Source organism: Tasmannia lanceolata, unplaced genomic scaffold (assembly GCF_043159265.1).
Source record: "Tasmannia lanceolata isolate RefF3 unplaced genomic scaffold, GAP_Taslan_0.1 ptg000021l, whole genome shotgun sequence".
Classification (NCBI taxonomy): domain Eukaryota; kingdom Viridiplantae; phylum Streptophyta; class Magnoliopsida; order Canellales; family Winteraceae; genus Tasmannia; species Tasmannia lanceolata.
This window is the reverse complement of record NW_027518698.1, coordinates 11,380,044-11,452,132: the sequence shown is the minus strand read 5'-3', so window position 1 is coordinate 11,452,132 and position 72,089 is coordinate 11,380,044. Positions and strand designations below refer to the sequence as shown.

The 72,089-nt window shown below is 38.5% G+C and overlaps 1 protein-coding gene and 2 pseudogenes across 1 annotated transcript; 1 reads left to right on the top strand and 2 right to left on the bottom strand.

Moving 5' to 3' along the window:
- Nucleotides 1-13,718: 13,718 nt before the first annotated feature.
- LOC143855460 (plant cysteine oxidase 4 pseudogene) lies at nt 13,719-16,544 on the bottom strand (annotated as a pseudogene).
- Nucleotides 16,545-22,251: 5,707 nt separating this feature from the next.
- LOC143855459 (pto-interacting protein 1 pseudogene) lies at nt 22,252-23,389 on the bottom strand (annotated as a pseudogene).
- A 10,872-nt stretch (nt 23,390-34,261) lies between these two features.
- On the top strand, nt 34,262-41,613 carry LOC143855458 (uncharacterized). The gene is made up of 2 exons (XM_077365578.1): nt 34,262-34,712; nt 41,492-41,613. The coding sequence occupies exons 1-2, from the start codon at nt 34,262-34,264 to the stop codon at nt 41,611-41,613; spliced, it is 573 nt and encodes a 190-aa protein (XP_077221693.1).
- The last annotated feature ends 30,476 nt before the right edge of the window (nt 41,614-72,089 follow it).

Genomic DNA, 72,089 nt, shown 5'->3' with positions numbered 1-72,089 from the left:
CAAGAAGAAGATTGAGTGAAGTAGGAGCACCGTTTTCCCCAGTGAGAGAGAATGAATATGCTTTGAGTGTGGGGGCCTTTTTATAAGGAGAAATCTACAACTGTTTGGTAAACTTGCCTCATTAGGAGTCTTTCCTTATTGGGAGATTTTCTTGGGAGATAAGTACCAAGTTTCCTTACTGAACTCGGTTTCTATCTTGCGCGAGCGATATTATTGGAGAGCTTCCGTCCTTAGGTATGACTTTCCTTCGGTGGTGCTTTCCATCTCGGTGACGTTACTATTCCGGAGACATGGGGAATTCTCATGGGATTCTACCGTTTAAGTGGCAAGTTCGCTTTCCAATCTAGGGTGATACCACGTGTCAATCATCGGCGGCAGGTACCGATTTTACCCCCAACACATACTAAAACTCCTTAGACATAATAGTATAAAAACCTAATATCAAGTGTCAAATTGTGTTTGGAATCATCAAAACATAACTTGGAAGCTTGCCAAGGATGAACCCTTGGGCTTACGGAAGATTAGGGTGAGATCAGTTCACTACACACTCTTAGACGGGAAGCTCTATAAAAGCTCATTCATACTATCGTACCTCAAGTGCCTTCTACCTAGAGAAGCCAACTACACCCTCAGAGAAGCCCATGAAGGGGTCTGCGGCAATCACTTGGAAGTAGGACCTTAGCATATAAAATCCTAAGGCACGGCTACCAATTGCCAACCATGCAGAAGGACGCTCTAAACCTAGTGTAGAAGTGTGAGAATTGATAGAAGTTCACCTTAGTAGCCAACCAATCGGACACACAATTGACATCGATCATGAGCATGGTACTATTTGTGATGTAGCATATGGAAATCCTAGGGACCTTCCCCTGAGCAACCAGGCAGAGAAAGTTCTTCATCGTCGCTATCAACTACATCACCAAGTGGATAAAAGTTGAGTCCTAGAAATGATCACCAAGCATAACGCAAGGAACTTCTTCGAGAAATTGATCATCTGTCGATTCGGAATTCAACAGGTCCTCATCATAGATAATGGCTGAAAGTTCGACAATGCATGTTTTAAGGTGTTTTGTGAAGAGCTTAACATAAACCACAGGCTGCTTTCATATGTTTGGGACTTACCGTTTGGAGACACTAAATAGGGAACCCATCCGCCGAGATTGGAACTATAAGAATTTGAAGAAGTACTACCAGTAGATCAGGATCATACCTCAATGTAATTCATGGCTCAGGTTTTTATTCATGTTGTTACTTTCCCTACAAAATTGTGCAAGTTCCATGGTAGGTCTGTACGCTAATATCGACCAAGAAGAACCAAAGCCAAATCCAGGGGACCATCCTAGGTCGGTCGGTAGTCTCAATACCAACAAGTTATGGACGATGCCAAACCAAGGGACCACATAAGGTAGAACGACTCGATCATAAATTTGAAGTTCACATTGGATATATCAATTAAAAGGCAACCTATGCAGACAAATAAAAAATACGGAAACAACCCAAGGTAGATCTCCCAGGGCTGACCTATGTGGCCCATTTGAAGATTGAGGACCACCCTGGGTTGAACACGTTGAATAGCGACCCTAATGGTCTAATCTCAAATTGGGTTCCAAACCAGATCGGTCGAGCATGCCAATGATGACTAGGGAAGACTAAGGTAGTATTTTGGGATGACCCCAAATCGACAAGTCCTAGAGCACACTGGACACAGAGGTTGGTGACGATGACGGGCTTGATCAGCCGAATACTAGTCACCTCAAAACCTTCAACCTGGCTCATTAACCACATGGGGCCAGTCACCTCTGACCTGATCTTTCCGGGGTGGATGGACTAACACACATAAGAAGCGTGAGGGAAAAACCCACAAAACCGACTTCGTCAGTTAGGGTCGTAACCCTCTCGGCATACAACCGACCTGAGGCATGCAAAACAGACTGCGCCTAAACAAGGAACTATTCCTTCTAGGATACTATTCAAATTTTCTCCTAAGTCAATTTGGGAAAGCGATTTAATTTGATGTTCATCGTGAATTAAAATAGAAACTTGGATATGCCATTTCTTGCAAGTCATTTATTGCCCCTAAATATTCAGTGTCAATATCTGGTTTTCTAAAGATTCAACAATTTGTTTTAAGAAAGATGCTTTTGATTCAAACCACGAAATTTTGTTTGTGTTTTCACTAACTTGTTTTTGTAGAAGACTAATGAATCCATAAAGTTCAGTGAATTAAGTATTTACAATTCTATTTTCTTTTAAAAATTATTTGTATTAGAGGTTTTGCTGATTTTTGTAAAATATATGAAGGATTTGTTTTAAGTTATATGGTTTTTTAGAAGATTGAACTTCTTCAGTTTTTTGTTAATTCTCTTTACTGGGAAAAACAATCTTTCTTTGTGTAAGCCCAAGGGTTCCCATGGGTTCAATCATTCAGCTTTACCTTCTTGTTTTGATGCTAGCAAACCCAAATTGATTAGTCTTTATGGACTAATGTGTTGGCTTGTAGTGTTGTGCCTTAGACAGGAATTTCACATGTCAATCGCCATTACACAACTCACTCAACTCAACACATCGCTTGCGAATCAACATGCACAATGGACCAAAGAGCTTGTACACACATGGGAGAGATCATCCTCAGAAGATACTCAAGTAAAGAGCTCAAGTCAAAGACCCACAAGTTGCCTAGCAAGTGCCAAAGAGAAGTTTGGAGATGAACTAGCCTTGGTGGCCTTCTCATGCAACATTGAAGATGTCCAAGAGATGGAGGAATCCACATGATCTGAAGAAAGTTGAAGAATTCACTCGTAAGTCAAAGATGTCCAAGAAAGTGCGGAGGAGCCAAGACATCAAGACTCAAGGTTCACACTTTTAGATTGTATTGGAGTCTTCTTGTTTTAAAATGTATTTGCACTTTCAAATGGTTTTCATAACAAAATTGACATCTTTGAAAACCACCCACACAACCAAAAGGTGTTTGAAAACCTTAGACAAAAGCCCAAAGACCATGGCCCAAGTCCCTGAAATTTTTATATGTAAAACACAAATTTCAAGCAGGGCCGGTCGACCAGGGTTCCCCGGGCGACCGCGGCAAGGTGGCTGGAAATCTAGTACCTGGCAAAACATAGCGGACCGGTCGACTGAAGATTCCTAGGTGACCGCGGAGGTGTTCCTGGAAGTCCAGGAACACTCCATCTTGGTCGAGCCGGTCGACCGCCATAGGAACTTGGCCAAAAAATAAAAAAAGTCCAGGTAGCCCTTGCCGGGCGACCGCCATGGGCCGGTCGACCATGACGATAGAAATTTGAAAATTGAAAAAGGTTTGTCGGATAGGGGCGGACGACCGCTGTATCCCAGTCGACCGAGCCGGTCTGGGAAAAGAGCTATTGGGGCTTTCGCATGTTGACTTTTTCAACTCAGTCTATTACGGTTTCACCCCCAAACGGTCATATTTCTTGTTGGGCTATCTATACTCTATCCTAGACCAACTAAGCAACATTTTTGAAAGATCATTTAACATCTTTGTGAGCTTACACCTTCAAATCTAAAGCTTTTAGTTTTTCCTATTTGAACTTCGATTTGTGCATTTCCATTTATCAAGAGGATCTCCATAGGGCTTTTATTGGTGTAATCTTTTGGAGACAGTGTGATACTGGAGTTGGGGGGAAATATTTGGGTGCCTGCCACGATAAAGTGTTTGAAGTCCGGATAATACTGCAACGACATGTGATACTGGAGTTGGGGGGAAATATTTTTCATGATTATCTGGACCTGCTCTTCCTCAGAAGGGCGCTCCATCATCTGAGCTGCTAGTCTTCTCCATCTTTTCACAAAAATCAGAAAGGATTCCTTTGAGTCTTGCTTTGTTCTCTCTAAATCATTTCTGGTGATTTCTGTCCCATCATCATATTTGAACTGCCTGATGAATTGCTCGCCGATATCCTTCCATGTCCTGTAACGAGTCTTATCCAAGACCATGAACCATTTCCTAGCAACCTTGGTTAGGGAAACTGGGAACAATTGAGCCATTTGCTCAGGAGATAAGCCTTGAGGCTGACACATGATGGTGAACATTTGCAAATGTGTGATTGGACAACCCACACCATCATATTTGTAGAAATCTGGCATTTGAAAATTAGCAGGAAGACGGATTTCGGGAAACAGTGTGAGGTCACTGGGATTGAAGCCGCCCTGGTCCTGAAACTGGATGTCCTGAACCTTCCTGGTAAGAGTTTCTAATTTTTCCATAACTGCCTTGTCTATCAGGGACAGAGAAGGCCTACTGCGATCCTCGCTATACTTCTCTTTTTCCAGATCTTCTACGGTTTTATCAGGGATGGTGATGAACACTGGCTGGGCAGGTGTTGCTGAAGTAGCTGCTTGGTGCATAGGCCCTTTATCCTTGGACAACGACGGTCCCAACTTCTCAGAAAGCTGAGCCTTGATAACTCGGTTCTCTTCTTTGAGTTCTTGAAGCTGTTGGAGAATCAAGGTAAGAGTATCGGTAATAGCAGTGGGTGGAAGACCATCTTGGTTGTCTGCCATTGGTGAGGATGAGGACGGGAAAGAAGGAGATGCTGGGGTTCTTAGAGAAGGTGGCGGGGATACAAATTTCCTCTCCAATCGCGAAGAGACCCGAACCTAAGGAGTACTAGGGTTAGCTATGATGTTTACTTCCCTGAAATATTTGAAAGACACACTTTAAAATCACGGAAAGAAGTAAACAATGATGCATGCATAGACTAGGATAATGAGAGAGAAAGATGAACTTTATTGATCAATCATTAAAGACAGGGTTCATTCTTTCAAAGATAAACGGATAAGATTAAACATGGAACTAAGCATTCTTTTTAGACTTCTTCTTTGGACGACAATCTTGCTCAGCTGACTCTTTTAAAGGCTTGATGATTTTGACATCCCAAGCAGATGAAACAGCTTTGACAATCTTGGGCTTGAGATCCTCAGGCGGATAAAAATGACGAAGGAGAGGCACAATAGATTGCTCCCTTCCATACTGACGCAGGATCCTGGCAGGAACATAAAAGGAAGTCTTTTTTAGACCAAGAAGGCGAACGTAGTTAGCTTCTCCGGTGTTGAAGACAGCTTCTTGGATTCCAGGAATTTGCCAGTAAATCTGATCTTGTTGGCGATATTTTAACCATTCAACCCAATCGCTTTTATGATCAAAGGAAACATCATGACGCCATTCACTGAAGGTGTATAACGTATGATCGAAATGCACAGGAGCTGCGATTTTTAGCTTGTGGCACAACCACACCTGAAGTAAAGCATGACATCCTGAGAAAGAACCAACGAAGGAGCGAACATAAGAGCCTGGACCTGAGCTGGCACGAAGACGAGCCATATCATCCAATCCATTGAAGGTTTCTGCAAGCATAGTAGGAATTGGATTGGCGCTACGATCCATTTGATCAACGAGGTCCAGAAGAACAGCTGACGCAAAGCGAGAAGGCTGGACAGTGAGGAACCTAGCAAAGGAGCAGAATCTCAAAGCGCGCCGTCGGGCTTTTTGAATATCAACAGCACCAATGTGTTCAATAGGAGGGTAAATGTCAATTAGTTGTTGCATGGACACCTCTTGGCCTTTCATGAAAGAGTTCATGGATTCATTTGGATTATTCATCAAGCGAAGGAACAAAGGATGATAATCTGGTACACAGGACGGCTTCACCAGAGGGCCATACACAGGATATTCCAATAAGGCACACCATTCTTCAAAGGTGGGACACATTTCTAGGTTGCCAAAACGGAAGACATGATGATCGGGATTCCAACACTCTGATGCGGCATAGAGTAATCCCCAATCGAGATGGTTGCCACGTAGCCGAAGAGATTCTTCTCTTATTCACTTATGGCATAGATGTGAGATTCTCTTAATGTACCACGGATCCAATCAAGAATTGTACGAGTAGACATGGTGCCTGCAAGCCAAGAGAAGGGATAAAGAATGATCAAGATTACATGAACACGAAATTGGGATAAGTTCCTGCCAGTACAAAGAAAGTATGAATACATGATCGAATCACATGATGGAAGATTGACAGACGTACGATCAAGAGATGAGATGAGATAGCATAAGATTGCTTTCAACGGATAGATCATGAATGACTAATCCTATGAGATCTTTGGAAATGATGGGATTTATATCCTAACCCCAAAGGGAAAGTTTTTTAATCTTCGCACATTTTAACAGTGTTACCTGAAGGCATCAACCCTAATCCTAATCTAGCGGAGTGGAGAAAGGATCTCGACTCATGACTTTGTTTGTGTACCTAGGACCGATCGTAGCCATTGGAAGATGGACTACGGCCTAATCTAGACACAAATGGGTAAGATATCCTAAACTAGGCTCACACACGTGATGCACATGTGTTCGTATACTACATGCATGTGTTGGTTAATCTAGGGGTAAGGCCAAGAGTTCCCTTAGCGCGAATCCATGTTCGATATACTGTACCAGTGTCCGGCGTATCAGTACGTGAACAAGAGATCCGTTTACGCACCATAAGGTGCTAGGCTAAGGGTGGAATGCTTCTCTAGCACAGAGGCACCAGGTGATGAAATCCCAGTCAACCATGCTAGATAACACTCCGGGTTCCTAAAATAGGACGTGTGTGCACGTGAGATGCAAGGGTTTAGATGCAAGTAATGTAAGTGTGTGCAATAAGTTTGCGCAATCTATGATGCCTTCAGGTTTTGTTAGATTAAGTTCGAGTAAAATGTGATGAGAAAATAAAGCATACAAACTAATCTAACAAGTATACAAGAGATAGAGTTTTTGTGAGCCAGTTAAATTAAATTCAAATGAGTTATCCTTTGAAATTTTAATGAAGTTAGGTGATCCCCAGCAGAGTCGCCAAACTGTGAGACCCGATCCCGCGAGAGGAGGTGGGGCGCGAGCCTCCACGCTCTCTCTTGGTCTCTCGTACCCACGCGATTGGCGTGTGCATTTTAATTATTGATTTTAATTCATCTTTTATGTGAACTTGGGATCACTAAGGCAATCTGAATTCCACACAAAAGAGACTGACAGAGTCGCCACCTAGATGTGAGATCTAGGACTCATAATTAACCAGAAATCTAGACTCGCTACCTGGTTGCCAGAATGGAAGGTATGGGGATTTATCCACCACATGCACCATTCCTGCCCGATAATCGGTCTTCAATTCCAAAAGTTAACTCTTTTAAATTTATTTTAAATGGCTCATTCAACTCTCTATTAATGTGCTAACTACGGGACATGCATCCTATGATCTAATTTCAATGTGAATCCTAGATATGTATCTTGATTTCTTAATTGGTTTGAATTCAATCTAAGTGAAAGTTCTCCTAAAATTCTAATTTCATGGAAAATCCAAGTGATTTAATTAAGCATTTACAAGAAAATTAATATACAAAACCCCACAATTTGTTGTGGAGCCGACTCGCGGTTGGTATGCCATCAGACATCCAAGCTGCCTACGTACCCAAGCCTCACTGGGATCAGAGTCGACGTAGTTCGGTGCACCTAAGCTAAGCTACTTATGCCTAACTCAACTAAGACACCGATCTAGACTGATTTGACTATTTCAACAATTTTAAGAGGAGTTATTTAATTCAAGTTGAGGATTTTATTATCCTAGGATTTCATCTAAGATTCTATATGATTCTTATCTAAATGCAAGTTGTTCCTTAGACTAATGCAGGTTAGCCTACATCCTAGTTTACTAGGCTTGTCCTAGGTAAAGATTGGGTGACTAGTGTAACTAGACCTATGGCACGGTTGCTATCCATAGCAAGCGTCCGTGATGAGGCTGGACTCCTAACTCTAGGACTCCCTAAAACCTAGGACACGACCTGACACCAGTGTTCCTAAATTGGGCTCTAATGGTTCTTACGACGGAAACCATAATCCAATGATTCCGAGAGACACGAGATGAATCGATTTCAGTTCTTGATGTTAATGAATTTCAGATTTCAAGGATTTTCAGTTTCTGGACATTCAAGGATTACCAATGGTTCTAGGGTTCACCAATTTCGGCCCAGAATAGCATCCAAGGAAGGGAATCGTGCGCTCTTTCCTTGTGCAATTTAATACTTAGGTTATAGCACCTTATTGCGTGGTATATCTCAGGATTTCCGTGGACAGTAACCTCGGAGCCAACAATGTGCTATAGCTTAAATATTCAAATTCTCAAAAATCGGTTGCAATTGGGATACGATTATGGATGCACTGGCCATTTTTCCAGGGAAATCTAAAGGTCCTAAGATTTCTGTTTCAATGGATTAAGGAGTTAATATGTGACAGAGATTTATGGTTCTTTAGAGATTTTCAGATGATTTTCGATTGATTTCGGATTTTCAATGAATTTTATCAATTTTAAACATATGAGTGATTTTACAAGTGAAACTGTTGCAAATGAATTCGAAATGAGTTGAAACTTCTAAAGCAGTAAGATATAATGAAATGTAGCTTACTGAAAGATTTTTACAGATTTTTACATTAAGCTCATATTTAATTTTGATTTAACAATTAATTGATCAGATTGCCAAAATAACACAGAAACTACTAGGAATAGAAATCTAAATTCAATGAAATTTCTACAGAAGTAAGATATGAGTCAATATAGCATGCTGTGAGATATTTATTAATTTTAGAAAATATATACTTTCAATTTCGGATTTTTCAATTTTCAGCATAGATTATGAATTAACACTACATCCCATAGGAAACAAGATCCAAACCAATTGAAAATTTTATAGCAACAAGAAATATGGAATTTAAGACTACTGTCAAAATATTGAGAATTTTATCTGTGGTTTGATGTCAGTATAAATTCCCCAAAAATCTGATAATTTTCAAAGAAAGCATAAAATAATATACCAAACTAATTCCAAAAATTCTCAAAAATTGATGGTAGAATATACCAGTACAATATTATTTTTTTACAAAATTTCATTAATTTTCGAATCCGTTTAGTATATGATTTATTTTTCTCCGTCAAAAAGATATTTTTGAAGAGTTTTCTATTTTTAAAACATGATTTTCGAGAAAATTACGACTCCGGAAAACGTCCTTTAACCTTGTTCTGATATGATGAACACAAGAAAAATTTTAAATTCCAAAAAATAGATCATCCTGAGATGGCTATTTTTTTGAATTTCGTAATTTCTCAGCCATTATTTTAAATAAAATTCTACTCTTCACTCAAATTCTAAAAAACCATTGATCCAATGTCCGATCCGATCCGATAGTTATTTTACTCTATTTAAGTAGAACATCGTATTAAATTTTGGGACGAAACGGATTTGAAACACCCATGCAGATCATGATTTTAAGCACACACATTTAATATTGAATTAAAATCATTTAAATGCTTAAAAATCATGCAAAAATCTAAAAAAATACCAAACAAATTCGGAAAAATTCGAAAATAGTGTACCTACCTGTGGTCGAGATCCTCGCCCGATCCAAGAGCCAAAAATTCTGAAAAATCTCGCCGACGTGCAATCTGCTCCGCTTTTATTCTTCTTTTTTTTTCTTTGTTTTTTTTTTGCTGTTCTTTATTTTTCTTCACGGCAGATGGGAGAGAGAGATAATGAGGGAGAGTGTGAGAGTAAGATAAAGAGTTGAGAGAGAGTTCGAGAGACCGAGGGATAGAGATATATCGAGAGAGAGAGTTACAGATAGAGAGAGATATAGTGAGAGATGGAATGAAGGAGAGGTGGAATGAAAGAGAGGCCAACAGAGAGGGAGTGGGAGGGTGACCGAGAGAGTGAGAGAGTGAGAGAGTGAGGGAGTGAGAGGAATATATATATATATATATATATATATATATATATATATATAGAGAGAGAGAGAGAGAGAGAGAGAGATAAGGATGAGTATATAGGAAGAGTGAGAGAACGTGGGAAAAGGAAACAGAGCATGGGATGCTCTGTTTTCTTTCTCACGTTTTTTTTTTTTTTTTTAAAAAGAAGCTGCTGTGGAGAAGGATTTTGAGGGGAGATGGGAGATAGGGAATGTGAAGAGTGGTGAGGGGATGAGAGGGACAAGAGGGTGTTCTTGGGATATGGAAACAGAGGGAGGGAGAGATGGCCGAATCGAACAGAGGGAGAGAGTAGGGGAGAACCAAAACCGTGGGAGTGACAAGAAGGTGGTGGGAGCCCAGGGAGAATTGAGAGGACGAGCGAGAGGGTGATCGAAAGTGTCCGAGCCTTCTTTTTTTTTTTTTTTTTTTTTTTTTTTGGGGGAGATGTTATAGGAGAGATCGATCTAGGCTATGGCCGAGTGAGAGGGATGTTGAGAGAGAATCGAGGGAGAGAAAACCATCCACCGACCCTCCTGTGCTCTCTTTCTTTCTTTTTTTTTTTTTTTAGTTGCTCTTGAATAGCAGAAAAAAAAACCGAGCCTTCTCTTCCTCTGCTTTTTCTTTATATCGGATTTTCACCCTCTGCCAGTTGCCAAGAGGATTTCTTTCCTTTATGGACTCCCGGTTCTCTTGAATAATAAGCTACTTTCTTATTATCTAGCACTCGACCATACAAAGTTGCCGAATTCACTTTTAGCATGCCAATCTTCATCCACAGCTGAACGTATTCTTCCTATGAGAAAATAGCATATTTCCAAAATTTCTCTTTCTTTTTCTTTCGTTTCCAGAGAAGGCATCTGCCGAAATTGTCTTAAAATTTCCACTTAAGAGAGATATTTTTGGTTCTTTCTCCTTCCTTTCCTTCATTGCCATCATTCTTAATTCCCAAGCATATTTTTCTAATTCTCGTGGGAACCATGCCAAATATATGGAGTAAGAAACGTGAGAATTCTTTTGTTCTATACTTGGGTCCACTAATGTTACCATATCTTCATTTTTCATAAATTAAGAGAGGCCCACACAGTTTCTTTGACAACATAAAAAACCAAACAACACCCACATGGGTCCCGCCTATAGTAATCCATTACAAATCAATTGGATCATTCTGAAGAGCGATAGGCTTATTTCTAAATGAATTCTTATGGTCAGACCCCCTTAAATTCTTTGCATTGGATGATCCGAATCGCTCGTTTGATGGGCGACAATTGATGATCTTGATCGCTCCCTTGATGGATATCTTTATGCATTAGATCGAAGTAGGGTTGAAATTCATTTTTCATTAAACAATATGCGGGCCCCCCCTGTTTGATCCAAATCTAAACAAATGCTCAATGCGGGCCCACTAAACGGGTCCAATCTCTCTCTTGCTCAGATTCCCGCGAACAACCCCTCTCAATGCTTAGCAGAAAAATGCAGAACATGACCGAGATGACCGAAAAGATCGAGAAAACATACGAGGCGGACACGGGAATAGAAAACACTGAAAAATACTGATAACAAGAACACTAACTTCTTTGTGTATTAAAGTGGAGCAAAATGGGGTGTCTACAACAGTATACAAGTAAGCAGTAAAGAGCTACAGCTAAACATGTGCGAGCAATAGCTAAGCACGTATGTAAAACAAATGAAGAGATAATCACAATCTGAAATAAAACACATAATCATAATCATAAGCTAGAAACAATGATAACAATAAACACAAATCCTAAAACACTAATAACAAACCCTAAAACTCTAAACTTTTTTGCCCGATTCTTTCGATGGTCTGATGTTCATCCAAAGCCGCCTACGTATCCCCGCCTCCACGAGAATCAAGGCAACATTGATCTTCGTGCCTATTCTAAACTATGATGCCTAAGACATCTAGACCACTAAACTAAACTCAACCTAAAAGACCGGACTGATTTTTAAAGTTTTTATAACGTTATTTAGGTTAAAGTGACTTGTGAATTTTAGGACTTCCTATATGCCTTAACTAAATGCAAGTTAGCCTTAAACTAATGCAGGTGGTTCCTATATCCTATGTGTAACTAGGCTGTATGTCCTAAGAAAAATAATGGGCAGACTAACGCATCATATTCTAGTCATCAGTAGGTGTGGTGGATCGCCAACTAACCGGACGGAGGCGTAACAAACTCCTAGCTAGGACAGACTCTTACCTCTAAAACAAACACAAAACACCCAAAACAAACACAAACAAAGCACATAACATATCAAGGACAAACACCTAACTCTAAAACCTTCTATCTATTACAAACTCCTAACTATAAAACCCTCTATCTAGGACAAACTCCTAACTCTAGAGGAAGATCTTCGAAAACAATGTTTTGAAAGATTTTTATAATTTTTAAAAGAGTTTAAATGATTTATTTACGAAGTTTGACTGGATTTGGGATAAAAATCCCAAGCTGCCTACGTACCTCGTGGAAAATGATCAAGCCAACGTAGTTCGAAAACAAACTTTCCTAACTACTCTAAAAAATTTTAACTTTTCAAATGTTTCAATATTTTTTTGAATTTTAAAATGTTTTGGTGTTTCTTATATTTTAAAATGTCTTAACCCTTAAAAAAGGAAAACACAAACAGCACACCAGGGCCAAACCCTAGGGCTAAATGGGAAACCCCTAAACAAACAAACTCACTAAAAGTGAAATGATCTCAAAATGAGTAAACTAATGTCCTAAGAATATGAAAAATGATCTAACACGCCAAGCAGGTAAGATTCTAATAAGACTAAACAAGTCTCTAAGATAAAAGGAGTGACAACAATACTAAAGGACAAGCTCCCATCTAAAAGATAGACATTCTGGCTAAAAAATAAACTCCTAGCCTATAGGATAGACTCCTAATCAAACATCACTAAAGAGGGGGCAAACAAGTCAAAGACTCACTAATAACGCTACCAAAATAAGTAGGTAAATAAGTCAAAGACTCTCTAAATACTCTATGAAGGATGTGCTGTCAGGTCAAAGCATGTCACATAAACACATAAAAGTTATATAAGGGTCTAGTGAGACTGGGTGAGTCTCCTAGACACAGAGGTGGGCTCCAAGTATTCCTATCATCGCCTCTGCAATGATAAATAGGGACGAGGCAACTAACAGATAGGGCTGCACATGGTTCGGTCCGGTTCGGTTTAAGGGTGTTTCTTGAACCGAACCGATCCCATCGGTTTGGTTTTTTCCCAAACCGTAACCGAACCGATAGGTAGTCTAACCGAACCGAACCAAACCGTTATTGACCGGTTCGGTTCGGTTCGGTTCATGGTTTATCCGTATTTGGAATTAGATTACAATGCCAACTTTGGAATACAGAAAGCAACACATTTGAGCTACTCAAATTAGCCAACAAACTAACATACCATTTACCACTAAACGAAAATAATGATTATAACCATTCCATTAAACAGAAAAATAGTTTAGGACATTTATGGAATAGCATGCATGGCACCCATGAACTTGGATTGCATCTTGAGTTAATGGGTTGCAGATGATGGTTGAAAAATGCAGAGAGGGACAACCCATCAGCTCTTAGTTAGTTAGTTCTAACATACTGAAAAATCATCCTGATATTTCCAAGGTGAGTTCACCCCATTATCAAAACACAGTAGTGTGAATATCAGTAGCCCTTAATAATAATAGATATTTTCTGGGTTCAGTACTTCAGTGTCATTTACTTACAATTTTCAAAAAAAAAAAAAAAAAAGGGTGTCATGTACTTCTCATGGAACAAGGTGTTTTACATGATCCCCAAAACAAGGCTATGTGCACTACCTTGAAAATATCAGTAGAATTTTAGCCAGTCACCACGCAGAAGTGAAATTGATTTATCATTTTGAGAAAGTTCAAGGAACTGTCATATGGTAGCATGATCATAATTGTTCAGGACTACATATTTTAGAAGCACACCAGGAAACTGCTCTGGTCCCTCACTTCTTTGTATGCCGACAGGTTCGATCCAATCATATGCCTTCACATGCATGGAACCATAAAGGAGTTTGCTCAAGACGGTCATCCCAGGATGGTCATGGAGTGGAATAACTGATGAAGTTGGCAAGTAGAATATACCAATCTGCAAAACAGACAATATTTACTTGACTAAAAGTGCAAAACACTTTTTAAAAAGCTTGGCAGAGTTAGAAAACATTGTACTATACCCATAAAATAGATACATTTTACTTTTATATCATGGAATGCTAGATCAATAAACTATTACTAATAATACAAGTAATTATACTGACAAACATCTTTCTCAATAATTGCAGCAAATAAAACATAATGGAAAACATCGAATGGGAAGACAAAGGAATGGTGCCCAAGAGGTTCCAGTGATAACAGATAAAGTGCAATAAGAAAGTGGATGAACTGGGGAAAAAAGGTTATCATTACTCAAAGTCATTAGGGATTCAAATTATTGCTCTTACCAAGATAATGCCATAATCCAAAGGGCCCTGTTTTCCTTAGATTTTTTCAGCAAAAGAATTCAAGTCCATGGGCTGCAAGCAAATCAGCAGCGGTGTCTTTACCTCCCCATCAATCAAACATACCATTCTCCCTTAAGTTGCACAAATTGGAAATGTGAGCGTGTTCAGATTTGGAAGGAGCAGGCGAGGAGCAATTCTAGATGTGAACTAGATAGAAGGTTTAGAGAAGGAACAGGAGCAAGAAACCAAAGCAGTAGAGCAGCTTGGGTCAAAGTTTCTGAAACTAATTTTTCATCACTCACACTGACCAAAGTAAGAAGAGACTACCAAAGTGCCATTAAGAATAGTTTTATGACATTAATATCTCACTTTAAATTCTTAAAAGAACTGTGATTATGAATTTTAGATGTTTTATGCAAACAAAATACGAAAAGAAAAATTCCATAGCAACGCATGCTTCAAAACAGTAGGGACACATAGAATAGACACATCAACAACCACATCGCTTTGCACCAACCAAATATCTTATTTTTTTCATGGCAAGGCTTGAAACCAAACTCAGATAAAATACAAGGTCAGAATCATGAATACTCCAAAGCGCTTGTAAAGGAACACTACGGCATTGACCAAAGTAAGACAAGAACAACCAGAGCTGTAAATATATCCTTATCTCATTTTAAATTTTCAGAAGCAGTGTTTAAAAACTCATACTCAGACTGGGCAATGTAAAATCATGTGGAACCAGAGAGTCAATGATTGATGCAATGATTTATTTTTACTGACGGGTGAATTAAAGGAGTTTATGATTAACTCGAGAGGGCTAAAACCAAGTTGGACTTGGGCTTGGGCAAGTCAATGATTCACTCTAAGAAGTTTTTAAGCACTGTTTTAAATTTGAGTACTAAAAATATGACGATCAGATGTTTTGATGTAAAATACATAAATAAATAATCCACAGCAACTTGTGCTACAAAACAGTAGCACCACATTCAATAAATAAATCAATCACCACCATTGCTGCCCTAGCAATCAAAGATATGATGTTCTCATGACCAGGCTCAAAATCACCATATAAGAACATAACAACAATGAATACTCCTCGAGACCCTGTAAAGGAGGTGACTACAAACTTACCTCAGCACAAACAAGGAGCTCTATAGACACAGGTTGCAGTGCTCAGGTCTATGCAACAATAAATCAAAATAACCATGTAGATAGCAGCTGATACTTCAATTTCAATGCAGAGCAAGCAGTTGTCAACCCTAAGGAAGTGGATGTTGAAACCTATGAACATCAAATCTGCTATTCTCAGTTCTTTCCAGCAGCACAAGTAATGAGATACAAAATAACAACTCCAACATGAACAAATAGGCCAGGTGACAAACAAAAACTAGTTACACATCACCTACGGAGACAGATTTATATTTTTTTGAATGGCCAGATTTACATTTTAATGCAAGAATGAGGTTAAAACATCCATACATATGCAGGCTAGAAATTTAAACCCCAAAGTATGAGCAGCAAACCAAAGTTAGCAATCAGCATGGAAATCGAAGTAATTAAGCCATGCAACCCATGCCAAAACGCAGAATTGTCGTATTAAGAAAAAATAAACATTAATATGCGACCTGAAAAGGCTTAGCATTGGCTCCATCATGAACCCCTCCAGCAAATTCAGCAATTTGGCACAGATACCAGACACCTGTGTTAGCAAAATCCTGTACAATGTAAACAGATAATCAATCCCTTGATAAATCTTTCGTGAAGTAAACATATATATGGTAAGCTAGTATTTGTGATGACTACAGATATATAACATGTTCGTTTTCAAGAAGTTCGATTTTTCCATCCTGTACAGTGAAACAATAATTGCAATATTAGTAAAACTCGTCCTATTGGCCTACTGAGATAAGCATTCCAGACATGAAGTACAAATTCTATAATTAACTTACCAATCACAACGAGCTGAGAGTAACACAAGTCGATATAAACATTTTGGAGTCAATTTCCAATCCAAACAAGTTACAAAAAATATTGAAACCCCAACATGGAGCAGCAAATTCAAATATTTGAAATAGATCGAAATTCCCAAACCTAGCTAGTGAGGTGAATGGGATCTTACATATTTCCATCAGATACTCAGATAGTAAACCATAAAAACTAAAAAGATTTTAATGATGGAACAGTTACATCGAGTTCATGAGATGACAATTAAAACAGTTATTAATAACTAAATCCAAGACCATTGCCCAATCCATTTTAGAACATATCCATTATCCAAAATTCCAAATCAAGTCATCAACAGAAATAAAGTAACTCAATCCAGCCATCCAGCTATCAACTTGCATCCTTTCTCCTCAAATCCAATATCCATAGCCCATAGGTATTTTCTGGAAAATAAACATAAGAGATTAAGAGTAAGTAACTCAATTAATTATTTATCTTGAATCAAATCTTGCACCCCTTTTCCTCTAATCTTACAAGAACATAATTAGTTACCATGAATCAAGTAACTCAAGAGTTATGTTATTCACGAGTCAAGATCAAAAGCTTCAAAATCCTTAGCTATGCCTACAAAAAAGAAAAATAATTATATATGTATTAGAATCGATATCTACACAAATTGGAATTAATTAAAATTGCCAACAAGAAGCTAAAAAAGAAAACAAAGAAAAAAAATACCTGACTCAAAATCTTCTAAGTCATGTATGTTCTCTTCAATATCTATAGGAATTGGTGAAGCTCGCAACCAATCCTGTGTACAAATCAAGCATTCTACTAACTTAGGAGTTAGAGAACTACGAAATTTATCAAGTACTCGACCTCCTGTACTAAAAGCTGACTCCGAGGCAATGGTAGAAACAGGAATAGCTAGAACATCACGTGCAATGAGTGAGAGAACATGAAACCTAGAACAATTTAACTTCCACCAATATAATATTTCAAATGTCGACCCCCCCTCCTCAACATCTTCCTCCAAATATCTATCTAATTCCGTCTTGCATTCCAAACCCTTGTCTTGTCTCAATTTCTTTCTAAAATCCGACATGAAATCTGACTTTGCGTGCTCACATCCCTCAACACTTGGTTGATCAACATTCATGTCACTTGCTACTTTTGGTGTGCTACTTGAAGATGATGAGAGTGAGTCCACCCTTTGGTAATACTCAAAAAGACGATGCAATGTGTCCCTCACTCTCTTTTCAAGTAAATTAACCTTTTCAGAGCTATAAAGTCTTGAATAACAAAATGTCACATACTCTAATTTGTAGCGAGGATCCAACACTACCGCAACCAACAACATTATGTTGACTTTTTCTATATCTCCTCAATATTTATCAAACTTCTCCTTCATCTTCATTGCCATTAATTTCAAGGACGAGTCTACATTTTTTGACCAATCAAATAGAATTTTTTCAATTGCACACACTTCATGAAAATATATATTAGAAGTCACATACAGAGTTCCAGATAAACGATTAGTCATATTGTAAAAGGACTTCAAAAATCTATGCAATAATCGAGCATTATCCCAATCAAATTCAGTAGGAACCGCATCCTTCAAATCAATCAAGTATGATGAATCTTCCTCTTCCATCCGTCCAAACGCTTTTTGGAATTTCAATGCAGCATCTAACATTAGGTATGTTGAGTTCCATCTTGTTTGAATGTCTAGGCAAAGAAGACTCTTACATGTGATTTTCTCCTTCTCCACACATTCCTTAAATCTTTGGCTTCTAGCAGGAGAACTCCTAATATACCTAACTGCCCCACGAATTTTATTGATTGACATCTTCACCTCATTTAAACCATCCTTCACAATTAAATTCAATATGTGTGCACAACACCTCACGTGCAAAAAATCACCATCCAACATCAAACAATTTTGTGAACTAGCATTTGTCTTAACAATTCTTCTTCTCAAAGATGCAATAGCCGTATCGTTGGAACTAGCATTATCTACAGCTATTGTGCACAATTTTTCAATACCCCAATCAAGCATGCACGACTCTATTGCCCCTCCAATGGCATCACCTTTGTGACTAGCAATTAGACAAAAATTGATTATTCTCTTATGAAGCTTCCAATTTTTATCAATAAAGTGAGCGGTGAGACACATGTAAGACATGTTTTGCAAAGAGGTCCATGTATCCGTAGTGAGGCAAATTCTTTCATTAGACAACAAACCCTTTAATTTTTTCTTCTCCACAGCATACAAAGCTAAGCAATCTCTAGCTACAGTCAAACGAGAGATCAACTTGAACTTGGGTTGCAAAACACTACAAAAATACCTAAAACCTTCATGCTCTACAAATTTAAAGGGCAACTCATCTACTATTATCATCTTCGCAAGTGCATCCCTACATACATCTTGGTCAAATTTCCAAGAGACAAGACTATTATCTCCTTCTTTTTGTGTCACTGATTGCCAAGATAAAAGCTTTTGTCTCTTGTCATTATTATAGGGATACTTCTCACATTTTTGTAAGTGTGTGCGCATTGTACTAGTCCCATTAGCACTACTATGTATATATTCAACATGACAATAATTGCACTTTACCTTGTCCTTAGAAGACATGTGTCCTTCCACTTTTGCAATTTTAGTGTAATGATCCCACACATCAGATTTGTAAGGCTTTTTTTTCACCTTCGACTTTGATGCATAGGTTTCTTGTGGAGCATCGAGGCTCAGCTCGACAGTTGGATTAGAGCCGGAGGTATCTTCCATGCTTGACATCTAATAAGAAAATGAAGAATTCCCAAAGATGTTGTTAGGGAATGAGGTTTTGATGAAGGTGATGAGTAACAAATGAATTCAAGAAAATTGACTAGAAAAACATGGGCAATTAGGAATGTAACAACTAATCAGCCGTGAAATTGGCAAGCAAATCCCATTTATGCTATGATCACATCCAATTAAATCATCTCAAGATAAAAAAAAAATTGAAAAGAAAAGAAGCAGTGAACCCTATTTGACTGATGAATTGGATTCTAATGGCCTAAGAAGTAAAAACCGAGGCTCCTGATAGACCAGGATCATCCGATCATTTTCTTAAGTTATGACTCCTTGGATATCTACTGTAGGACCCACCCACCTCCTCTTGAATATCATTTTCCCTTCTTCTCTGTTCTTCTTTACAATTTGATTCCCAACTCAGAAGTAAATTTCTACTAAAGAGCGTTGCTATCAAATCTAAAACCCACCAAGAAGAAATCAAGAAACAAATAATCCACCAACAAGAACAGAAAAGGGATTCATCAAAATTACAACACAAAACCCAAAAAAAAAAAACGAAAAACAAATAAAGAGAATAAGAGATAGAGAAAACAATCCAGGTCTCTCTGGAAAAAAAGAAGAAAACAAGATGGGGAAAAAAAGAGATGAAAGGAAAAGGGAATAACCCAAGAGAAGAGCTCTTATTTTCTCTACTTTCCTATTTCCATTCTTTCTCTTTTTTTCTTTTCTTTTTTGTGTGTATGTGTACTAGGGCTGCACAAAAAAAAACAGAGAAGAAGAAGAAGAAGAAGATGTGGTGACACGTATCTTGAGAGAAAGAAACAGAGAAGGAAGATTTGCATTGAAAAATAAAATTTGAAAGAGAGAGAGAGCTAGGGTTTCTTACCTTTTTCAAAACCCACCTCAGTCTTTTCTCCTTTTCAAGATTGGGTTTTTTTTTAAGGAGACAAGAGAAGAGAGAATGAAGAGATCACTATAGTGCTAAGTGGTAAGTGGTGAAGGACTGAAGGAGTGAAGGGTCGGCTGTCGGCGGAGATCCGGAGACAAACAGAGAAGGGAGATTTCCATTGAAAAATAAAATTTGAAAGAGACTAAGAGAGAGAGCTAGGGTTTCAACTTATAAAGGATTAAACTGGGGTGGATGCGTACTTCATGGGGGGTGAAAATATCAACTCCCTTAGTTCTGTAATCTGTAATCTTACATGGTTTTTTAATTTTTTATACATTTCTAACGATTGCCGGTTCGGTTCGAATTTTTCGGATAAAATTTTTTTTGAACCGTAAACCGAACCGATGGGATCGGTTTTCTGATTTTAGAAACCGTAACCGAACCGAGGGGCAAAAAAACCGAACCAAACCGAACCGAAAGGTCCGGTTCGGTTCGGTTTATCGGTTTGAACGGTTTTTTGTGCAGCCCTACTAACAGACCAAGTTGGTCTCCAACTAGCATGGGGTACAAGTTGGAGTACGACTTAGAGAGGGTTCTCTCAATGAGGCTAAGCATGCCTCCTATGGGTTAACTCTCTATAAAACCAAGGTGATCTCCTACACGGGTAGGCTCTAGACGACAAGGCTTGTCTCCAAAGGAGAATGGTCTAAATGAGACATAGTGTGTCTCCTAGTAGGGGCTCTAGATGACTCTTTCATTGCCCTTGCAATGAGGAGGGCTACTAATGTCTAAAGATATCTAAAAGTCTGAGCTAGCCTATTACATGAAAGAGAGGAATACTACTCAGACTAAGCAAGTCCCCTAAGGATGGGATTGGGCTATCACCTTCATTTCTCTTGCAATGGATGGAGGGCCTAAGGTTCAAGGATACCTAAAAGGCTAAGAAACCTCTACATAAAGAAGAAAAAGGAAAATGGTACTACCATGATCCGGTAAGCCCCTGCAAAGATGGGTTTGGGCTAACGCCTTCATCGCACTTACAATGAAAAGGGGGACCTAAGGTTCAAGGGTACCTATAAGGTCAAACACTCTCTACCTAAAAAAGAGGGATGAAGAATAGAGGGTACTACCACGATCCAGTAGATCCCTCTAAGGATGGGCTTGGGCTAACGCCTTCATCGCCCTCTAAAAAAATCATTATTATAGTATATTTTAATTCAACAAGGTATTATCAATAGCCATGATCCTTTTGCTCTACCTAAAAATTCATGCAATAGTTTGTTTTGACTAAACATTTTGCATCTCAAGTCAAAAGCTCAATGCTAAGAGCAACACAATCTCATCCTTGTCCTCAAACCAAATATAGAATCTTGATGACTACATTCATATAGTAACCTGCACCTACATGTGACAAAATAAATCCCTAAAAAATTTTATATTTCTGAACATGTAATTGTTTTATATGCACGGATGAATAAAATAACAAAGATAAAACTCCACCTTTTATACAATTAAAAATATGACTAGCACCTACAACTATATTCATTTAACATACAAAATATACCCTATATGCAGACATACCTTAAATTTTTACAAAGGTTAATAATAAAAAAAATGAACTAATAACTCACAAGGCATTCATCTGAACAAATCTTAACCACTAATTCAAGATTATCCCTAGCAATATTATTTCAACTAAAAAAATGAATAAAAAAAAAAAAATACTATATCCCTTAACCCATATAACGAGCTTAGTTAAATATATTTATCAAGATGTAGGGGTTGCAAATATTAAAAAGAAGTGATGGCTGCCATTATCAAGGATGTAGGGGCTGCAAATATTAAAATGAAATGGTGGCTGCCGTTATCAAGGATGTAGGGGCTGCAATTACCAAAAATGCGTGGGGGCTGCCATTACTAAAGATGTGTGGGCTACCATTATCAAAGGTGTGTGTGAGAATATCCTATTCCTATTAAGATCAAGCACTACACTGAAGCATAAACAAAACAAATACATGCTGAAACTTTAAAGATAATCTCCATAATATGAGAAAACCATTGTAATTAAACGAATTTAGGAGTAGTGAGTATTACCTGCCTTTTGTTGATGCCCGTCCTTACCTTGAGTTAAGTCTAATGGATAATGAATCGAGCAAAGGGGCCTGCTCCCTGGAAATTCTTCAATTTGGTATGCTTCAAATTGAGAGCATAAGATTTCTTCTCTTTCTTCCAAGGCACCTGAAACGTCTAGATTTTCTTCCCCTTGAGCTTTGTTTTTTCCAGTTATATTTTTTTCCTTTGCTCTCCCTTGTTCTCTTTGCAGCCACCACTCTCTCGGTCATGTGTTTTCGAATAAATCAGGAGGTCTAGCGCGGGCATTCAACAGAGGTTGAAGAGGTTTAACTATAATGCTCATATTTGGCCGGAAATCAGCTTCATATTGCACACACAAGGCAGCAACGGCCGCCATCTTCGCAACTGCCTTGGGAGGGTATACTCCTTCCAGCCTTGTATCAACACACTGCCTTACCTTATCCTCACTAAGTCTCAGTGTTGCCCATGTCACAAGACTATGCTGCCCCGTGGTAATGTATGATCAACATGTTTACAGCCAGTCAAGAGCTCCTAAAGAACAACACCAAAACTGTAAACATCACTCCTTGAATTCAGCTGTCCAGTCATTGCATATTCTGGAGCATGGTAACTGAAAGTTCCAAGAACACGAGTCGAATGAAGGCGTGCTGCCATGTCAGGAGCTTGATTTGACAAGTCAAAATTAGCTATCTTGGCAACATTATCATCAAACAGTAGTACATTACTAGACTTAATATCACAATGGATTATGTGTAGCTGAGCCTTTTCATGTAAGTATTCAAGTCCTTTTGCTGCTCCGACCTCAATTTTCACCTGTTGTGTCCATGATAGAACTGGACCTAGTTGTGCTCCCTTGACGCCTTTTCACCCATGAAGAATGTCATGAAAGGATCCCATAGTAGCAAACTTGTTGGCATCTATTTTTTTTATGGCTGCAGCTTGCCCATTTCTAAGGCTTCCATAATACACTCTTCCACATAAACCTTCTCCAATTAAATTTTTTTTTACCAAAGTTCTCTGTAATTTCCTTCAGTTCATCTACTGAAATGGTAGGGACTGCAATAGGCTGGACCTTTACATGCTGGATCACCCTTAGGAGTAGGGTCTGTGGCATGATGAGCTCCACCATTGCCTGCAGAATGATTCGTCATTATAATCTGAGCCACCCGAAGAATAGTGCAAGCAGCATCTGCAGTATACTTGAGGACAAAGAACTTGGTGACATGGAGGTCCTAAATATTCATGGTTGAGACATCCTTGCAGTTCCCTTCCTCTAAGTCAATACCCACTTTGTTGTTTCCCTTCATGTGTGCAGCATATAGTTTAGAAATGATCTCCATTGTATTGAGACTCACATTCTCAGCCAGTGTTTCAGGTACCATTTCACGAATGACTTTGGGGCAATGGAGATCAATTTTATCTTTTAAGGTCGACGATGGAGATCCTGAATCAACATAGAAGAAGAAGAGGATCCAAGCCCTTGCCCACACAACACCCCAATTTACCTCGCAAGATCAGTATCAATGTGAAACTCAAATTGGGAATAAGACTCTGTTTCTCTCTTCTATGTAATAAGGTATTTGCATCAAATGTTAAGTGTTTGGGACAACAACAAGTTACCCAATCGGATCCAATCTAAGCCTGACTTTAGAGAATTCAAACGATGGTATGGAGATTCAAAACCTGTTTGGTTCACAAGATAAGTTTGAAATTCAAGTGAATGGCTGATCCAGCACTACATCTAACATCTGAACTGAGCAATGGTGATACAAAGTCAAGGTACTTTAAGCTGGATTGGACATGCTAAAATGAAGAGTAAGTATTTTGGTATTCTCCTTCCACTCGGGCCAGCAACTTGTAATGTAAGAGATAGTCAAACTCATCTGAAATGGTTCATATAAAGAAAAAGCTTGGGACAAATATTCCCTTCTTCTAAGATGAGAGGCCCAATCACTACTCATGAGGATTTAATCAGCTTAACTATTAAGATAGAAATGATCAATCGACCCTGAACTAAGCCTTAAGAGCTGGGATCAAATATGGAATCTATCCCCTTGAATTTCCGCAATCAGACCATGTTGGATTTGATGAACCAAACAATTTTGACTATAAACAGTGATTATAAACAAACCAAATGCAGATCTAAACTACCCAAATCAGCAAGAACCACACATTAAACATGAATTAAAGCGGGGAAACGAATTACTTGAGTTGTTGATGATAGTGGACAAAATCTAGAGACTAAAAGACCTACTTGAAATGCAGGAATTCATGCCTTCTCTGTTCTGCTTCAAGTCATTTTTGCAATCCTCGAACTTCTACTCTTTACTCGGAAAAGGTAGCATTTGGAACACAGAGAGCAATTTCTTTTTATTGCAATTGATAGTTCTATTGGTCGAAGACCGTTGGATTCTGAGAGAATGTTCAAGAGAAGAGCTCGATCGCCAGCATTTTGGAATACTGGCACCTTAGTTGATTTCAGCAAGGTTTAATGGAGGTGGAGATATGCCCCTACTGCTGTCTTTTCTTCTCCTTGTCTTTCTTCTCTGCAACTCACTTGTCCTTGGAAGTTATATCAGCTCCTCATACAGCTGGTCACAAATCCATTTTCTTGCTTTATTTTATCATCAGACCTTCAATTCATACTTCACACAAAGAAATAGAGAAGAGCAGCAGCTTGGAAAGGATTTAATGAGATGAGGATGAGAGACAAAGCTGAGGGATGTTAGCGAGGAGTGGAGATTAAGCTCCACCTTTCAACTTCTCCTTTTCTTTCTCCCTCTGCTACTTCTCTAAGAAAATGAAGAAATCTCCTATCTGATTTTTAGATCTTCGTTCTTTTTTTCGTTTCCTCTGCAATTTTTCTATATAAATCCCCAAATCAACTTATGTTTCTGTTCTTCTTCTTTGATCTCTTAACTCAAATCTCTCCTTCTCTGAGATCCAAACTAGACAGGTACGAAAACCAGTAGCAAATGACGACAGGATTGCCAAGGAAGACGATCGGCCTGCTCATTCCCACTCTCTTTATTTCTTTTTCGTTCAAATTTCACAGATCCCTCTATCTCTGTTTTTTTAAACTTTAAGATCACCTTCCTCTCTGCAACTCTATCAATCTTCCTCTTCAGCTCTTTAAAAACACACAAAGCTATCAAAGGTGAAATTCTGAGCCTAAATTGATGGATCCTTGCCGGAGAAAATAAAAAAATGAAGTTTCTGGCCAGAGCTATTGAGGAATAATCCAGTAAACTTCAAGTGGAATTAAAGAAAAATCAGGTTAGGGTTCTTTGTATAAGAAGAGAAGATGGTGGTGGTAGTGGTGGGAAGAGTGGCCGGTCGGAAGGAAGCACCGCCCAGAGCTCCTGTGAGCTCGCCGGACAAGAAGAGTTAGGGTTTGATTTAAAGTCTAAAAATGTAGGTCTATGGATCTAGGGTATAGATCTTAAGTTTTGATGAACACAAAAGGAAAGAGAGTCTAATAGTGTTGATGTAGAATAATTTTGGTGGTCGGATCTCAGGCAGAACGGCCGGATTCCGGTGAAATCTCACCGAAGAAGATGAAGATTAGGGTTTGGAGATGAGATATACTTTCTCTCGCTATTCTCTCTCTCTCTAAAATTAAATTAAAAATCCCTAATTCATTCCAAATGAGAGGCCAAGTGCTCTATTTATAGAAAAACCTCATAATTTTTCACCCCTTAAGTTGCCCTGGAAAACCCTTTTTGATATATTTGCTTGTTACCTTGTTGAAATTGGGGTGGTCCACAAGAAAAGGTTTTAATGAAAATTAGGGGATAAATTCGTACTCCTTTAGTTACCCTAGTACAACCTTTTTCTTGTAAATTACTCACTTTTAATTTCCTCCAAGCCACTCCCTAGTCTGGATAATACACTCCTCTACTTTCTACACTATACTATACTACGAACTATACTCATTTGCTAAGCAAAACTCGACGGATTTCATCGGAATTTTGCAGGTACCTACTTGGGACCCTAACCTACCTTGAGACAAAATTTGGGACTCTAAAACACTAGTTTAAAGGATTTTCATTTAAAAACAAAAGTTTAGGGTTCGGTCAAAATGTGGTGTCTCCAGATGCTCCTCTATGGCAGAACGTGCTAGTCGCGCGAATGCCAAAGTTGAACGGACAACACATTTTAGCCGACCCGAAAACAAAGTAAAACAAATTTTTGGATTTTTGGTTCTTAAAAAGGTATTCACAAGGAGTAAGCCACAAAAGGACTGTACAAGACTCAAAGTCACTAGGGAGATAACTTCTCACCGACTCCTATCGCGACAACCATGACATCCGAATGAGATGGTCTCTCTGTAACACTCATGACTCAATCATCTAGATCAGTTAAGAAGAACTATTATTCAAAACACACAATTAAAAGACACATATACTTTTTATTTTTAAACTGAAATTTTACTGAAGTAAATACAACACAAACACCCAAAGAGTACAAACCAAATCAATAGAAATCAATCACTAGAACAGGCGCAAACCAAACACTCTAAGATTTTTATCGAGACCTGTTCAAAACAAGTAGAAACCCTAACACTCAAAGATTTTTTTTTCTTCTTCATTTAAAAAAAAAAACTGATGTATTGAAACTTGTTGAAAACAAATACACACCCAAACACTATAAGAGTTTTTTTATTTTCTTTTTTTTAATATGTGGTGTTGCATAAACCAACTCCATGTAAATCTAGATTAGTATGGTTCTGCATAAATCAGATCCATATGAACCTGCTCTCAGATATACCAAAATAAGCATAAAACCAAACACTCAAAGAGTTTTTTTTATATGTGGTGCTGCATAACCGAACCCCATGTAAATCAAGATTCGTATGGTTCTGCACAAACCAAATGCTTATGAACCTCCTCTCAGATAAACCAAAACAAGCATAAAACCAAACACTCAAAGAGTTTTATATATATATATATATATATATATATATATATATGTGGTGCCGCATAAACCAGCTCCATGTAAATCCAGATTCATATGGTTCTACCCAAACCAGATCCATATGACCTCCTCTCAGATATACCAAAGCAAGCATAAAACCAAACACTGAAAGATTTTTTATATATATGTGGAGCCGCATAAAAACCAACACATTTTAGCCGACCCGAAAACAAAGTAAAAAAATCTTTCAGTGTTTGGTTTTATGCTTGTTTCAGTTTTATGCTTTTTTTATATATATGTGGAGCCGCATAAACCAGCTCCTTGTAAATCCAGATTCGTATGGTTCTGCACAAACCAGATCCATATGAAACTCCTCTCAGATATACCAAAGCAAGCATAAAACCAAACACTCAGAGTTTTTTTATATATGTGGTGCCGCATAAACCAGCTCCATGTAAATCCAGATTCGTATGGTTCTACACAAACCAGATCCATATGAATCCTTCACAAATATACCCAAAACAAGTACAAAACTAAACACCCAAAGAGTCTTGTTTTATATATATATATATATATATATATATGAGATTACAAAACCTTTTTCAAAACAAAATATGGTGCCGCATAAACCAGCTCCATGTAAATCCAGATTCGTATGATTCTACACAAACCAGATCCATATGAACCCTTCACAAATATACCCAAAACAAGTACAAAACTAAACACCCAAAGAGTCTTTTTTTTATATGAGATTGTAAAACCTTTTTCAAAACAAAATATGGTGCTGCATAAACCAGCTCCATGTAAATCCAGATTCATATGTGTAGACACCCTCATTTTGTTACACTTGAACCCACAATAGCCTAATATATTGATCTATGGAATTTCACTGCTAAAATATGCATCCTCACATTCCTTGGAAACTAAAATGATAAAGAGATGTACCTGGTAAGATGATTTGATTCAAAAAATTGGAAAAATACCCTGATTGGTGACTTTAGTATGTTAAATCCATGTGAGAGTCCCTCTATCATGGATTTATATGTTTTAGGTCATTAATATATCGATCTGACTTTACGGGTCATCAATCGGGACAAAATAAGCTAGGGTCGCTTCATAGCCTGGGCCCTGATTCCATTCCGAGACCCGATTTCCGTAAATCGTCAGATCAAGGGCAAATCTTGACCTGTGTATCTTTCTTTACCAAGAATTTGTGATCATTTAGTCAAAATAATATTAATCAAGGTTAAGCTCAAATCAGGATTAAACATTGGGTTACTTAATTGAGCAAAAACGTAGTGAAAAGTCACGGATCAACGCAGGATGAATGAGATCCATCAAAATTATCCCATTAAATCAACATTAACAGAACTTTGTAATGTCTTAATTGGTGTTGGTATCTTGGTTCAATAATTTTAGCCGTTAATCCAAAATTGATCGAGTCGGCTGGTTCGTTTGGATCACCGATTTGCCCAATCTTTGGAAAAGCGATCTGCCGATGGAGATCGATGGCTCTCATTGGTCAAAAAATTTGGAATCAATATTTCTATAGCAATGTTGGGCTTAAATGAAAGAGAAAAAATCGAGGATTCCAAATTCGAAAAAATTATCGAAAACGGACATCGAAATCTCCGAAAAACAACATTTCCACATTTTCCTCGCTTTCTCTCTCTACTCCCTTGTTCTCCACATGTTTTCCCCTCCATGGGAAAATCTGTAGCCACTTATTTTCACCCCATTTCCTCCCAAGAACACCCTCTTTGTGTTGATTTTCCTAGATCCTTGCTTCGTGGCCAAGTCAATCACAATCTCCATCAAATATATCTTCAAGATACATATCTCCTGATGGATTTTGAGCATATTTCCTCCACATTCTCCCTCCAAAAACCAATGGCCTAGATCCCCCATCAAGACACATGCCATCTCCATGTTCATCCCTTCACCACAAAGCCAATCACAATCTCCATCAAATGAATGCCCAAGATATGTGATCCATCCTACCAATCTAATTCCAATCAAATCTAATCTCCTAAACAAGGCAACCTTGCTCACCCATTCACCTATAAATACCCCCTTTAAAGAAAAGAAGAGGATTTTCAGCCCTTCCCTCCTAAAATTCATCCAAACCTCCTCCTCCCTCTCTCTCATTTCTCCTTATCTTCTTTGGTGGTGGAATCGCTAAGGAATTAAGTCATCTTCAAGGAATCATCTTCATCGCCTGGAGCGAGGATCGACACCAAACAACGGAGAGGTAGGCCAAAACTATTGAGAAGTAATGTAAATTCTTTTGAAATTTTGAAGGGGTACTGCTGTAGGAATCGAGAGCACTATTGATATTGGAACCCACCAACCCTGCTCATGCTACTGTGTGATAAGGCTATTTGTTGAGTTGCCACATTCGGTTGTGCTATTTGTTACAATAGCAGTGGTGTTATCTTGGAGAATGATATATACCAGGCCATGATGCCCTTTTTGCCATAGTCTCATACCCATGATGACCGCTATATGCCATGTGAAACCAAAAGCCTAGCTACATGCATCGAATACGTGTGCCCAAGTGAGTGGTTTGTATTCCATGCATGAGTACAAACTATAAATTGTCATATATATGCCTATGATGGTGCATACATTCAAATAAATAAATAAAATAGCCGAGTGAATGATATGCACTCTACAGGCATGAGATGCAAGCTTGTGTGCCAAGCCCTTTCAATGAAACCCAATGCCTGTAATCCTGCCCCCCTCTGTCCCTATCCACCTTGACCCAACCCGACACGGGTTGCACCCGTAGGCCTTGACCCAACCCAACTCGGGTTGCTCCCTATTTAGCCCCTGGTTGCACTCTGGTTGCACCCTGCTTGGCCCCTGGTTGCACCCTGGTTCCCTACAAGTTCGCACCCTGTTTAGCCCCTGGTTGCACCCTGGTTCCCTACTTGTTTGCACCCTGGTTGTATCCTGCTTAGCCCATGGTTGCACCCTGGTTGTACCCTGGTTCACCCTGGTTCGTACCCTGGCTAACACCCTGCTTCCCCTTGGTTAGCCCCTGGTTAGACCCTGGCTAGTCTCAAGTTTGTCCCTAACTTAGACCCGACTCACTTGATCCTAACCATTAACCCAATCCAACCTAACCATTAACCCCAACCTATCCTTTACCCAAAAGTAAGCCCGACCGGTCCCATGGGATCCAACCCAACCCTATCTGAATCCCGCCTAACCCATAATCTAACTTGCATATACCCAAACCATGCTTATCACTCCTTATCATCCAATTACAACACATCAGATTACCCATCCCTCCTAAATCGGTTGAAATTCATCACAATAGGGATCATAACCTCAACCCAAACCCACAACCTACTTGGCTTGGACCTGAACCCCTGGCTCATTCGGCCTTGACTCAAGCTGCGCCCCAACCTAGAGTCGCATCTCAATCTGAGTCCACCCTATCCCGAATCCATCCCCAAACAACCCATTGGATTTTAGAATCCATCTCCCAAACAACCTATGGGATTTTAAAATCCATCCCCAAACAACTACTAGAATATAAAATCCAGCCCAACCGTAGTAACATGACCAACATCAACCCATGATCATTCCATACATACAATCCCATAATATCTAAATAGTACCCCTCCATAATCCTATAACCCACATACCCATATCCTATCCCATCAGACCTATACCCCATACCATGTGCCCCATTCATTCCATAACATACCCGAGCCATACCCCATCCTCAATATCCATTCTCACCTATCAGTTCCTTATCCCATAAGCCTTCGGTCATCTTAGCTTACTCGACCCCATGCACTCATCCCCATAACCAACAGTATGATCTAATCCCATCAGACCCCATGTATCCCATTGTAGACACCCTCATTTTGCTACGCTTTAAAAAGCGAAAGGTTTGTTTGGTCTGTGTCAGTCATCTGCATTAGGTTAGGCATTCTTGCATTTCATTTTAGGTGTTTTAAAGTTGATTCGCAATCACGAAGGTCTCTAGGGGGTTCCATTAGTCTCCGGAAGATGATAATTCAAGTTTCCAAGTAAGTAAGAAAACCTGCTATTTTTAGATTTCTCAGGGTTTCCATTATTCTTGCACTCCAAGGGATCCTTTGGTATTTTCCTGTGTGATTCATTTGATCCTTGGACAGTGTCTGACAAAACCCAGGTCGTTTCTTGAATTTTGGGAAACCTGCTATTTTTGAAATTTCTAAGGGTTTTTCCTACTTTCACCAAATTTTGTACCTCAGGGGTAATTTGGTCATTTCCAATATGTTTCATTTGACCTCTAGGGTGTGTCTAAGGAATCTTAGATCATTTCATGAATTTTGGAAAGCCTGCTAAATTTAAAGTTTCTCAGGGTTTTGTTTGACTTGGAAATTTTATGGGTCAAGCGGATTTTGGGTATTTTTAGGGGATACCAAATGATCCTATTTGATATTGCTCACCAAAAGGATCCAATTTTAAAACTTTCTATTTTTTAGGTTTGACCACAATGACTTTCCATTTTTAACTTTTCTCTTTAGGGGTGAACCCATTATATGAAGGCTACAGCCAGAATCAAGACTGAAGATCGAAAGGAAGTGCAAGCAAGATCAAGTGTCATCCTAGAAACTGGGGGCGTTGAAACCAATGAATTAAATCCTTGAGGCAGTACTGTTTTAAGGAAGAAGTCCAGTGTTTACCAATTGAGAAACTACTCTTTGAAAAGCTATGACTTACCAAACAAAACATTAACTAAGTCAGAAGCATCACTGTGTTTGTCAGTGTAATCAGTCAATCTTTGTTATTCTAAGTTCACTCTTTCAGAGCTCCTCAATCCTTTGAGTAGTGTCTTTTATCCAAATTTTCACTCCAGGAAGAGTCAATCGTCGTCCTTGTGTTCAAATGATGCAACTGTCTCGGTGAAAGAGGCCCGGTGACGTCAGCTCCCTGCGATTGCACCTGTGCCAAGTTAATCCTGAAGGAAAGATTTCGAGAATCTAGTTACAGAGCTTCGTTTTAAAGAACATCAGCTCAAAAGCAATCCGAAGTAGAAACATCGGGAAGTGCAGTTTTCATAAGAGGACCATGCCCCAGAAAGGCACCTGAGGCTTGGAGGATTTCATATGTAATGATGGTTCGGCCAGTTTCACGGAAAGATGAACCCTTAAAATTTTTAATTTCCTTCCTGGTAGTTGAATACTATCCAGGTCAAGAAATGTTTATCTAAACACCTGTCAAAGGAAAAATCCCACTACCCAACTTTCAGTATCCAAGAGAGCCGTTGTTCTAGATTACTAATCCCAGGTATTTTGATCAAGGTTTCAGTTTTCAAAATCCCCAAAAGAAAAGAACAACAGTTTATTTGCGAAAAATATTGTTGAAGCTTCCTGAAAGCGTTCCTAAACCATTCTCGTTAGTCATGCTTCTTCATTCCTAAGGTTTGTCGTCTCGTCATTCGTCAAACTCTTAGTTTTCAATATCTTCATAGGGCACGATCGCTATTGTCCCCGATTTCATCCTTCACTGATTTCAAGAAATTAAAGTTCATCAAATTCAACTTCACATCGAATTCAAGTTCATGAAAAATCTCCAAATTCTCCATCGTCAAAGTCATCAATTCGTCTCAATCAATCAACAACTAATCAATCAAGCAATCAGAATTTGACCTCCCATCTCTCTCGCGGACAGGTCAATAATCTTGACGCAGTCTCGATTGCAGCAAGGTCAATCCTGTAGCTTTCCGTCTCATTCGCAGACAAGCTAATTTCTTCTGACCACCCGTCTCATTCGCAGACAGGTCAATCATCTTGACCCAGGCTCGCTCGCAACCAGGTCAGTTCCTAAGCTTTCCGTCTCATTCGCACACAAGCTAATTCCTTCTGATCTCCCATCGCATTCGAAGAATGGTCAATGATCTTGACCCAGGCTCACTCGTAGCCAGGTCAGTCCCTTAGCTTTCCATCTCACTCGCAGACAAGCTAATTCCTTCTCACCTCCCGTCTCATTCGCAGACAGGTCAATCATCTTGACCCAGGCTCGCTCGTAGTCAGGTCAGTCCCTTAGCTTTCTGTCTCATTCGCAGACAAGCTAATTCCTTCTGACCATCTGTCTCGTTCGCAGACAAGCTAATTTCTTCTAACCTTTCGTCTCATTCGAAGACAGGTCAACCATCTTGACACAGGCTCACTCGCAGCCAGGTCAATCCCTTAGTTTTTCGTCTCATTTGCAGATAAGCTAATTCCCTCTTACCTCCCATCTCATTTGCATACAGGTCAACCATCTTGACCCAGGCTCGCTCGCAGCCAGGTCAATCCCTTAGCTTTCCATCTCATTCACAGACAAGCTAATTCCTTCTGACTTCACAAATTAATTTTCAAAATGGCTAATTTAGTGTTAAAATCAATTCACCCCCCCTCTTGTTTATTTCAAAGGGTCGGTCGACAGCGTAAAGGTTTTGAGCCAAATTTTTGAGCGAACAGGTAGTCCTTGCTGGACGACTGCCAGTGGGTCAGTCGATCGCGACGGTAGAGATTTTGAAAATAAAAAAGGCACCCGACAAAGGGCGGGCGACTACTGTGGCCCGGTCGACCGCCGCGGCCTAGCAAAAGAGCCATTGGGGCATTTTCTCGTTGATTTTTTCAATATGTTTTTTACAGTTTTACCCCCAAACAGTCATATTTTCAAATGGGCTATATATACACTATCTAAACCTTTCTAAATGATCTTTGAACATTATTTTGAATATTCTAAAGATCAAACAAAAGTGTTTTTAGTGCCTCTCTCATCTCTAACCTAGGAAGTGGATTAGGGTTAAATTTGTACATCTTCATCCATCCTTTCTAACCCTTGTACAGGGATTTTTAGTTTTCTTTCTTTGAAGAACATTGTATTTTGGCGAGTGCGAAGAGACGCGTAGCCATATCAAGAGCGAGTGTTGGAGATGCGGAGCTTTCTCCGGTTCGTGGTGAGTCTTGTGAGGCGGAGCCGAACCATTCTAATTGGGTTGATTCCCCGCCATTAAGGAAATCCGTAATGAAATCACGAAGAGTTCTTGGTGGAGTGGAGTAGGTCCTTGAGTGACCGAACCACTATAAATCTCGGGTGCACTCTCTCTATTTATCTCACTCTCTCTATTTTGTGATTGTGCATTTGTGGTTTATTTTCATTTGTGTTTAAAGTTTTAATTTGCCATTTAGTTTTTTATTTTCGCAATATTTTTGGCAAAGTTTTGTAACCCAATTCACCCCCCTCTTGGGTTGCCATCACCCTTGGGACTTCATTTGGTATCAAAGCACAAGGCTCTTATTTAGGTTTTTGAAAATTTTTCAAAAATAGAGGAGAAAAAGATAATGGCAACCTCATCCGGATATGTTGAAGGACAATCCGTTTCTAGACCCCCATACTTTAATGGTTCAAATTATGGGTATTGGAAAACCCAGATGGATTTCTTTTTACAATCCTTGGACTTTGAAATGTGGGAGTTAATTGAAGATGGATACATTCCTCCCACAAGTGATAGAAGTAAGTGGTCGGCCGCTCAAACGAAGAGAGCCGCATTGGATGGTAAAGGAGTGAACACAATCTTTTGTGCTCTATCTCCCGACGAATTCAATCGGGTGTCTACTTGTAAAACGGCTAAGGATATATGGACAATCCTTGAAATCAGTCATGAGGGGACTTCACAAGTCAAAAAGTCTAAAGTTAGTCTTGTTAGTGATCTAGAAGCTTTTAAAATGAACGAAAATGAATCCATTTCTGAAATGTATTCTCAAAATATTGTTAATGAGCTTTCAAGTTTAGGTAAAACCAATGCAAATTTGGAATTAGTGATGAGGCTTCTCCGGTGTCTTCCATTTAGTTAGGACCCCAAGGTCACGGCGATCGAAGAATCTAAAGATTTTGACAATGTGAAGTTAGATGAGTTAGTTGGATCCCTCATTACACATGAAATGAAGATGAAGAGAAGGGAAAACCAACAAGCCGAGGCTTCAAAACTCAAGGAGAAAGACGAAGGAAAATCCATTGCCTTCACCTCCAAATCATCATCTTCTTCCTCAAGTTCCGATAGCGATGAATTGGAAGCTTTCAAGAAGCTTAAGAAGATGTGGAAGAAGAAAGGAAGAAAAGATAAGAAGAAAAAGGAAGAAAAATAAAATGCTATGAATGTGGCAAATCCAGACACATAAAGCCGGAATGCCCCTCCTCAAGAATAAGAAGAAGAAATAGGGTAAGAAGTTTAGAGCACACGTGGCAAATTGGGATGGGCTTAGTGATAGCACTAGTTCATCATCAAGTAAGAGCTCCAAGGAAGAAAAATCAAACTTCTGTATCTCGGCCCATGTGGAACCTACCATATGTCTTATGGCCAACATCGAAGAAGATAAAAATGGGTATGCTCCCATCCATCTTCTAGTTCAAGTTCTAAGGATAATGAAATGTCTTATAATGAAGTTTGTGAAACCTTGGATTTGAAAATGTCAAAAAATAAAGGTTTAAAGAAAAATCTTTCTCATATTAAAAAAGAACTTGAATCTTTAAATCAAAACTTTTCTTCTAAATTTCAAGCCCAAGCCAAAATGGAAGAAGATTTAAAGCTTGAAAAAGAGACCCTTAAGGGTCGCTTGAGTGAACTTGAGACTCATGTTTTGAGCTTTCAAAACATGGCAAGCTCATCCAAGTCTTTTGAAGATGAAAGATTTGAGTTTTCAAACCATTTAAATCATATTCAAAATGAAAATGAGAGGCTAAGGATGTGTCTGTATAGTTTTATCAAGGGAGACATAATCCTCAAAAGGCTAGTGTAAGATCTAGAAGTGCATATCATAATGTAACTAGCCTAGCTAACCCCTCAATTCGATGCCATTATTGCGGTCTTCATGGGCATTATCAATTCAATGTGCATCAAAATTGAGTAGGGATAGCATTGGGACAAAAAAATCTTGGGTTCCCAAAGCCCCAACTTAATTTTATTTTGAAATTGATTTAGTATTAGGGGCTTGTGCTAAATCTTGAATATCCATTGCATTTGATGATTTAAAGCCCAAGGTTCAAATGTATTCTTGGTTATTTGCTTACCTTGGCATGTTTTGTTTCATCAAAAAAATAAAAAATAAAATATCTCTTGTTTTGAGTGTTTCTCTTTGATAGGGGGAGTTATTTTCATAAAAGGGGAGACATTAAAAGTTAGTTTGTATATCTTCTTTCTACAATCCCTCAATTATTATATTTGTCAATCAAATAGGGGGAGTTGTATGTTTGTATGTTTTCCTTGATTTAAGGGGAGTTTCCATATTGCATATCTTTTCCCTTATTTTTTTCTCGCTTGCCCCATCTTTTTGTTGATGCCATAGGGGGAGATAAAAGTATGCGCTTATTGGCAAATCTCTTGTGAATGTCATCATGAAAAATTGGGAGAATGTAAGCCCAATGGTTCCATCCTTGGCATTACCTTGTTTTGATGATTCCTTACACAAGTTATTTTATATCACTAATGTGCTTTTGATTGTCTAAGTTGTAGATCTCATTAGTCTGCAATCAAGGAAGCTTAGATCAAGGCATTAAAGCTAAATTGGAATGCATTTGGAGTGCCAAAGCTAGGATGATCCAAGAAGCTTGGTGGACTTGAAGCCTTGAAGATCAAGAGAAGATTGTAGTGCTTTTCAAGTCAAAAGAGTTTGTACTCCTCTCCTTGTGTTTAGAAATGTCAAAGGCACTAAACATAGGTTAAAATGCATTTAAAATTGTATTTGAAAATGTAGGATTAAATCCCAAAGACCATGGCCAAAAAGTCCCTAAAGTTTTTTAAGTAAAAAAGGAATTTCATACAAGGCAGGTCGACCGGGCTATGCTGGGCGACCGCGAGATGGAACCTGGAATTCCAGGCATCTCGAAACTTATCGGGCCGGTCGACCGGGGTAGTCCCGGGCTACCGCGGATGTGTTGCTGTTTCATACAGAAACAATCCAGCATGGTTGGGGCGGACGACCGCAGAGGGTTAGTTGACCGAGTAAAGGTTTTGAGCCGAATTTTTTGAGCGAACAGGTAGTCCTCGCCGGACGACCGCCACTGGGTCGGTCGTCTGCCACGATAGTGATTTTGAAAATAAAAAAGGCGCCAGATAAAGGGCGGGCGACTGCTGTGGCCTGGTCGACCGCTGCGGCCTGGCAAAAGAGCCGTTGGGGCTTTTTCTCGTTGACTTTTTTAACTCCGTTTTTTACAGTTTTACCCCCAAACGGTCATATTTTCAAATGGCCTATATATACACTATCTAAACCATTTTAAATGATCTTTGAACATTATTTTGAAAATTCTAAAGATCAAACCAAAGTGTTTTTAGTGCCTCTCTCATCTCTAACCAAGGAAGTGGATTAGGCTTAAATTTGTACATCTTCATCCATCCTTTGTAATTCTTGTAAAGGGATTTTTAGTATTCTTTCTTTGAAGAACATTGTATTTTGGCGAGTGCGAAGAGACGCGTAGCCATCTCAAGAGCGAGTGTTGGACACGCGGAGCTTTCTTCGGTTCGTGGCGAGTCTTGCGAGGCGGAGCCAAACCATTGTAAATGGGTTGATTCCCCGCCATTAAGGGAATCCGTAGTGAAATCACCAAGAGGTCTTGGTGGAGTGGAGTAGGTCCTTAAGTGAGTGAACCACTATAAATCTCGGGTGCAGTCTCTGTATTTCTCTCACTCTCTTTATTTTATGATTGTGCATTTGTGGTTTATTTTTATTTGTGTTTAAAGTTTTAATTTCCCATTTAATTTTTCATTTCCGCAAAATTTTTGGCAAACTTTTGTAACCCAATTCACCCCCCCTCTTGGGTTGCCCTCACCCCTGGGATTTCACATGCCTATCATGAGGCTAAAGAGAATTTTCCTTTATTTGTTCTTCTTTGTATTGTGGGTCTCCGATTCGGCCCGATAAGAAAGGTGAATCTAGGAGTTGTGAGAGGGGTTTCCACTTCGGCCTTAAGGAGAATCTTGATTGTAAGAGGGTCTTCGATTCGGCCCATTAAGAAAGGTGAATCCGGAGCTAGAGGGTTTGTCTCCTCGGAGGTGGAGAAGGCGTGTGTAAAGCTTTCAAGATTAATGGAGAAATCCCAAGGAAAGATGTTAGCCCAAGGGTTCAACAAGTACTCCCATTGACATAATTTGATGATTAACAAACTCAATTTGATATAAAAAGGTTTTATGTACTAATGATTTCCATTGGCTAAGTTATTGTGTTCATAGCTTTAGTACATTCAAGATTGCACAAGAAACGGCAAAATCTTTCAAGCTCAAAGTGAGATCAAATTCTTGAAGAAGGCATCAATAACACAATGGCGAATCAAGCAAGTCAAGACCGGCACAAAGCAAGACAAGGCATTCAAGAACAAGGTTGAATTCAAGCTCTACAAGGATGGAAATCAACTCAAAAGCTCAAGCAAGGCTCAAGCATCAAAGGAGATAATTGAAGACAAGTCAAAGCCTTTACAAAGTGCCAACAAGAGTGAAGACTAAGCTAGTTTAACATGTATATGGTCTATCTGTGGGACCCGATCCCGCGAGAGGGGTGGGGCGCGAGCCGCCACGCCTTCTCTTGGTCTCTCGTACCCACGCGATTGGCGTGCGCTTTTTAGTATTGATTTTAATTCATCTTTTATGTGAACTTGGGATCACTAAGGCAATCCGAATTCAACACAAAGAGACTGACAGATTCGCCACCTAGATGTGGGATCTAGGACCCAAAATTAACCAGAAATCTAGACTCGCTACCTGGTTAGAAGAATGGAAGGTATGGGGATTTATCCACCACATGCACCATTCCTGTCCGATAATCGGTATTTGATTCCAAAAGCTAACTCTTTTAAATTTATTTTAAATGGCTCATTCAACTCTTTGTTAGTGCTAACTACGGGACATGCATCCTACGATCTAATTTCAATGTGAATCCTAAGTGTGTATCTTGATTACTTTATTTGTCTGGATTCAATCTAAGTGACAGTTCTCCTAAAATTCTAACTTCATGGAAAATCCTAAGTGAGTTGATTAAGCATTTACAAGAAAATTAATATACATAACACCACAATTTGTTGTAGTGCCGACTCGCGGTTGGTATGCCATCAGACATCCAAGCTGCCTACGTACCCAAGCCTCACTGGGATCAGAGTCGACGTAGTTCGGTGCACCTAAGCTAAGCTACTTATGCCTAACTCAACTAAGACACCGACCTAGACTGGATTGACTGTTTCAACAGTTTTAAGAGAAGTTATTTAATTCAAGTTGAAGATTTTATTATCCTAAGATTTCATCTAAGATTCTATATGATTCTTATCTAAATGCAAGTTGTTCCTTAGACTAATGCAGGTTAGCCTACATCCTAGTTTACTAGGCTTGTCCTAGGGAAAGATTGGGTGACTAGTGTAACTAGACCTAGGGCACATAGCAAGCGTACGTGATTAGGCTGGACTCCTAACTCTAGGACTCCCTAAAACCTAAGACTCCCTAAAACCTAGGACACGACACGACACCAGTGTTCCTAAATTGGGCTCTAATGGTTCTTACGATGGAAACCATAATCCAATGGTTCCGAGAGGACACAAGATGAATCGATTTAAGCTCTTGAAGTTAGTTAATTTCAGATTTCAAGGATTTTTGGTTTCTGGACATTCAAGGATTACCAATGGTTCTAGGGTTCACCAATTTCGGCCCAGGATAGCATCCAAGGAAGGGAATCGTGCGCTCTTTTCTTGTGCAATTTAATACTTAGGTTATAGCACCTTATTGCCTGGCATATCTCAGGATTTCCGTGGACAGTAACCTCGGAGCCAACAACGTGCTATAGCTTAAGTATTCAAATTGTCATAGATCGGTTGCAATTGGGATACGATTATGGATGCACTGGCAATTTTTCGGGGAAATCTAAAGATCCTAAGATTTCTGTTTCAATGGATTAAGGAGCTAATATATGACAGAGATTTAAGGTTCTTTAGAGATTTTTAGATGAATTTCAATTAATTTCAATATTTTAATGGATTTTATCAATTTTAAACTATATGAGTGATTTTACAAGTGAAACCATTGCAAACGAATTCAAAATGAGCTGAAACTTCTACAGAAGCAAGATATGATGAGATGTAGCTTAGTGGAAGATTTTTATAGATTTTTACATTAAGCTCATATTTAATTTTGATTTAACAATTAATTGATCAGATTGCAAAAATAACACAAAAACTACTAGAAATGGGAATCTAAATTCAATGAAATTTCTACAGTAACAAGATATAAATAAAAATAGCATGCTGTGAGATTTGCATGAATTTTGGAAACCATTTACTATCAGTTTCAGATTTTTTAATGTTCAGACAAGATTATGAATTAACAATACATCCCATATGAAACAAGATCTAAATCACTTGAAAATTTTACAGCAACTCGAAATATGGAATATAAGACTACTGTAAAAATTTTGGGAATTTTACCTGTGATCTGATATCTGTAAAAATTCTTTGAAAATCTGATAATTTTCAAAGAAAGCATAAAATAATATACCAAACCAATTCCAAAAATTCTCAAAACTTCATGGTAGAATGTATCAGCATTATATTATTTTTCTAAAAAATTTCATTAATTTTTGAATTCGTTTAGTTTATATTTTATTTTTCTTCGTCGAAAAGATATTTTTGAAGAGTTTTCTATTTTTAAAACACGATTTTCGAGAAAATTACGATTCCGGAAAACATCCACCAACCTTGTTCTGATGTGATGAACACAAGAAAAATTTAAAATTCCAAAAAATAGATCATCCTGAGATGGCTATTTTTTCGAATTTCGTAATTACTCAGCCAATATTTTAAATAAAATACCACTCTTCACTCAAATTCTAAAAAACCGTTGATCCAATGTCCGATCCGATCCGATAGTTATTTTACTCTACTTAGATAGATCATTGTATTAAATTTTGGGACGAAACGAAATTGAAACACTCATGCAGATCATGACTTTAAGCACACATATTTAATATTGAATTAAAATCATTTAAATGCTAAAACCCATGCAAAATACACAAAAAATACCAGATGATTCGGGAAAAATCTGAGAATGAGGTACCAACCTGTGATAGAGTTCCTCGCCGAATCCAAAAGCCAGAGAACCCGAAAAATATCGCCGACGCGTAATTCACTCCGTTTTTCTTCTTCTTTCTTTTCTTTGTTTTTTCTTCCCCACTGTGTATAGAGAGAGAGAGAGAGAGAGAGAGTAATAGAGAGGATGGGAGTGAGTGATAGAGAGGATAGGAGTGAGTGAGAGTGTTTGAGAGTGATTGAGAGTAACCGAGAGAGGGTGATAAAGAGAGGATGGGAATGAGTGAGAGAGAGAGAGAGTGACAGACGAACTAAGTGAACGAGAAAGTGATCGAGAGAGATGATGAGACAGAGGTAGAGTGGAGATAAGCAGAGAGGGGGAGTGATGGAGAAAGTGAGGTTGAGAATGATAAAAAGAACAGAGGGAGAGACTCGGCGGTTGAGAGGGAGAAGGTGGCAACAAAAAAAACGATACTCTGTTTTTATGTTAATTTTTATTTTTTTTTATTTTTATACAGAGCTCTTATATGGGAAGGTGCAGAGAGGATGGGAGGTGATGAGCAAGAAACGGGGAGTATGGGAAACAGAAACAGGGATGGATGAGCGTGTGAGAGTGATAGAAGGTGGGGGACAGCGATAAAATGGGAGTACTCTGTTTTTTCTTTTCTTTTCTTGAAATCTCGCTCTCGGGCTTCTACTCTGTGAGATGAATACTTAGGATTATGGGATCCTTCAGAGAGGTCGAGAGACGAGGGAGTTGATAAAAAAGAACCTCCCAGAGATGGAGTGATACAGATGAAAGTGCTGCTCTGTTGAGAGAGAGATGGAGTGAGGGAGATCCAGAGGGTGAGGCGATGAGAGAGTTGCCGTGTGGGGAAGGCTTGAGGGAGATGCCGTGTGGGGAAGATGAAGAGGAAACAGAGGGTGAGTAGGGATTTCCAAAACAAGAGCCGATCCTCTCCCTTCTTCTTTTCTTTTTGTTTTTTTGCTCTTCCTTGGCTGCTGCTCCCAAGAACCGAGTCTCTCCCGATTGTTTCATTTTTTCCCTTCTTTTAAGTGAGGCAAGTCTCCTCTTTTTTCCAATTCCCAAGTAAGTAACCCTTGATAAAATGAGCAAGAGATCCTAAAGAAAATCAACTTTCTTCTTCGGCCAAGTATTGGGTGGGAGAAAGAAACATTGGATTAAGGAAAGAACGTGAGCTGCATGCTTTGAAAGAGGAAAAATACCGAATTTGGAAGGGTTGCCGAAATCAGCCACCAACTCAATGTGTTTGGTCTTTTATAAATTTCTTATTTTTAGTATCCTTTCTTAAACACATGTTGGCCTGACTCCAATTGATCCAAACCATCCAATTATTAGGCCATAGTGTAATTTGATTGTGCTCCAAAATTAATTCTAATTAGGATAATCTCAACCATCAATTTGACGATCCACGGCTTAAAAATCATTTTCAAGAATGGTTCGGATCACTCTAATGTGATAGACATTAAATGTATAGTGGGCCCCACTACCTCGCCGATCAACTACTCCTTCAAAATTTCAATTTTCCAAACCTTTGTGACTGCAACAAATGAACCAATTTTATTCAAATTTATTATCTCTAATGTCCAACTCTTGATGTAGTTCTATATAATAACATCAGTGAGTGGTCCTACTTGCTTGATCCTATTCCATCGACATGTTCAAGGCGGGCCCACCCAATGGGTCCAAATTCTCTTTTGCTTAGATGCCCGCGAACAACCCCTCTCAACAATTATCAGGACGGCGCAAAACATGACAGAAATAACCGAAAAGATCGAGAAAACAAGAGGAGCGGACACGGGAACGAAAAATACTGAAAAAGACTGATAACAAGAACACTAACTTCTTTGTTGAATAAAGCAGAGCAAAATGGGGTGTCTACACTATCATGTATAGTCTAGGTCAGAGACACAAAAGAGAGTTTAAAATTAACCTAAAATGAACCTAATTGGACAAGTCAATGATCATGGTGTTGTCCTCACTCTTTGGACCCACGTGACATTCCATTTGACAAGATATATGTGAATTCCGAAGGCTTAAGACAAATCAGCAACCAAGACTTGAAATATTCGTTCCTAAGGTTTGTCGTCTCGTCATTCGTCAAAGTCTTAGTTTCCAATATCTTTATCGGGCACGATCTCTATTATCCCTAATTTCATTGATTTCAAAAAATCTAAAATTCATCAAATCCAATCTTACGTCAAATTCAAATTCAACAAAAATCTCTAAATTCTTCGTTGTTGAATTCATCAATCGAAACTATCTCATTTCTTTAAGCCCGTTTGGGAACGGTGTCTCATTTTCCGAGTCCATTTGAGAATGGTCTGTTAGCTTCCTCGAACCCATTTTGGGAACAGTGTCTCATTTTCCGAGTCCAGTTGGGAATGGTCCCTTAAAATTCATAGAGCCGTTTGTGAACGATATCTCGATATCTCATTTTTTGAATTCATTTGGGAATGGTCTGTTATCTTCTTCGAACCCGTTTGTGAACGGTGTCTCATTTTTCTGAGTCCATTTGCGAATGGTCTCATATCCTCTTTTAGCCCATTTGTGAACGATGTCTAATTTTCTGAGTCCATTTTTGAATGGTCTCATATCCTCCTTGAGCCCGTTTGTAAACGGTGTCTCATTTTTCGAGTCCATTTGTGAATGGCCTCATATCCTCTTTGAGCTCGTTGTGAACGGTGTCTCATTTTCCGAGTCCATTTGTGAATGGCCCCATATCCTCTTTGAGCCTGTTTGTGAACGGTGTCTCATTTTTCAAGTCCATTTGTGAATGGTCTCTTATCCTCCTTGAGCCCGGTTGTGAACGGTGTCTCATTTTCTTCTAAAATCCGTTTGAGAACAATCTTTGTTCCTTCTCTTCAGATTCCATTTGAAAATGATATCTCAATCTCTCATTGCCCGTTTGTGAACGGCGCCGCATCGGGATTATTTTTCATTCTAAGTTGCGTGATTTTCGCTCTTAGATTGAATTCATTTCTCCATTTATTCTGAGCCACCAAACTCAGGGTGTTCAAAGTAAATGATTCTTTTAACTTTTTAACTCTAGGACTTCATCTAGGGTCTTGCATTAGAAAGCATTTAGGCTGCATCGCGAGTAGTAAATATTTTTTTATTAAAGCTACGCAAAATGGTTCTGTCACTTTTGCTTTGGTATTTGATGACTACGTCATTTCTACCAAAGAGGGGCATCTGTAGACACCCCCATTTTCCTACACTTTAAAAAAGCAAAAGATTCGGTAGTTTGTCAAGTTTCGAGTCCGTATTCCACTTAGGATTAGGCGTCTGTGCATTTTATGGTAGATTTCGCCATGTTGAAGGAATTCTGAAGTTGATTTGCAATCCTAAAGGTTTCTAGGGTGTTCCAATGGTATCTAGAAGATGAAAACTCAAGTTCCCAAGTAATTCAAAAAACCTGCTATTTTTAGAATTTTCGGGGTTTTCCTTAGTCTCGCCAAATTCTTGCACCTCGGGGTAATTTGGTCATTTCCTGTGTAATTCTTTTGATCCCCGAAAGGTGTCCGAAAGATTATGAATGATTTCCTGAATTTTGAAAAACCTTCTAAATTTAGAATTTCTCAGGGGTTTCGCTTAATTTGGAAATTCTGAGTGTTGTGGGCATTTTGGGTATTTTCAGGAGATACCAAATGATCATGTTTGATATTGCTCACCGAAAGGACCCAACTTTAAAACTTTCTATTTTTGAAGTTTGACCATAAAGAGTTTCCATTTTTTTTCCCTTTAAGGGTGAACCAATTTGAGGGTATTTTGGTCGCATTTGGATGTGTAATGGTCAAATAGGGGCATTTTAGTCCGAAAAGTTATTTTCCCTAAAAAAAAATGGTTCGATCACGTGTTAGGGGTGCACTATAATCATCATATGGGTTGGGTTCATCAATAAAAACTTTGAATTTAAAGGATTTTATTGAATTTTCATTGAAAAAAACCCAAAATACATGTCGGCCACATTAGTGAGCGCCCCACATGAGGAGACTACATGCAAAAACGTCCAACATGGGATGAGGTGGTTGGTGAAGAATTGGTAAACCCATTTCAAGGATAAAGAGATGGTCCAGTAAGCGCTACCATTAACGCCAGGAGAAAGACCTAGATAGAAGGCTCAGGAAAGAATGAAGGAAGTGAATGTCACATGCTATACAATGGGGCATGGATTGGAAACAACTTCTGTATCTCCGGTCAATGGCCCAGGTCACTGGTTTCACCAAGTGATAATGTAAAGCGAACAAATTCAATATGAAAAGTGCAAGAGCAATCATCTCAGAGCGATCATCAAAATATCAAGAGTCACCAATTCAATGATGAAAGGATGTCAAAAAACCAGTATGCACTCTCAAAGTCAAAGTACATATCAATATCTAGAAAGAAGAAGAATCATAATCTCTTACCGGAAAATGCTGTCAAACTCCGTGAAAAAAAATAAAAAATAATAATAATAAGTATCAGAGGGACTCTAGTAACTTAGATCGATTCCCAATCTGGACATCGGGAGGCCTTCTTTGGCCGAATAAATCCCAAAATCATAACCCAGCGTCAAAAGAATACCGGTTTGCAAACCCTTTGAGCCTGAATGAAATTTCCTTAAAAATCCATCAAACTAGGGGCATCTGCCCTGAACTACGTGAGACCTGATCCCTACACTGGGGTACGTTGGCAGCTCCGTCAAACCGAGTTCGGTTATTTCAAAAGGAACAAAATCCAATAGTTCAAGAATTGAAAAAAAAGAGAGGAAAAGAACAAGTTCATAAAGAAAAGAAAAGAAGAAAAAAAAAGATGGACAAGTTCCAAAAGAATAGAAGTCAATCATTCCAGAAAGAAAGAAAAAAAAAGAAAAATCAATTAACTTTCAAACAATTTACCTTCAAACTAGGGGCATTCGCCCTGAACTACGGACGACCTGATTCCTACCCTGGGATACGTAGGCAACCTGTTCACAGGTTCGGTCAAAATCTTTGTTGAACCTTAAGCCATTCTTTGAAAAGCCCTATCCTACCTATAAAGTCCTTCCGGTGTTCAGAATTAATCATCTAGGTCCCGAAACACAAAAAGTGAAAAAGAAAAAAAAAAGAGAACGGAGTTTGAAGATCTGCTAGACTGAAAACCTGAAAGGGCGGTCTAGGCAAAATTTAAGATAATTCCCCTGCTAAGTTGAAAACCCGAAAAGGCGGCTTAGGAAAAAGCCAAGGAGCTAGCCTGCTGGATCGAAAACCTAGAAAGGTGGTTCAGGCAAAAGTTAAGACTAACACGGTCTGCCAAGTTAAAAACCCCGACGCGGTGACTTGGTCACGGTAAAAGAATCATTATAAGAAGGCTACAACCGGTAACAAGACTGAAGATCAACAGAAGTTCAGGCAAATTCAAGTGCCATCCTCAAAACTGGGGGCATTGAAGCTAAGCAATCTTAGGAATCATAATTAAATCCTTGACGCATTACTGTTTTAAGGAAGAAGTCCAGTGTTTACCAATTGAGAAACTATTCCCCGAAAGGATAGACTTACCAAACAAAATATTAATTAAGTCAGAAGCATCACTCTATTTGTCAGTATAGTCAGTCAATCTTTGTTATTGTAAGTTCACTCTTTCAGAGTTCCTCAATCCTTTGAGTGTTGCATTTTATCTAAGTTTTCTCTTTAGAAAGACTCAATCGTCGTCCTTGTGTCCAAATGAGGCGACTGTCTCGGTGAAGGAGGCCCGGCCTCGTCAGCTCCCTACGATCGTACCTGAAAGAGCTCGAGAATCTAGTCAAACAGCTTCATTTCAAAGAAGATCAGTTCCAGAAGAATCCAGAAGTAGAAACATCCGAAAGACCAATTCCCATAGGAAGATCATACCCTAGAAAAGCACCTTGAGCTTGGAAGAGCCTTAGATGCAATGGTCGTTGAGCCAGTTTCTCAGAAAGATGAACCTTTAAAAATTGAAATCTCCTTCCAGTCAGATGAATATTTGTCTGAATGCTTGTCAAAAGAAGAATCCTCTGTACCAGTGTCCAAATATTCCGAGGTCCCAGTTCATATCCCCAGTAAAGAAGATCTCGATCTAAGAAATTTCAAGCCCTGTGAGACATTCTTGTTCATCCCCAGTAAACAATTCAAAATGCGAATAAACTTGTGTAAAAACCTGTTTACTAGTTCATCAATTACCAATTCCTAATTCGCCAGTACCAGTTCACCGATTACAGTATTCTAGTATTCCAGTTCCGACATCTGGCACCCAGTATTCCAGCATTCTAGTATTCCGGTTCCAGTATTCTAGTATTTTAGTATTTCAGTTCCAACATCCAGTATCCCGTTTCAATTCCAGCATCAGTATTCCAGTATTCTAGTTCCAATATCCAATGTTCTAGTCTTCCAATATTCCAATATTCTAGTTCCAGTATCCAGTATTCTAGTATTCCAGTATTGCAGCATTTAATATTCCAGTGTCAGTGTCCAGTATCCCTATCTGTAGTATTCCAGTTCCAGTGTCCAGTATCTCTATCTCCAGTATTTCAGTGTTCCATTTTCCAATTCCCGTATTCATGTTCCTAGTATTTCGACACTCCAATTCCAGCACCCAGTTCCAATGTTCAGAAATCCAGTGTTCCACTTTTCCATGTTAGTATCTAAGAGAGCCGTTGTTCTAGATTACCAATTTCTGGTATTTAGATCAAGGTTTCAGTTATCAAAATCCCCAGAAGACAAGACCAACAGTCTCTTTGCAAAAAATCTTATTGAAGCTTCATGAAAGTGTTCCTAAACCATTCTCGTTAGTCATGCTTCTTCGTTCCTAAGGTTTGTCGTCTCGTCATTCGTCAAAGTCTTAGTTTCCAATATCTTTATCGGGCACAATCTCTATTATCCGTAATTTCATTGATTTCAAAAAATCTAAAATTCATCAAATCCAATCTTACGTCAAATTCAAATTCATGAAAAATCTCTAAATTCTTCATTGTTGAATTCATCAATCAAAGCTATCTCATTTCTTTAAGCCCGTTTGGGAACGGTGTCTCATTTTCCGAGTCCATTTGGGAATGGTCTGTTACCTTCCTCGAACCCATTTTGGGAACAGTGTCTCATTTTCCGAGTCCAGTTGGGAATGGTCCCTTAAAATTCATCGAGCCCGTTTGTGAACGATAACTCGATATCTCATTTTTCGAATTCATTTGGGAATGGTCTGTTATCTTCTTCGAACCCGTTTGTGAACGGTGTCTCATTTTTTTTAGTCCATTTGCGAATGGTCTCATATCCTCTTTTAGCCCGTTTGTGAACGGTGTCTAATTTTCTGAGTCCATTTTTGAATGGTCTCATATCCTCCTTGAGCCCGTTTGTGAACGGTGTCTCATTTTCTGAGTCCATTTGTGAATGGCCTCATATCCTCTTTGAGCTTGGTTGTGAACGGTGTCCCATTTTCCGAGTCCATTTGTGAATGGCCGCATATCCTCTTTGAGCCTGTTTGTGAACGGTGTCTCATTTTTCAAGTCCATTTGTGAATGGTCTCTTATCCTCCTTGAGCCCGGTTGTGAACGGTGTCTCATTTTCTTTTAAAATCTGTTTGAGAACAATCTTTGTTCCTTTTCTTCAGAATCCATTCAAAAATGATATCTCAATCTCTCATTACCCGTTTGTGAACGGCGCTGCATCGGGATTATTTTTCATTCTAAGTTGCGTGATTTTCGCTCTTAGATTGAATTCATTTCTCCATTTATTCTGAGCCACCAAACTCAGGATGTTCAAAATAAATGATTCTTTTAACTTTTTAATTCTACGACTTCATCTAGGGTCTTGCATTAGGAAGCATTTAGGCTGCATCGCGAGTAGTGAATATTTTTTTATTAAATCTACGCAAAATGGTTCTGTCACTTTTGCTTTGGCATTTGATGACTACGTCATCTTTACCAAAGAGGGGCATCTGTAGACACCCCCATTTTCCTACACTTTAAAAAAGCAAAAGATTCGGTAGTTTGTCAAGTTTCGAGTCCGTATTCCACCTAGGATTAGGCGTCTGTGCATTTTATGGTAGATTTCGCCTTGTTGAAGGAATTCTGAAGTTGATTCGCGATCCTAAAGGTTTCTAGGGTGTTCCAATGGTTTCTAGAAGATGAAAATTCAAGTTTCCAAGTAATTGAAAAAACCTTCTATTTTTAGAATTTTCAGGATTTTCCTAGTCTCGCCAAATTCTTGCACCTCGGGGTAATTTGGTCATTTCCTGTGTAATTCTTTTGATCCCCGAAAGGTGTCCGAGAGATTATGAATGATTTCCTAAATTTTGGAAAACCTTCTAAATTTAGAATTTCTAAGGGGTTTCGCTTCATTTGGAAATTCTGAGTGTTGTGGGCATTTTGGGTATTTTCAGGGGATACCAAATGATCCTGTTTGATATTGCTCACCGAAAGGACCCAACTTTAAAACTTTCTATTTTTGAAGTTTGACCATAAAGAGTTTCCATTTTTTTCCCTTTAAGGGTGAACTAATTTGAGGGTATTTTGGTCGCATTTGGATGTGTAATGGTCAAATAGGGGCATTTTAGTCCGAAAAGTTATTTTCCCAAAAAAAAAACGGTTCAATCACGTGTTAGGGGTGCACTATAAGCATCAAATGGGTTGGGTTCATCAATAAAAACTTTGAATTTAAAGGATTTTATTGAATTTTCATTAAAAAAAACCCAAAATACAAGTCGGCCACATTAGTGGGCGCCCCACATGAGGAGGCTACATGCAAAAACATCCAACATGGGATGAGGTGGTTGGTGAAGAATTGGTAAACCTATTTCAAGGATAAAGAGATAGTCCAGTAAGCGCTACCATTAACGCCAGGAGAAAGACCTAGATAGAAGGCTCAAGAAAGATTGAAGGAAGTGAATGTCACATGTTATACAATGGGGCATGGATTGGAAACAACTTCTGTATCTCCGGTCAATGGCGCAGGTCACTGGTTTCACCAAGTGATATTGTAAAGCCATCCAATTCAATATGAAAAGTGCAAGAGCAATCATCTCAGAGCGATCATCAAAATATCAAGAGTCACCAATTCAAAGATGAAAGGATGTCAAAAAACCAGTATGCACTCTCAAAGTCAAAGTACATATCAATATCCAGAAGGAAGAAGAATCATAATTTCTTACCGAAAAATGCTGTCAAACTCCGTGAAAAAAAAAATAATAATAATAATAATAACAAGTATCAGAGGGACTCTAGTAACCTAGATCGATTCCCAATCTGGACATCGGGAGGCCTTCTTTGGCCGAATAAATCCCAAAATCATAACCCAGCGTCAAAAGAAAACCGGTTTGCAAACCCTTTGAGCCTGAATGAAATTTCCTTAAAAACCCATCAAACTAGGGGCATCTATCCTGAACTACGCGAGACCTGATCCCTACACTGGGGTGCGTTGGCAGCTCCGTCAAACCGAGTTCGATTATTTCAAAAGGAACAAAATCCAGTAGTTCTAGAATTGAAAAAAAAAGAGAGGAAAAGAACAAGTTCATAAAGAAAAGAAAAGAAGAAAAAAAAAGAAAGACAAGTTCCAAACGAAGATAAGTCAATCATTCCAGAAAGAAAGAAAGAAAATCAATTAACCTTCAAACAATTAACCTTCAAACTAGGGGCATTCGCCCTGAACTACGCACGACCTTATTCCTACCCTGGGATACGTAGGCAACCTGTTCACAGGTTCGGTGAAAATCTTTGTTGAACCTTAAGCCATTCTTTGAAATTCCCTATCCTACCTATAAAGTCCTTCCGGTGTTCAGAATTAATGATCTAGGTCCCGAAACACAAAAAGTGAAAAAGAAAAAAAAAAAAGAACGGAGTTTGAAGATCTGCTAGACTGAAAACCTAAAAGGGCGGTCTAGGCAAAATTTAAGATAATTCCCCTGCTATGTTGAAAACCTGAAAAGGCGGCTTAGGAAAAAGCCAAGGAGCTAGCCTGCTGGATCAAAAACCTCGAAAGGTGGTTCAGGCAAAAGTTAAGGCTAACACGGTCCGCCAAGTTAAAAACCTCGACGAGGTGACTTGGTCACGGTAAAAGAATCATTATAAGAAGGCTACAACCGGTAACAAGACTGAAGATCAACAGAAGTTCAGGCAAATTCAAGTGCCATCCTCAAAACTGGGGGCATTGATGCTAAGCAATCTTAGGAATCATAATTAAATCCTTGAGGCATTACTATTTTAAGGAAGAGGTCCAGTGTTTACCAATTGAGAAACTATTCCCCGAAAGGATAAACTTACCAAACAAAATATTAACTAAGTCAGAAGCATCACTCTATTTGTCAGTATAGTCAGTCAATCTTTGTTATTGTAAGTTCACTCTTTCAGAGTTCCTCAATCCTTTGAGTGTTGCCTTTTATCTAAGTTTTCTCTTTAGAAAGACTCAATTGTCGTCCTTGTGTCCAAATGAGGTGACTGTCTCGGTGAAGGAGGCCCGGCCTCGTCAGCTCCCTACGATTGTACCTGAAAGAGCTCGAGAATCTAGTCAAACAGCTACATTTCAAAGAAGATCAGTTCCAGAAGAATCCAGAAGCAGAAACATCTGAAAGACCAATTCCCATAGGAAGATCATACCCTAGAAAAGCACCTTGAGCTTGGAAGAGCCTTAGATGCAATGGTCGTTGAGCCAGTTTCTCAGAAAGATGAACCATTCAAAATCGGAATCTCCTTCCAGTCAGTTGAATATTTGTCTGAACGCTTGTCAAAAGAAGAATCCTCTGTACCAGTGTCCAAATATTCCGAGGTCCCAGTTCATATCCCCAGTAAAGAAGATCTCGATCTAAGAAATTTCAAGCCCTGTAAGACTTTTTTGTTCATCCCCAATAAACAATTCAAAATGCGAATAAACTTGGGTAAAAACCAGTTTACTAGTTCATCAATTACCAATTCCTAATTCGCCAGTACAAGTTCACCGATTACAGTATTCTAGTATTCCAGTTCCGACATTCGGTACCTAGTATTCCAGTATTCTAGTATTCCGGTTCCACTATTCTAGTATTTTAGTATTCATGTTCCAACATCCAGTATCCCGTTTCAATTCCAGCATCAGTATTCCAGTATTCCAGTTCCAATATCCAGTGTTCTAGTATGCCAATATTCCAATATTCTAATATTCTAGTTCCAGTATCCAGTATTCTAGTATTCCAGTATTGCAGCATTTAGTATTCCAGTGTCAGTGTCCAGTATCCCTATCTCTAGTATTCTAGTTCCAGTGTCCAGTATCTCTATCTCCAGTATTCTAGTGTTCCATTTTCCAGTTCCCGTATTCCTGTTCCTAGTATTTCGACACTCCAATTCCAGCACCCAGTTCCAATGTTCAGAAATCCAGTGTTCCACTTTTCCATGTTAGTATCTAAGAGAGCCGTTGTTCTAGATTACCAATTTCAAGTATTTAGATCAAGGTTTTGGTTATAAAAGTCCCCAGAAGACAAGACCAACAGTCTCTTTGCGAAAAATCTTGTTGAAGCTTCATGAAAGTGTTCCTAAACCATTCTTGTTGGTCATGCTTCTTCGTTCCTAAGGTTTGTCGTCTCGTCATTCGTCAAAGTTTCCGAGTCCATTTGGGAATGGTCTGTTAGCTTCCTCGAACCCATTTTGGGAACGGTGTCTCATTTTCCGAGTCCAGGTGGGAATGGTCCCTTAAAATCATCGAGCCCGTTTGTGAACGATATCTCAATATCTCATTTTTCGAATTCATTTGGGAATGGTCTGTTATCTTCTTCGAACCCGTTTGTGAACGGTGTCTCATTTTTTTGAGTCCATTTGAGAATGGTCTCATATCCTCTTTTAGCCCTTTTGTGAACGGTGTCTAATTTTCTGAGTCCATTTTTGAATGGTCTCATATCCTCCTTGAGCCCGTTTGTGAATGGTGTCTCATTTTCCGAGTCCATTTGTGAATGGCCTCATATCCTCTTTGAGCTCGTTTGTGAACGGTGTCTCATTTTCCGAGTCCATTTGTGAATGGCCCCATATTCTCTTTGAGCCTGTTTGTGAACGACGTCTCATTTTTGAAGTCCATTTGTTTGGTCTCTTATCCTCCTTGAGCCCGGTTGTGATCGGTGTCTCATTTTCTTCTAAAATCCATTTGAGAACAATCTTTGTTCATTCTCTTCAAAATCCATTCAAAAATGATATCTCAATCTCTCATTGCCCGTTTGTGACCGGCGCTGCATCGGGATTATTTTTCATTCTAAGTTGCGTGATTTTCGCTCTTAGATTGAATTCATTTCTCCATTTATTCTGAGCCACCAAACTCAGGGTGTTCAAAGTAAATGATTCTTTTAACTTTTTAATTCTAGGACTTCATCTAGGGTCTTGCATTAGGAAGCATTTACGCTGCATCGCGAGTAGTGAATATTTTTTTATTAAAGCTACGCAAAATGGTTCTGTCACTTTTGCTTTGGCATTTGATGACTACGTCATCTCTACCAAAGAGGGGCATCTGTAGACACCCCCATTTTCCTACACTTTAAAAAAGCAAAAGATTCGGTAGTTTGTCAAGTTTCGAGTCCGTATTCCACTTAGGATTAGGCATCTGTGCATTTTATGGTAGATTTCACCTTGTTGAAGGAATTCTGAAGTTGATTCGTGATCCTAAAGGTTTCTAGGGTGTTCCAATGGTATCTAGAAGATGAAAATTCAAGTTTCCAAGTAATTGAAAAAACCTGCTATTTTTAGAATTTTCGGGGTTTTCCTAGTCTCGCCAAATTCTTGCACCTCGGGGTAATTTGGTCATTTCCTGTGTAATTATTTTGATCCCCGAAAGGTGTCCGAGAGATTATGAATGATTTCCTGAATTTTGGAAAACCTTCTAAATTTAGAATTTCTCAGGGGTTTCGCTTAATTTGGAAATTCTGAGTGTTGTGGGCATTTTGGGTATTTTCAGGGGATACCAAATGATCCTGATTGATATTGCTTACCGAAAGGACCCAACTTTAAAACTTTCTATTTTTGAAGTTTGACCATAAAGACTTTCCATTTTTTTTATTTTTCCCTTTAGGGGTGAACCAATTTGAGGGTATTTTGGTCGCATTTGGATGTGTAATGGTCAAATAGGCGCATTTTGGTCTAAAAAGTTATTTTCCCCAAAAAAAAATGGTTCGATCACGTGTTAGGGGTGCACTATAAGCATCATATGGGTTGGGTTCATCAATAAAAATTTTGAATTTAAAGGATTTTATTGAATTTTCATTGAAAAAAACCTAAAATACATGTCGGCCACATTATTGAGCGCCCTACATGAGGAGGCTACATGGAAAAAGTCCAACATGGGATGAGGTGGTTGGTGACATCATATTTGTTTTAGAAAAATAATAAAGAATGGAAGAGTTATAATTAGAAAGGGCTTGTATGGTCAGGTTACTAAAACTGTCATAACTTTTTATATTTTTGTTTAAAAAATTTGCGATTATACATGTTTCGAATGAATCGAAAAGATCTACAACTTTCTAGTTTATGACTTTTCCTGAATCAGCCTCTAAATAAGATAAAAAATGAGCTCAAGCTTCGGACAGCCCTCTTTGGACGAAAATCATTAATAAAAGCTAGTTTCCTATGTGAGAAAACTTCTAGATTGATCTTGAAGGATTGCGTAATTTAGCATTGCTTGGCTTGCAAGAAATCAATATTAGAAGTAAATACAATTTAGAAGGTAAGGGAAAAGCAAGCCATAGGTGAGAAGTAGAAACTAACTAAAGGTAGGAGTCCTCACTTTGGACCTTCTAAATCCAATCTAACCCTAACTTTTTCTATAAAAACAAACTTTTTCTATAAAAACAAAGCAAGCACAACCTTTGTCCTGGCTCTAGAAAATTCATACCTCTCTCTCTTCCTCCTTGGAATTCATTCCTCTCTTCAAGTGTGTTCATTTCTCTCTCAAGTGTTCTTCACAAGAGGGGTTCTTGAGCTTCTTCTTCTCCAAGGCATCATAAAATCAAGGATTATGGGAGTGTTCCTTAGATCTTTTTGAGCGTATAAAAGGGTTAGACAAAGTGTATATCTCGGATCACCAACCCTAGAGACAAGGATCGCGATCAACGGTAAGGATCTCTCTTCTTTGCGAATTAGAACAAGCATGCTAGGATTTTATTTTTGAAATATCAAATCAATGAGTTTTCTTTTGAAATTCCAGTATGTTATAGTATAGATTAAAGGCTTTCTAAATCCAAAATTTCAACAAAAAATTAGTTTTCCTACATATAAATATTAATTTTCTTTCTTTATTCTTCAATATGAGTTTAAATTCAATTTTCAAGGCAAGTGTTTGAAAACATAATTTTTTTCAAAAAACAAATTTTTTTAGGCTAACAAAATTTTCAAAACTACTAGAAAGTGAAATCTTAGAAAACGGTTTGACCGCCTCGATTTCCGTTTTATTTTTCGAAAGATAACCCGGCAGAGGGTTATTTCTTGAAGAATAAAATGGAAAACGGGTCAAATCAAGTCCAAATTTCATGAAAATTTGGTTCCAGACCGATTTTTGAAAAAAATATTTGCTTTACTGTTTTCTAATCGATTCTTCGGTTTACGTGCTGTAATTTTTTTCTTATTAAATTAGTAAATTTTTGAAATGTTTTTTTACAAACCAGTAACTTAGGTTACTGGAATGTTAGAGAAAAAATTTCAGTTGGTTTTGCAAAGTTTTAATATTGTTTTGTAATTTATTTTAATAAACGGGTTTCAATTCCTATGAAACAAATTCCCATTTTCTATTTAAAAATCTATTTTATGGTGGAGATTTAATTTTTAAGTTTTGAAGTTTTGATAGAAAATTTTATAATCTATTATATATCTACTGGAATTTTTTATTTGATTTTAGGATGCCATTAAGTTTGCTTTTTAAGTAATTTTTTGGTTTCATCCGATTTTTATGTTTATTTCAATTGGCATCAAATCGTAATACAAATCCATGAAAGTCATACAGTAGTCGAATCTCATGATTATCTTTATACTGTAAGAGTGTGAGTCGATTTGCAATTGATATGCTATAGGTTGCTGTGTTAATCTATAATCTGATTTGAATTTGTAAAAATCAGAAATTGATATCAAACCTTAATGATAATTCATGCAAATTTTTTCGTAAGTTATAATCATCTATATCTTTATTCTGTCAAAGTTTGGATTAATTTGAAATTGATATGCTATAAGTTACTGTGTTAATCTATAAACTGATTTGAATTTTGAGAAATCGAAAATTGCTATCACATCTTAATGACAATTCATTAAATTCCAGTAAGCTATAATCATCTATATCTCTATTCTGTGAAAGTTTGGATTAATTTGAAATTGATATTCTATAAGTTACTGTGTTAACTTATGAACTCATTTGAACTTTAAAAAATCAGAGACTGATATCAAATCTTAATAAAAATTCATGAAATGTTTCCAGTAAGCCACAATCATCCATTTCTTGTTACTGGAAAAGTTTCAACTGATTTGGAGTTGGATTGCATAGGGTTTCTGTGTAATCCTAGCAATCTGGTCTTAATGTTAATAAATCATAATTTAATAGCAAATCAACACAAAAGTTAGTAAAAACCTCCAATAAATCTTAACTTTACATTATGAATTTAATCCCCAACTTGTTTGAAACAAAAACTTTAGGGTTCATAAATCTCCCGTGTAAATTCGCTATACCGCGATAGTCTAACTGCCGAGATTGCAACCACAATCGTATACTAATTGCGATTAATTATGCACAATTAGAGTGCATACATTATAGTACGATATTGTCTCTGAGGTCCAGTGTCCACGGAAATCTTGAGAAACATGTTAGGCATTAAGATACTATAACTTACGTGCTAAATTATATAAGAGTTGAGAGCACGATTCTCATCCATGGTTGCGATTCGAGCCCGAAACTGGCAAACCATAAAACCTTTGGTATCTCTTAGATATTTAGGAATAAAAAATCCTTGAAAATAAAAAATCAGTCAGTCAAAAAATCACCAATATCAACAAATTGAATTAACTTAATCAAAGTCTTAGGGGCCGTTGGATTGCGGTCTCCTATCGTAGGAACCTTTTAGGGCCCCTTAGGAACACTTACGTCACGTTGTGTCCTAAGTTTTAGGGAGTCCTAGAGTTAGGATTCCAGCCTCATCACGGCCGTTTGCTATGGATAGCAACCGTGCCATAGATCTAGTTACACTAGTCACCCAATTTTTCCCTAGGACAAACCTAGTTACCTAGGATATAGGTTAACCTGGATTAGTCTAAGGGACGACTTGTACTTAGATAGGACCATATAGCATCTTAGATGAAGTCCTAGGATAATAAAATCTTCAACTTGAATTAAATAATTTCTCTTAAACTATTAAAACAGTCAATCCAGTCTAGATCGGTGTCCTAGATGAGTTAGGCATAAGTAGCTTAGTTCAGGTGTACCGAACTACGATCGACTCTGAGTCCAGTGAGGCTGGGATACGTAGGCAACTTGGATACTTGAGTGGCGTACCAAGCCCGAGTTGGCTCCACACATAACTGGTGGGGTTTTGTATATTAATCCTTAAATTAAAAGTAATTAAATCACTTAGAACTTTTCATGAAATTAGAATTTTAGGAGAACTTTCACTTAGATTGAATTCAAACAAATTAAGAAAATCAAGATACACATTTAGGAATTACATTAAAATTAGATTTTAGGATGCATGTCACGTAATTCGCACGTCAATAGAGTTAAATGATCCATTTAAAAGAAATTCAAGAGAGTTAACTTTTGGAATCGAAGACCGGATTATCGGGCGAGGATGGTGCATGTGGTGGTAACTTCCATACCTTCCATTCTCGTAACCAGGTAACGAGTCTAGATTTCTGGTTATTTATGGGTTGTAGATCCCTCATCTAGGTGGCGACTCTGTCATTCTCCTTTGTGTGAAATTCGAATTCTTTTAGTGATCCCAAGTTCATGGAAAGGATGAATTAAATCACACCTTACTAGGCTCGGCGGCTTACCCCTGCCCTTGTGGGTACTGGGTTGCACGTTTGTTTGCACCCTATGGCTTGGTTGTTGCGGGCTTGGTTGGGTAATCAATAAAAAAAAAGGCACACGCCAATCGCGTGGGTACGAGAGACCAATAGAGAGTTTGGCGCCTCGCGCGCTCGCGACCCTCTCGCGGGATCGGGTCCCACTCCTTGGAATCAGTAGAGAGGTCTGGGGGCTGGACATCAGAGAGAAGTAGCATCTGGAGTGCTGAGTAGTACTCTGGGTGTATTCTGTCGTCATGAGGGATGAAGACATTGTAGATGGAGACTACTCTGTGATTTTGCCACGCTGAATACACAGTCTTGGCTGTGTGTGCGTCGAATTCTTTTGGTGGGTGAACGCGCGAGAGCGACTTACACAGCCTTTGTTTACCTCTGAACTGCCACATGATCCGGTGAGGGATGTAGAAAGACGTATCCTGAAGGCCAAGAATGTGAACATAGTTGCCCTCGAAAGTAGTTTTGGTGGTAGTATCGGGACCTCGGAGTCTCCAGAGTATGTCGTCATTCTTACGGGTTCCCAGCTAGGTATACCACTCGGTTTCTGTATCGAAATGAACAACACGGCTCCAAGATTCAAAATTCAGAATGGAGGGGATTGTTCGAGGTCGAGGTCGAGGGGTTGCAATACGGAGCTTCAGACACAACCAAATGTAGAGGGTGGGACATCCTGTGAATGGGAGATGAGGATACCGGAAGGTATCGTCAAGCCCATTAAAAGTCTCAGCAAGTGTGGTTGGTCTAGGTTTGGCATCTAATGGCAACTGATCAACCACACTAAGGAGAGCAAGAGAGGCCACGTTGGACTTCTGACATAGAAGATCCTTTGCATATACACAGAATGTATAGGCCTTGTGATGACGTTGTTGAAATAACAGGTCTTCTAAGTCTCCAACTAGAGCATAGGCTCGATAAGCCTATCTATGTAAACACCTTCTGACGTCATGAAGTCATTGGGGTGTTGCAGTGGCATGCAGAGCAAGCGAAGACACAATAATTTGTTCAATTCGTACCTAATTTCAGGTGGATGAGAGGTCCGTCATCCAAGTACTGCAAATGAGTACAACCCTCTTCGAAGGTAGGACACATTTCCTCTAGACCAATGCAAAAGACATGGTACCAGGGATCCTAGTATTTTGCCACTGCTTTGAGAAGGTTCCAGTCTATTTGGAACGACTCATACAAGGGAAACAACTACTCATGGTAAGACATACGGTCAAACAGTTGGAAGCTCTCAGGTTGGCTGTAACTTTGGATCCATTCGGACATCATTTCTGTAGTCATGGTCTATTCCATACAGAAGATAAAAAGCAGATTTCAAAACAAAAGATAAGTACAATACCCATGCACTTTTTATTTATGTATTCACATTCCCTTTTCTTTTTATATGACCTGTAGTAGGCTGAAAACAAAACACGACGGAAAGCGATAAAAGAAAGGAAAAGTGTTCCATGTCTCCTGTGCTGGCTGATTCAAAGTTACAGAGTCAACATTGTGCCAGCGACCTCCCTCTGAAGTGCTAGATAGTAGTCTGATGACACTTATTCCCCTCGGACTGCAGCGATGCTGAGTAGGGGAATGACATCCCTCTTATTCCATTTAGTAGCAATCTTCCCAACCGTCATGCGGTTGAACTCTAGGGGAGGAAAGTACTGGGTGAGGGGTTGACAGACCTCTTGCCTCGCTTTGAACTGACGCATGATACGATTCGGGATATAGAAAGAGGTGTTTTTCAGGGTGAGGATTCGACCATAATTGGATTTGCGAGTTGCTAAGGTAGTAGTGGTATATCCACCAAACTTCCACCATATGTCTTCAGAGGTACAAGTACCCACCCAAGAAGTCCACTTTGACTGAGTATAGCAACAATGACGGTAGCCCCATGCGTTGAAGTTATAGATGGAGACATTTATCCTAGACCTGGGAATGAAGACACCGAGCTTTAAACAAATCCAGATGTATAACAGGATGGGGCTCCCTGAGAATAGTAGGCTTGAATCTTCGGCAACATCATCTAAACCATTGAGGGTTTCTGCCAAGATAATTGGAACAGGGTTTGCTCCATCAGGAATTTGATCCACGATCCTTAAGATGGTGGGGGAGGCTATGCTAGAGTTCTGACAAGTGAGATACTTGGGGTACACGAAAAATAACAGAGCCCTATGTCGACGTATCTGTTAGGGGATAACATTGTAGTCCTCATCCGGAGCGAAAGTGCGGATGAGTTGATTAGCTAAGAGACCTTCTGGGACTACAAAGGTGAGAGGGTTGTGATTAGGGGTGCAAGTTTGGCCCTGTCAGCCCTGAGCCGCCCTGAGCCCGAACAGGGTCAGGGCTGGATTTTCCAACCCTGAGGGCGGGTCAAGGTTCATTTTTTTAGACCTTGACTCAGGTCGGGTCGGGTCCTAGGTTAATGCCTCTGGTACACTGACCCGGCCCGACCCTAAGTTTTCTATTACAGAATTGAACCATCTGTGCATGTTTCTTTTGCTAATGTTTTCTATTATCTTGGATTGATGGTTCTTTAGATTATTATTATTAATTGTCCTGTTGCCCATCATGTTGTTGAATTCATACTGTCTTATTTTGTTCTCTTTCTCTGTTTATTGATCATTTTGTTCTACTTGATAAGTGGTTGCTTTATTTTTGGCACTCTTAACAGGTATTTGCACTAGGGTCAATTAGGGCCGGCCCGGCCCGGCCCTGCCCAATCAGGGTCAATCAGGGCGGGCCAGGGCCAGCACTGAGCCCTGTAGGGCGGGCAATGGGTTGAGGTTTTTCGGCCCTGACTCAGGGTCAGGGCAGGTCAGGGCCGAGATAATGGGTTCCAGGGTTGGGCTAGGGTTTTGAAAAACCCGATCCAACCCGACCTTGTTGTTGCCCTAGTCGTGATGGTCTTTGTAGAATAGATGCTTGACAGGTGTTTGATAGCTACCTCTGAGTGCGGGTGTAACTATGGGACCGTCAGACGACATTCTCAACAAAGCGCAAAATTCCTCAAATGTTGGGCATAACTCCTCTGTACTTAAGTGGAAGACATGATACTTGGGATCCCAGAACTTGACAGCTACTCTGAGCAAGTCCTCATCTACTTCGACGATGGGTAGCAAAGGAAAGCAATCCTCATCGGGGTCAATGAGCCACTCAAGAAACTCACGACTCTGAGGAGAGTGATAGTGCTAGACCCACTCGGCTAGAATGTTTGAGTTGATGATCTTCCTATATAGGAGACAAGAGAACATAAAACATGGTAAAACGCATGGTAAAACATGCAGAAAAACATTTGTTTTTGTGTTCTTGTGATTTTTACAATTTTTCCTGAATTTGGACTAAAATTTGATAGATCCTGGACATGCGAGGGGTTGAAATGAGGTATGCCCTCACGGTTATTGGATGGGGGAATCTTTGTTAGCCCAAGGGTTCAACAAGTACTCCTAGTTATGTGTTTTGATGATTAACAAACTCAATTTGTCATATAATAATTATTTAGACTAATGCTCTTCAATGTCTAAGTGAATATGTTCCAAGCCCAAATACTATCAAGGTTGCGACCCAAAGGACAATTCACTCAAGTACAAAGTGACCTCAAGGGCATGAAGAAGGCAAGAACAAATCAAAGGCAAAGCAAGTTCAAGACATGTCCAAGAACCCTCAAAAGAAAAGTCAAATGCAAGCAAAAAAGGATGGAAATCACTCCAAAGATCAAAGCCATGCTCAAGCGAATCAAGAAAGTTGATGGACGCCAAGGCAAAGCTTAATCAAAGTGCTATCAAGATTGCAGAACAAGCTCTACTTAGATTGTATTAGGTCTATCATGTATAACTCAGTTAAAAGCACAAAAGAGGCTAAAATCAACGTAAATATAAACCTAATTGGACAAGTGAATGACCATGGTGGTGTTTGTTAGAGTTGGTGCACAAAAATCCAGTATATTTCGCATGTTAATCAATAAAAGTTTCTATTCATGATAATTAATGGGTAACTAAAAATTAAATATGTGTGACATGCTACTTGTTATTAACACATATTTGTCCTTAAGTAGCAAAGTAGGAAACCCATGCTCATGGTTTCATTGATCCTAGGGAGCAAGGAGATATGGGATTCCGGTTCTTTGCAGACCTTAATAGTTCATAGTTGGGGTTGAGGTTGGACACCTCCTCCGGTATACAACTAGCATCTATCTTGCCAACATGCACGAGATGTGGAGTGACTTATCTCAATCACTTGGGTAGTGGACCCTAAGCAAGATAGAATGGGTACAATAATGAGATTGTGTACTGAACAAGATCACAGTAGAATAGCTTGTGGACATGAGACAGTTGAGTTATTCTACCAGACAGGACTCCATTGATCTGACGGGTCATATTGGTCTGTTGGTGAGTCTCTCATTCTTGGTCTATCTAACCGTGATTCTCTTGGAGTCACTAGAGGGTACTATTGGAGTGTTGGACAAACCTTCGAGGTCAATAGTGATACCCGACATGGAATTCTCCACCTATTTTATAGGACAAAATTTATGGTTTTGGTTAGAGCAGTAGGCCTAGAAAAATACTTGGCCAGGTGGATTTGATAAAGTGTTTATGAGAAGGATTTTAAAAAATAAGTTTTGTAATATTTTTAGCAAATGCATTTGCGGGCCAACACTGCTTGACTGAAATGTATACCATGAGTGAGTCGAAGGTGTAATTAATGTCCACCCCCCGTAGGACTCAACTCGGTAGATGTGGACTTGGAGAAAGGACATTTGATGTGATTAGGGGTATGATGATTTGACGGTTATCTTCGAGGTTACGTTTAGATGGAGCTCACTTACTCAATGCAATTGTAGCATGGAGCAATAATCGCAGTGGGGCCCACTTGTGAGTTCTGCAGGATCTACCGTTAAATCCCTGCTATGATCCCACTCACTAATCGATTGACCTATTATAATCTATTGGATAGAGGTACCACATTTATTTGGTTGCTTACACGAACTAGTTTCGTGGCATTAGATGCAATGAAAGGATATATACAATGTATATAGTGTATATGCACTATGGGATACATTGGGAATACAAAAATGGTTAACTATAAAACATAAGGGTATTTTTAGAATTGTAGAAAAATATGGATGGCGCTTTTATCCCATTGGATAAGAGGAAATATCTTTATTCAATTAAAAAATTAAATAAGCAATTGTAAGTTTAGCTTATAGACTGGTTTTACTAAAACAGTCATAACTTACTCATCTCTAGTCAAAAAATAATATGTAAGTACTTGTTTCGAAGGATTTTGAAAGATCTACAAATTTTTAGTTTATGATTTTTTCTAATTATGCTATTTAATTTTCCAAAATTGAAGTCCAAATTTGACCTACATGCTTATAGCGGGAATGTAGAAAAAGGAAACAATGTGTGAGATATTTTTGGGATTATTTTTATCCAATAAAGCAAGCACGTTTTTTAGTTGGGAAAAACCTCAATTTAGGAATTTCTAAAAGTCCAAGAGTTTCTGAAAACATTCCCCACATTTTTTGGTTTCTATTTTGAAAAAACAAACTAGCTTGTTTCCAAATTGGAGCTTCCAATTATGACTAATTTCCATTATTTTGGGCATTTATCTAGAAACTTTGGATTGTGCATATGAAAATTGAGAACTCTATAAATACAAGACAAATGAATAGAGTTTGCAAGACCTCTTCCATAATTTCATGTGCTGAAAATTGGTAGAGACACTCCGAAGTCTTTCTCTTCTTCTTCTTCTTCAATTTCATCAACTAATTTTATCTTTTATAACAAGAAGACAAACATCCAACCAAGCTCAATTAATCTAAATACATATTTCCATATTATAATTTGATTTAAATCAGATTATAAAGTAAACAAAGAGTTGTTTACAAGATCCTTTGTACAACAAAATGAATCCATTGATTCAACTTGAGGTTTCACATCGATTAGATCGTTAGCGGATTTTCGATGAGTAGATTACGCAGACATTTTTCTTCTCATCAGCAAAATATGGTATTTATATTTATGCTTATTAAATCGCAATAAAATCAATTAGTCCCTAAAAATCATGGGTTAGAGAATTTTTTTTGTTCTACACGATTTATTCTTCCGTAATGTGTAGTGATTTTGCTCGGCGTTTTATAACCAATCTAATAGGTGGTATCAGAGCTAAGTAGGGAATAGATTAGGAGGCTAACAAACCAAAGATAGATCATGCGGTGATCCGCTGTGAGTCGTTTATCCCTGCTATCTGAGGTTCCTAGTCTTTGAGTGTTTTTAATAAACAAATGACTGTTTGTCGGAAAATAGTAAAACTGAACCGCATGGTAGATTTATGGACTGATCTCTTTCAATGGTTGGAAAGTTGACTCAAATACGAATCTAACGCATCAGAAATCATCGAAATCCGACAAGCGGTTTAGGAGATATGATTTTCAAAGTTAGGAAAAAATTACTAGAATTCAAGAAATTAATTACAAAAATTAATTTGGTTTTTTGTTTCTCCACCCCAAACGATTTGTAAAGCATTTTACCTAGGCATAGACTTTTCAAATAATGTCTTGGGTTGTTTGTAGCATGATCAGATCTTTGAGAAAGAATTCGAGTAACTATATCCACTCAAAGTTACTCGAAAGGTCATGCTATCCGGATTGTGTTCCCGGTATGGAACAATTTTATTTTCACAGATCAAACGATCTTGTTTTCGCACAAAATTTTATACGCTGATTTATTAGACTATATAAAACGGTTTTATGATGTTTCTAATTAAAATCAGGATGGTTGTGTGTTGATCAAAGTTAAATTATCCCGATCGCTTATGGTGAAAGATGGGCAAAAACAAGATTGGACCTCAATTCATGCATGAGATGCATGATCTATTTATGGATGTTATGATCTGAAGTGATGGTTTATTTTATGGTTTGTAATATCAAAGTCTGCAATGTAATTTAATTATTTCAGTATTAATTACTCCCTCTGGGCAGTTGGGCGGACGACTGGTTTCCCATGGAGATTGATTATGATGTATAGATTACCTAGGCTAGTGTAGGACACTAGGGTAGTTTATATTTGTTTGTCCAAGACCAAATGAAGATGTGGTGCTCAATCGATGGATCATGGATATTGCGACATGGTGATGCTCCAGATTGATTGGCAGATGGAGGCGGATTCGATCCAACCAAACAGGGACAAACTTGCTGATGTTACTGATGTTATTGTGCTTCAAATAATGAGGCTAATCAGATTACACTCCTTTGAGATTTCGCTTTGAGGCCAGCAAAGTTCCTGTAAGCCCAAGGGTGCACATGGGTTCAATCATTCACCTTACCTTCTAGTTTTGATGCTAGCAAATACAAATTAATTAGCATTGTCAAACTAATGTGTTACTTTGAGATGTTGTGTTGTATACAGAAATTACATGTCATAATCGCCATCACACACTCTTAACAACACATGACTTGTGGATCAAGAATCAAAGGAACCAAGAGCTTGCACCTACATTGAAGTCATCTTCATTTGAAGATGCTCAAGTAAAGAAGCTCATCATGAAGATCCCACAAGTTCCTAACCAAGTGTCAAGAAGAAGCTTGGAGCTGAACAAGTCATTGGTGACACCTTATGCACCTCACAACATGCAGTGAATATTGGAGGATGTCACAAGAGCCAAGACAAGGTCAAGATCTTCACCCAAGCGGAAGAAGTCCAAGAAAGTGCAAAGAAGCTAAGATATTCCAAGAAGACTCAAGGTTCTTATTTTTAGAATGTATTTGGAGTCCTCTTGATTTTATATAAAATGCACTTTCAAAAGGTTTTCAAAATGGTTTTTATACTTAACATTTTACATCTTTGGAAACCATCAACACACCCAAAAATGTGTTCGAAAACCTTGGACTAAAGCCCAAAGACCATAGCCCAAAAGCCCCTGGATTTTAAAGTTAAAATGGAATTTCACTCAGGGCCGGTCGACCGACCACGGGATGGAACTTGGAAATCCAGGCTATCTCGAATTCTATCGGGCCAGTCGACCGCGGATGCGTTTCTGTTTTAAGACAGAAACAATCCAGTATGGTGTGGGCGGTCGACCTCCATGGATCCGGTCAACCGCGATAGTGTTTTGAGCAAAAAATTAATTCAAACAGTAAGCCCTCGTCGGGCGACCGCCATTGCGTCGGTCGACCACGCTTGTATGAATTTCGAATTTCAAAAGAAGAGCCCGATAAGGGCGGGCGACCGCCGTGCCTTGGTCGACCGCCGAGACTGGAAAATAGATCCATTGGGGCTTTCGCAAGTTTACTTTTTCGACCCCGTAAATTACAGTTTTACCTCCAAACGGTCATATTTCTATGTGGGCTATATATACACTATCTAAACCTTTTTACATAACCTTTTGCAAGATCAAATCCCATCTTCTTGAACCTAAAATTTTATATGAAAGGTTAAACCTCTTTGAACTTGTAATTTTACATTCTATCAAGAGGATCTCCATAGGCTTTACATTTGTATATATTTCTTGGAGAGTTTGTGAGCTTTGAAAGTTATAATCAGCCTATCAAGAGGCATTATGAGTTCTTTTATATTATTTCTTCATTCTATAGTTGAGGGTCTCTGATTTGGCCCAGAAAGAAAGGTAAATCAATTGTACGAGGAAGGTGTCCTCGGAAAGGGTTCGTGCAAAAAAGGGTGTGATACCTTTGAAGTATGAGTTAGTGTAAGGCTTTAAGATTCGCCCTTTGAAGAATCTTATTGGTTAGTGAAGAATCCCAAGGAGAAAAACTTGGAAGAGTGGAGTAGGTCAAGTTGTGACTGAACCACTATAAAACTTATGCCTTGTGGATGCTTTCTTCTTCTCCTTCTTATTTGCACATTATGGTGATTGGTAATCTCTAACCCAACTTATGTGTATGTTTTAATTGAACTAGGGTTGGTGAATGCATGTTTATAATAACATCTAAACCATTACTCTTAATATTTTTATTGATTAATCAAGGGTTAAGCTTGTTAAGGATTAATTTGTAAATTGGTTTTAGTAATTTAATTAATTAAGCCCCAAATTTTTAAGTAGCCAATTCACCCCCCTCTTGGATTGTCACCGTGTATTTCACTTGGTATCAGAGCTAAGGCTCTTAAAGAGATTTTTCTTTAATTCAAAATCTACAAGAGATAAAGATCCGTGACAATCCAATGGATTTTGAGCTAGGCCAATCCACTATAATTCCTCATTTTTTTTATGGAACAAATTTTAGAGGTTGGAGAATAAGAATGCTTGCCTATCTCAAATCCATGGACTTTGACATCTTAGATGTCATTGAAAGGGAATTTTCTATTCCAAGGAAATGCACTAAAAATGATGCAAAATTATTTTCATTAAATTCAAAAGCTATTAGTATAATAGGTTGTGGACTATGTCCCACTGCTTTTGAGAAAAGTTCATCATGTTCTAATGCAAAAGATATTTGGACTAATCATGAAAATTTTTATGAGAAAAATAGTAGCTTCTCCTTAAATGATAAAAATATTGTTTCTCGACAAGGAGAGACTCTACAAAAATCTTTTGCAAAGAAAAATTCTTTCAAACATTCAATTTTTTATTTAGAAAAACAAATTGAAAAATTAAATTTAGAAATTGATGATTGTTTGAAAAGAAATGAAAAGTAAAGTCATCTGAGCAAAATCTTGATAAACAAGAATGATGACTTAATTAAAAAGTGCAATGTCTTTGGAAAAGAAAAGGAAAGCCTTGATAATACAAACAATGATTTAAATGAAAAAAATAAACTTGTTTGTGAGAATGAAGAAAAACTAAAAGCTAATTTATCTCAACAAACAAATTGCTTTGAAAATCAATTGAATGAGATAAAATTAGTTAATAAAGAACTCTTTATGAAGAACCAAAGAATACAAGAAGAAAATGACAAACATGTTTGTCATCATATGTATTCTTGTGGTTCTAGTTGCTCTTCATCTACCCACACTTATTCATGTTCATATTGTGGTAGATTAGGGAATCACAAATCTAAGTGTAGGCTTAGATTTATGAAATCAAGCAAGTTTGTGTGGATAAGAAAAGATACACTCCCACACACAAACTTGTTTGGAACCAAATGTATTTGGGTTCCAAAATTCCTCACTCAACTCATTATTTAAAATGATTAATATATGGGGTTATGCTTCAATTGCTATATCATATGAATTCTATCTAGATACTATTTCAATAGTGCATTCAATGTATCTAGATCACTTGTGCTTTAATGATATATCATTTCATAATTAAGCATAGATACATACTTTAATGATATATCATTTCATAATTAAGCATAGATACATATCATCAGTCATGTTTTTAATAGAATGTATCCTTGCTTATTGAGCTTCATGATCACATCATATATCTTATAGTCTATAAAGAAAATAAGAAATTACCTCCGTAGACTATATATTGTGCTTTATTGAAAATCATTTAGTGAAATCCATCTAAGTGCAAAAACACACACATATGCACTTAGCATCCACATCTAGATGAACTAACATGTCAAATATTGCTAGACATTAATCAAACATAATATTTTGATATCTAGCAAAATTCACCTACATCATCCACAAAGAACTTCATTGAAAACATATGTCCATTCATCAATTCGAGCTTAAATGATAGGAAATTAGAAATGAATTTTTAAGAGTCCTCACATTGTCTTGGGATAGAGTTTGCATATTCATTAGAATTCCATAAAGGTGAGAAAAATAGGAGAAAATTGATTTGTCCATAAAATCCCTTGAAAAATATCAAAAAATTTAAAACAAGGGTGTGGCGGTCAACCGAGCCTCAGAGGACGACCATGGAAGGCAATATAGACAAAAATAAAAAAGGAAAATAGATTTTTCGCAGAGGACGACCGCGAATGGTCGCGACTGAAAAATAAAAATGGACAGTAACGTCACGGCGGGCGACCTCGATATCCCGGTCGACCGCGACGATCGAAAACGGCTTTTAAAAGGCTTCCGCCGTTTCATTTTTCACTCCCGCCATTTGTTTTTCTCTTAGGTTTTTTGTTCCTCTTCATCTCTAAATCAATTTTAAGTGTCAAAGCTTCAAGATTAAAGGGTTCTAGTGAGGTTTGATCCATCCCCCTTCCTCCATCTCTCATTTTCTTTTAAAACCCTAAACTCTAAAATGTAGGCATCAAGGAAAACCATCGAACAAAAGGGCAAAAAGGCGAGAACCGAACCCGAAGAAGAAGTGTTTCCCACCGGGCGCTTCTTCAACAAACGAGCAATGGACCGCTATGACGAATATTCAAAGCAAGTTCTCATTTTCTGGAAGAAGGGTGATGTTTAGAGACTTCGAAAAATTCTAACTTAGGCCGCTCTTCGCTCATCAAGGTTGGGAATTCTTTCTTGAATATAATGCTATAATCTATCGAGAATTGATCAAACACTTCTATGCTAATCCTGAGATTTCTCAAAACGGTGTTGTGATGAACACATATCTCAAAAAGGCAGTTGGGCTAAGTTTAGCTGATTTTTGTAGAATCATTGAGGTGCATAGTGATGGTCAAAGAATTTTCTTCAGGAATAAGAATGAGATTGATAATCACTTCAATATGACAGATGTTTGTAGAACCTTATGATCTGTACCTCCTCAGGGCGAAAAATTAAATATAGTTGCCAGCTCCATGAAGGACGCTGCTAGATGGATTCACAAAATAGTAGCCTACAATGTCACACCACGGGCTGGAAATTTTGATGCCGTGAAGCCCTTTGAAGCCTTAGTAATCCACTGCATTATGCAGAAGATTATACTGAATTTGGGATATATTATTTTTAAGTACATGGATGAGGCGGTTAAGAGAGGACAGGGAGGACTACCCTATGGGATGCTCATTACCAAGCTATTAAGATATTGGAAAATTAATATAACAAATGAGCCATACAAAAACCTTGATCCCATGCTCAACCAAACCACTATTACACTTATGAAGATCCCTGTACCTGGTCAAGAAGGTCCTAGTGCAGTTTCAAGAGATGAGATTGATGATGCGGCAAATGAAGCAGAACAAGTGGCGCAGGTGCAGCAGGAGAGGAGAGCACATGAGAGATCATAGCATCAGGCTCCTACCGCTGGCTCATATGAGGATTTCGCCAGAGATATCTCATCCTTGAGGTCTAGATTAGATCCCGTCTCGAGTAGACTGGAGACTCTCACGACTGGGTTCGATACACTATCTACTACTTTTACGACTGCAGAGAGTGAGAGAGCCTCTGATCATGAGAGACTTATGCATCTTATGGTAAGGCACCATAGGGAGATGATGCAAGCTTATCAGAGGAGTCAGTCCACCAGATATTACACCTCACGGTGTCCATCTCGTGAGCATTAGCCTCCTCCTTCTCAGGACTGATAGATAGACAACACCTTCTTCGCAGCAGACACAGACGATCACATTTTGCTGCTGATTATCATGTTTTGTTTGGCTTTCTTCTCGCCCAGTTTGAGCTTTTGGATATTGTATTTTCATTTTCATCATGGATGATGTTTTATCCCCCGATGTGGTCTTTTATTTTGCTCTGTATATGTGCCCAGTATGGGCTCAGATGACTACGTGGATGGTGCCCTAGATGGGCTTGTGGATAGTACGGTTGATGCCCAGTATGGGCTTTTTGATATGTGGATGAATATGCCTTGTATGATTATGGATGTACAGGATATCTGCCCAGAGGGGCATTATGCTTCATGGTTGATTTTGTTTTTCATGTTCAGAGATTATGTGATTTTTATTGTCATTTCTGAATCTCTAACATGTAGTTCTAATGTGAAGAGGGTGTGTCTCTTCCATCGCTCATTCATGTATATGGGATCTATTCCTGTCTCATCTTTATATATATACATGAATTCTTTTGGTTGCCATGGATATGTACTCCTTTGATTGTTTATTATTTTGGTATCCATGTGTTTATTAGACTATAGTTGTTTCAATTTTATAATCCTATGTCTAATAATCATCCATTCTAATTCAGAGTGTATTTCTCATTTGAATGGAGCAAAAATTGAAATAGGTAAGGTGATTAAAATCATGGGCTTATGTGCTAGAGTCAATTACATTTAGATTAATCACACATAATTAGGGGGAGCTTTTCACTTACAAATGTATAATCATTTAGGGCCAAACAACTCAAAACTCAAAAGTTATGAGCATGTTCATGCTCAAGAAGAGACTTCTCTGCCCTATGTCAAGAAATCCCCAACAACATACAACTTGTAAACTTAAATGATTAAGTCATAGATCTAAGCATATCTTTGCTCAGGTAGATACTTATCTGCCTTCAAAAGTTGTAAATAAAGCCCAAGTGTTCAAATCATTCACCTTGCATCATTATACCTTGTCATGCCCTCCAACACAGGTTTCACCTAGGGCCTATGACAAATTCATAGGGGGAGAGATCAATGGTTATATATTCATGATAACATAGACCAATGTGATGTGATCACATGGTTTACTGCCCCTATTATTGTGTTTAACTTGCAAATCATTTGATCAAAATAAAAATAAATTTTTTTTTTTTTGGCTTATCATGCATTTCAATTGTGTTTTCTCTCTGATAAGCATTCTTAGAGCTTGAATGATATATCATTTACAAGGCACATAGCTTAGCAAAGCTATTATTCATCTTAACACCCCACTTGCACTTCCACTTGTTTATTCCTACCTTTTTGCTGTTGCCAAAAGGGGGAGAATTTTGAGAATTGATTAGGTAGTCCAATTGTATATGCACCATATGTTTTACAGTTATTAATTATATTTGTGCATATAGTGAGGGGGAGCTATGCTCTATTGTGTATATCATACCATGCTTATTCATCTATTGGTTGATATCTCCTTCCTCCCTAATCAATATTTTGCCATCATAAAAAAGGGGGACAATGTAAGCCCAAGGGTACACATGAGTTCAATTATTCACCTTACCTTCTTGTTTTGATGTTAGCAAACACAAATTGATTAGCATTGTCAGACTAATTTGTTCCTTTGAGATGTTGTGTTGTATACAAAAATTTCATGTCATAATCGTTATCACACACTCTTCACAACACATGACTTGTGGATCAAGAATCAGAGAAACCAAGAGCTTGCACCTACATTGGAGTC

Coding starts and splice junctions, on each gene's coding strand:
- LOC143855458 (XM_077365578.1), top strand. CDS start 34,262: ATGGCAACCTCATCCGGATATGTTGAAGGACAATCCGTTTCTAGACCC. Junction 34,713..41,491: donor TAATGAGCTTTCAAGTTTAG/GTAAAACCAATG, acceptor ATTTTTATACAG/AGCTCTTATATGGGAAGGTG.